Here is a 72089-nt window from a genome sequence, read left to right as displayed (position 1 = left end):
GTGTTCAAGGTGAGACACGATTGCTCTAACCAATGTATAATCTTTTTCTTATAGCTTGTTGGATTGGTCTTGGTGGTCTGCCAAGTTTGCTGGAACCACAAGCAGTTCTGTCTTGGTAAGGTTGAGTTGAAGGTGATGGTCCATCATCCAGCAAGAAATGTCTGTTAGACAAGCTGAGATGGCTATAAACCTCAGTGTCTTTCATAGAAAGACTATAGCGGTGTAACCCTGCTGTGAAATAGTTCCTACAACACATCTAGTTCCCACATTGAATCGCTTTAGTAATTTATTTAGATTTTGCAACATGTGAAAAGTACATTTGATTGGCTTACATAATAAAAACAGGCTACAAGCAGCACAGGTATGAAAGCAAGAGGACACAGTATATACCAAAATAATGCAAAGAGTGCAAACCAAAAATGTGGCTGAAGCGACAAAATCGTCTATTATGACATCTAGTGGAGGCATATTGCTATTTTCTTTTACTACTGACAATTCTGTAATACATATAATAAATGTAACAGTAAATGCAGTACTGTATCAGTGGTCAGAATCATGATTTAAAATGTCACAGATTATGAAGATTTGCATATTATGTTTAATAATTTAAACTATACAATTAATAATCAGGGTAATATATCAAATTCTTCAACATATTCTTTTTCATTTTTTGTATTCCAGTGTTGATGAAATTTGTCCAAGCATTCGTCATATTGATCCAGAAACAGCACCTGAAATTATGCTAATTAATTCACAAGTATAAAACATTTTGTATCTATGTATATATTTTTCTAATTGCATTATATTGTGACATTTTGCATTATTTCACCTTAAAACATCAATTTGGAGTAAATGGTGTCAGAACTCTGCTCTCCTAACAGATGACAAGAGTTGAGCACATATTTATTTAATTATACATGCATTTATCTTAATGTGTTACATTACAACAAACAACTTTGAATCGGTTGTCATACCTTTATTTTTCTTCCTCATTTCCTCCAATGATTTCAGGCCAACATTCATATAGGTCACAGACGGAGGACCAGTTACAGCGTCTGCATTAACAAAATAATGAAAGAGTTAGACATTTACTTCTCTTTTTCTGACTTTAGTCTTTCAGTTGTTTGTAATACTGATGTTTTGTTCAAAACGGTTGATGGCTACTATTTTGTTGTCTATGATAAAATAAACCAGATACACAAAGATCATCTATTCATGCTTGCTTTGTCACACATTGCTATCTTATAACTTTATTTTAAAAAGGTCATGCACTTCATGTAAAGACACTGTGAGTGTTTCTGAGTGGGACTGACTGGAGCACGCTGGTGTTTGTCCATTGTTCCTCTGATGCTCTGATGTCTGACTGATGTTCTGCAGCTGATGGTCTGTAGACGGAGACGGAGATCCTTCACCTACTCAAACACAGAGAAACTTCAGGAAGGATCCACAAATGGCTCCCCTGCCTCGGTTTATGACATATATTTATATAAAATCATCTTTAACCATAAAAAGCTTCTAAAGATCATTATAGATAAGATTGTCTGTATTAATGTTGATGTGAAGAGATGAGATGCACCTTTGTTGTGTCTGCAGCAGAACTGCAGGACCAGTAACAAAATGAGCAGAAATGCACCACTCAATCCTGAAATCACTCCGATCATCAAAACATCTGAAGATGTTGGTACTGGAGATCCTGATGTTTTGAAATAAAAGGTCAGCAGGTCAAATTAATCAAGTCAGTCGAGGGTAGCTAATCAACAGCAATTTGATTATCTATTTATTTCTTAAAATAGGTTTATAGATATTTTTACTCATGTGTGATAAACAGATATAAAGTCTCTCACCTGATAGTGTGAGTGTAACTGTGTCACTGGTGTGTGAGGATCGTGATCCTCCTGTTTCTCTTCCAGTACAGCTGTAACGACCCGTGTGAGATTCATTAACAGAACTGATTCTGTATTCCTGTGACTGACTGACATCAATCTCTGAATCATCTTTACTCCAGATGTAGCTCCAGCTGCTGACGTCTGTCTCCTGTATGTCACATGTGAGAATGACCGTCTGTCCTCTGAACACCTCCATTAGTTTCAGACATCCCAGAACAGAAACCTGCTATAAGTCAAGACACTTCCACTCTAGAGAGGTTGAGGGGAATGTTAGAGAAAGTGTTGCTTCAGGGACAAGGTTATGCTCAAGCCAATAAAAAGCCCTATACTAACAGGAGACTTCCACAGATTGAGGGCTTAAGAGACGTGCCATGTTATGTAATGACAGCTCCCACTCTGCCCTCACACACTGTCAGGAGAACAGACTGTGTTTCCTGTGTCACTTACCTGGCCATTCAAGAAGCAACTGCCCGGAGGCAGTTGCCAGAAAGTTGCTGCATACCAGAAAGTTGCTGCATAATCATTAGTGCAAACACATTTTGATTATGCAGCAACTTTCTGGTATAGTGACTCTACGAAACGAGTGAAAATTAAATTACAGACTGCTCAGAACAAGTTGTGTAGAATTATTCTATTCCTTCATCCACAAATGCATTTAAATACTAATCATTTTAGGGAAATAGGGTTTTTAAAAGTGGACAAGAGGGTAATTTTTCTTAAGTTGATGATGGTGTATAAAATATTACAGAGAAAAGTTCCAAAGTATTTGTGTGATTATTATGTTTTCATAAGAGATATTCATAGTTTTTCTACAAGGTCAAGGATAAACAATATATACTTGTGTCGGTATAAGAGTTTAAATGGGAAGAATTCGTTTTTGTATTCTAGCGATGTTGCTTGGAATGAATTGCCTGATTGCTTAAAACAAATTCAAGACGAAAGTTTTTTTAGAAGAGAAGTTAAAAAATTTCTTTTTAATGATGTTTGAGGTATTATATGATGATGTGTGTTGTTTGATCTCATTCCCATATGAACTGCTCGTACATTTTCGAATTCTGAGGACCACAATGGAATTAAGCCTATGGCTTTTTTGTGTATTTTATCCTCGACAGTTTCTTTTAAAGATGTGTATGAATTGGTCTTTTGGGCTTTATTGTACTTGTTTTAAGTATATTGTCAAATAAATCAAATCAAATCAAATCAAATGTCCTCCTCAACATTTTCAGCAGGGAAAATGAATGATTTGCGCACAGTGCCACCAGAAAAAACACTGATTGTGCAAGGCGTGCAAAGACTCTCAAAAACTGATAGCCTATTCTACACAGAGGTGTCTACTGATAGTGGTCATGCTCTTAGAGCACTGGTGGATAGTGGCTCTATGGCGTGCACTCTAAGTGAAACAGCCAACAAAAAACTTTCACAGTCTATTCCTACATTGGAGAGAAAACTGCTGAGGACTTTGTTATTGTTGGTTGTGGGGGTCACCTGGTCACACCTTCCGCCATGTATGACCTCACTGCATCAGTCTATGGCTATAAAGTGATAATTCCTGTTCTAGTGGTGCCAGGCCAAACCGATGACATGATCCTTGGCAGTAACGCCATCAAGTGGCTCATTTCACAGATGAAAGACACTGTTGGGAGCCGAATTATCACGTCCCCAGTAAGTAATGCCCATGCTAATAACTTTCGCCAATTGATATCTCTGTTGTCCTCCTCAGACAGATGTGGTGCAATGCCGCTTAAAGTTGGATCGGCAAGGCTCAAGAGATGTGTCGCACTACAACCGATGTCTGAACATTTGGTGTGGGCTAAACTCTGTGAATCTGATGTTTCTGCAGTGGGAAGTACAGTCATCATCGAACCCACTCAGTTCAAAGCCAGACCTGCTCAAATTCTAGTGGGGAGAGTTGTCACCTCATTATGGGGAGATGGCTGGGTTCCAGTCAAAATAGTAAATCCTACTGAAAAGCTACTCACCCTTAAAAAGAATGCAAAAGTTTTTTGACTGACATGGGCTTGGAGGATTTGAGCCTCTCTTCTTGTGAAGTCTCCTCGGAGTGGAAGGATAAACTGCTGCAGATCATTGAGCAGTATGAGTCCATATTTTCGAGGCACAAAATGGACTGTGGTGAGGCAACAGATTTTGTACACAGAATCCGCCTAGTGGATGACAAGCCCTTCAGACTTCCATATAGGCGGGTTCTACCATGCCATTATGATAAGCTTCGGATTGCTCTAAATGAAATGGAGGAATTGGGAATAATCCGTAAATCTCAGAGCGAGTATTCATCTCCTCTCTTCCTGGTTGTCAAGCCAAGTGGTGATCTTCGCATCTGTAATGACTTCAGGTGGTTGAATGCAAGAACAGTGAAAGATGCACATCCTTTGCCTCATCAGACAGATGCTCTCGCTGCACTTGGTGGCAATGTGTTCTTTTCAATGATGGACCTCACGTCAGGATTCTATAACATCAGAATGCATGAAGACGACAAAAAATACACCGCATTTTCCTCCCCATTTGGCCTCCATGAATACAATAGAATGCCCCAGGGCCTGACAAACAGCTGCAACCTTTATTCGAATGATGATGTCCATCTTTGGTGATGAGAACTTTACAGGAGATGGAGATGGTGTTAAGACAGACCCGAGTAAAGTGCAAGCTATAAATGATGTGCAGGAAGCCGATCTGATGGAATCTGATATGGAGACACCAAGTGCTAAGAAAATCAGATCTTTCTTGGGAATGGTTCTCTACTACCACCATTTCATCGAGGGATGTTCTGCTAAGGCTAAGCCACTGTTCAGCCTTGTGGCTGAGCATGCTACACCAAAAAAAAGAGGTAGAGCCCATAAACCAAAATTCAAGAAGGGCAATGTTAGACTGTCTCCAGCTGACTGGACTGTTGAGTGCAGGGAAGCATTCAAAACTCTGAAACATGAGCTTGTGCATAGTGTCACCTTGGCCCATCCAGATTTTAATGTACCATTCATCCTCGCTGTTGATGCCTCCTTTGATGGCCTGGGAGCCGTCCTCTCACAGTTGCCTCCCGATAGTGCTGTTGCCAGACCAGTGGCATTCGCCAGCAAGACTCTATCGCACTCCCAGCTGAACTATCCAACACATCGGCTGGAGTTTCTTGCTCTTAAATGGGCGGTCTGCGACAAGTTTAGCCACTGGCTGAAAGGACGACGTTTCACAGTCTGGACAGATAATAATCCGTTAACATACATCTTAACTAAGCCTAGGTTGGATGCATGTGAACAGAGATGGGTCTCAAAACTCGCAGCGTACAGTTTTGATCTGCGCTATGTGCCTGGCCCAAAGAATGTGGTTGCAGACACACTAAGCAGGGAGCCATTTGTACAGTCATGCATAGGCCATCGTCTTGTAAGTGAACCTTATGCCTCATTGCTGAACCAAGTGGGTGGAATGGTGGATGATACAGTACAAGATGCATTTAGATATACCAGTTATTCCTCAGCTTGTCAGTATCGAACAGAATGCCTCCCTATCAAGGAGTGAACTGGTTAATCTTCAAGAACAGGATGACGTCTTGGGCAGGGTTCTCTTTTACATCCAGCATCACAGGAGGCCCACTAGACGTGAACGTGCCAGTGAGTCTCGTGGGGTGATGAAAATGTTGAGACACTGGGCCAAGCTCTCCATCAAAAACGGTATGTTGTACAAAGTAAAGAAAGACAGGCAAATGAACATGGCAATCCACCATTTTGTTGTTCCAGACTCCCTCAAGGCTCAGGTTCTTTCTGGCCTCCACAATTCAGCTGGTCATCAGGGACAAGCTTGCACACTCTCTCTCGCCAGGCAGAGATTTTGGACAGGGATGGAATTAATTTTGTGTAGTGCTTTAAGAGTAGTACATATGGGTAATCCTAAAAAAGCAATGGAGGATTTCCCTTGAGACAGAGCATGCGCTGTTTATCCACATGAGATGACTACTCAACACTGTTTTCCTTTGTCATAAATACAGATGTAGAATAAACCTGCTGTTACCACAAACCTTACGGTGTCCGAGAGAGTATATCAGGCAGAAGACATAACACAGAGAGGTTACATTGGTGCCGTGACCCGGGTGGGAGTGAGGTTTAAGGGGATGAGTGTAACGGCGCTGGCCTCCAGTAGTGCTGTGCAGTTAAACCTCACTCCCCGATCTCAATAGATGCACTGGCGACAGACGCTAGTGGCTGTAGCCATTTAGCCTCCTTGTTAGTGCGTCCGCCTCCCATGCCGGAGCCCCGTTCGTCGCGAGTGCGAGGAGCGTCAGAGAGGACCCAGGAGAGAGGGGTTACATATAGTGAACTCAAAATCAGATTGCACTGTAAAAACAGCACTGTTAACATGACTCTTTGGCTTTGTCTCTTGTCCTACAGCACATGCATATTTTCCTCCATCAGAGACTCTCACATTTCTCAGTATTGCTGTTTGATCACCAGTTTCTATTCTCTTGAAGTCTTTGAACCAGACAATCTTTCGTCCCATTGACTGTCCCCATCAAAGCTCAGAGTAACTGTGTCTCCAGTGAACACTGAACTCTGCGACTTGCAGAGTCGTCAGAACAGTTCTGAAGGTGACATGATTTAGAATTGTACTGAAAATCTGACGTCTAAAAAAATTAACAAAAATGGAGCTAAAACTGTTCCTTGAGGGACTCCAGTGCTGGACCTCACTACTCGAGAGACACAGTCCTGCATCCTCACATACTTTTGTCTATTTGAAAGATAGTCAGTTGTCCAATTTACCATACCATGATTTACTCCAGCATTTCCATCTTACTTTTCAATAGTGAGGGCTGAATAGTATTAAACGCACTAGAGAAGGCAAAGAAAGTAATCCTGACAGTACTGTCCGGGGTCTCTTAATGACATAAAGATTTATGCAAGAGGTTTTATAAGTGCATCGTCAACCCCAACACCAGTTTTATACGCAAACTGAAGTTTATCCACAGCAACACACAATACTGACTTTAAGTAAATTAGTACTAATCTCTCAAACACCTTCATTAACTGTGACTTTAAAGATATCGGTCCATAATGTGAGAACTCCTTGGGATTTATTAGCTTGGGTACTGGTACTATACATGATGTCTTCCATAAAACAGGTGATTTCTTCAAGCGCAGACTCAAATTAAAAATATTATATACCACCCTAGAAAAATGATCAGCACAGACTTTAAGGACTCTCGGATTAATGCCATCTGGACCTTATCTTAATTCTCCTTAACCCATTTCTTACTTGTTCAACTGATATAGAAAAGCCAGGAATACACTCACAAATTGGAGAAATGGGAGAAATTGATGACCTAATAGCTTGGGATAGAAAGATTGGAGAGCTCTGTGGTAAACTACTTTGCAGGAGATGTTCAAGATCATCATTAGACCCAGCATCAAATTTATTAAAAAATTAATTTAATCCATCTACCCATGTCTGACCAACTGGAACAATATACCTTCTTACTTTATTTTCATGTCCAGACATCATATTTAGATCTTTCCAAACCCCTCTCACATTCTTTTGTTGTAGTTTCTGTTCCATTTTTAACTCATAACTATTTTTCCCCTTTCTAACCTTAACTTTCAATAACCTCTGTACTGTTTTTTGCTCATCCTTATCACCCACTAAAAAGGCCCTCTTTTTCTTGTTAAATAATACTTTTAACTCAGAGGTAACCCAAGGCTTATTGTTTGAATAACATTTAATCTTTTTAGTAGGCACTGTGTTTTCAACACAGAAGTTAATATAGTCTGTAATACATTCAGTTAGACTATCAATATCCACCAATATCCTTCTTTTACATTTGCATAAAACAAGTCCAATATTTTATTGTCTCTCGTATCACAGTCTATGTACTGGGTAAACGTGGGGAGAATATTTTGTAGAGATGCTTTGTTAAAATCACCAGAGATAGTAATCAGTGATTGAGGATATTTTAGCTGCATCCTGGCTGTAACAGTATTAATATGTTCACAAGCATTCAAAACCTGCACCTGCTCGTCACGGGCTGAGCGGCCACACCTGCGCCCCATCAATCTCTGGCTACATAAACCCAGCAGACGAACGCAGAGGTGAGAGATGTCTCCAATAGACTTGGCTAACCCCATATTCTGTTGTGTCTACAGAGAGCAGCATGTGACCGTCAGCCCCACTGCACGCGGGAGAGTGAAAGTAAATGGCCGCCCATTCCTCGCCCTTCTTGAGTCCGGCAGTGCAGTCAACCTAGTCAAAATGTCGGTCCTACCTCCGCGAGCTGAAGCCAAAACGAAGCTGCCAATCACCTGTGTGCACGGCGACACCTGAGAAGTACCTGCATGGCGGGTTACCATCGCTGCGCCAACCGGCGCCAGGCCAATAGACGTCGGACTCATCAAGGATCTGCCAGTACCAGTCCTCCTCGATAGAGACAGGCCGGGGACTCGCCGCCATCACTCACCCTGTCAGCCCCGCCAGGAACCGCCCCACCCGGAAGACCATGAAGAAGTCCCAAAGGCGTCCCGTGTTGCTGGCCTCAGACAGCCCCAAGGACGGTGAGTCACCCCCTCCCAGTTCTAATCTCTATTTGATCTCTACCAGCAGGTGACTGGGGTCGTGGGGTTTTCCAAGGAGCAACACGATGACGACCGCTAAAAACACTGTTGGGCCCAAGTGAGGGTCGTGGAAGGGAGAGAGCTCCAGCCAGCGCCCCACGCAACTCCTCACTTTGTGGTGAAAAATGGCCTGCTTTACTGTGTCGCACAATGGAGCGGGGAGGAAAAAACCCTGCTAGTCATCTCATGCAGCAAGACCAAAGCGGTGATGGATATAGCCCACACACACCCTATGGCAGGCCACCTGGGGGCTCAGAACACGATACAGCACCTCTGTGACCGATTCCACTGGCCGAGCCTGGAGGCCGAAGTCACACGTTTCTGTCAGGCCTGCCCAACCTGCCAACGGACATCACCGTGGTCCCCTCCCCCCAGCCCGCTGATACCGCTGCCCATCATTGAGGTGCCCTTTGAGCGGATTGGGATGGATCTGTCCGCCTGGGGGCATGATCACATCCTTGTCATCGTGTATTATGCCACCCGCTACCCTGAGGCCATCCCCATCCGTAAAGCCACCACGAAAGCCATCGCCAGGAGCTGTTCCTTCTGTGTAGCTGGATCGGCATCCCATCCCAGATTCTGACTGCCCAAGGCACCTTGTTCATGTACCGGATGATGGCGGACCTATGCAAGCTCTTAAAGCTCCAACAGCTCCGCACCACGGTGTACCACCCCCAGACCGATGGGCTCATCGAGCGATTTAACCAGACCCTAAAGCAGATTTTGCGCCGAGTCGTGGCCGAAGATACTTCACTCACTTTAAACACTGGGCCACAACTTACCCAATCAATGTAAAAATCAACTCAGTGTAGCTTATATCTATTCTGTCAGATCTGTCAACAATGAAGTGTCAACGATGACGGAGGGTGGAAGAGGAAATAAAGTGTAGAAAACAATCTACAAAAATGTGGATTGCAAAGAATATGTGATGCTGTCATGATGCATTGAGAAGACAAGACACTACAGTAAATCTTATTTTGTATGCCATGAATAAGGGAAGTGGCATCATTGTCATCAGCACATCACAAGCAAAGACTATATATAGATGCACTGTCTGCTAGTAAAGATCTACTAGAGAAAAAAAGCTTCCAGAACTCATGATAAACAATAAACACACTGCGATAAAACGATAATCTCACTCCGCTACATGCATGCAGTACATGTGAGTATATTTCACTTTCACGCACAGATATCATGAACTGCAGGTGGATTTGATACTAAGATCATTAGCAGTATGAATGAAAAAATAAATTAAATGCATAACATATTCAAATACAGAAGAACACTGATTCACTATCATTATACAAAATAAGAAATAAATGCAGGAATGAGAAAATAATACTCACAAAGCATTAGAGGAAGTAGCCTGGGGTCCATACTGCTCTATTAATGACATGATGTCTGACACACAGGCTGTTATAGACTCAACACTTCCTACAAACACATACAGAAGTAAATGACTAACACATCAATTGTGTCATCCTGTCTTCTGCGACTCTGAATTATCATCAACCTGGTCAAATAAGGTATGCTCTTGTAAATGCATAACTAAACACACATGCACACCCACCCATATTTACAGTGCTTACAGTAATTGCTCATTTTTAAATTTTGTTGAGCTTTACAGTACTACAGAAGTCTGAGACGATTGTGAAAATGAGATGTTATTAGTATTGGTCTAAACACTTGGTTGAGGTAGAATTAAATTACTAATTTAGACTGCTTAATTGGTTTGGTGCTCTGCACATCAAACTTGTTTTGCAGAAGAACTGCACTGCTGACATTCACTTTTCTGTTTCTTTCCTGTTTCTGGCCTGCAGGTGCTCAACAGGAAATCTGCTGTCTTATTTTCAGTCGAGCTGAAACTATGAAATTCATTCTGCGGTGGATTTTTTGCTTCAGTTTAGGTACATACCTACTTTATGAAGGATTTCCCAGCTCAAAACACAGTCAAAGATTCCCCTCACAGGTTCTTTGCAAACTGTACTATTTAAGGAATGATTCTCAACATAACACCCTTGAGTTGTTCCAAACCCATGTGTCTTTCTTTCATCTGTAGAACATGAAAGAAGATATTTGTAAAAACTCACAGCCTGATTCTTTTAAACGTTTTTCCAGTGACAGCTTTTATAACTTTTTTTTCCTCAGAGCGTAGACTGTATAGTGTAAAAAACAAGTCCTTACAGCTTGTGCAATACTAAGCCTTTTTAAGTTGAATGAAAGATTTGTATGAGATATAGATCCACGTATAAGAATACTTTTCATTTTTCTGTATGGCTTCACTTCAAGCTATTTTTTTTTAATATTATTTGATTTTAAATTTCTCATAAGATTTATCATTCAAACCTTTGGGATCAGAAAGATAAAAAAGAAAGAAAAGAACACTGTAAAAAATTAATCATGGGTTTTGTAATTTTCATCAAAAAAATTAAGGTGATAATTAAAAATAATGTGTGGATTTCATTAAAGAAATTGTGATTCAGTGTTGTATAGAAAATAATGAGGACTTTTTACTAATAAAACCAAGAGATGCGTTTTTCCTCATTTTGTTTTAGGAGACTTAAGCAGTTTTGGTGATTGAATTGGAGAACGGATTAAACTAAAATAATTAAGGAAAGAAGGCTGCCTATTTAATTTAAGTGAATTAGCTCAATTTTGCAGTTTTATTTTAGAGGTGATTGCTAGTTCCCAGCATGCTTTGCATATGGCTGGATATGGAGAGTACATTTTAAAATTAAATGCTACTTTATTTTAAGTGAAGGGAGGCATCTACTAATGTTTAATTAATGTTCAGTTACATTTGACGTTTCTGTAACATCGAAGTTTCCATTGCACAGTGCAATCGTTACCACTGTGCAGAAGAGTAGAGCTTGTAGTTATGGATAATACTCTTCTAAGGTATTATACCTTGTTTAATGAGCAGTAGCCTTGCTAGTGCTAGTGCAGTACTTTCCAGTATTTCTCAAGTATTTTCCTATTTGAGCTGATTGGCTGTATACAAATGTCTTGTAAATTTATAAAATAACAAAATACAAACAGATCTCATTTAAAATCACAGACTTTTGAGGATAAACTTAAAATAAATGAGCATGTTTCCCTAATTATATTAAATTTATTGTGTCATAGACTAAATAGTTTAGGAATTTTTACTTAATTTATTTGGTAAATTTCACAAAAAAAAACAACAACCTTAAAATCTACTCAAATATAATACGTGTAATATTGTTACCATAATTTAAGCAGATAGCATGTAAGATTTTTTACAGTGAAATCAATATTCAGCACGATGCATTAAGTTGATCAAAAGTGAAAGTAAAGAGTTATATTCTTACAGTGATTACAAACAAAATGCTGTTTTTGTCTTGTTATATATATAGTTTTTACTTTCTATCCATCAAAAAATGTAAAAAAATAAATGAAAAAAATAAATGAAGCAGCACAGCTGTTTTCAGCACTGAGAATAATCAGAAATGTTTTTTTTTCAGCAGCATCTTAAGACCCCAAACGTTTAAACTGAAATGTATATAGGCTATAGACGAATTACTGCAAAGCAACATCAAACTAGAGTTTTTATTTTAGTCAATTTTAGGGAGTTTAAACTCTTCAGTTTCTCTCCATTGTTTCATACGATTGTCGTAAGATACTGGTCTTCAATAAACTGAACTGTTATGTCTGACTATTGTAGGCTATTGTCAATTTTTATTCATGCAGGTTTTGTCACTGATTGTCAAGTGAATCGTTATGGATTGAAGGGAAGCTCAATCCGTCTGAGCATCAGTCCCAGAAATCAGTCACTAACTAATGTTAGATGGCTACGATTCAACAGGAAAGAAGAGCTTACAGACTCAAAAGACGTTTCTCCTCATTTTGAGAAAAGAATAAGACTAAATGATTCAGACTGGTCTTTGACCATACTCAACCTTGAGGAAAATGACAGTGGACTGTATGAGGCCATTCAGAAGTGGGAGGTTAAACCTCTGGCCGCATTCACACTTACAGTGGAGGGTAAGATCCATGCATCTCATCTACACTGCATGATTATAACATGATATATACTTCAGTATCTCAGCTCAGATGCTGCTGCTATCTCATCTGTGGTGTTTTTCCAGGCACTGTCTCTAAGCCTGTAATCAACGTGAATCAATATGACTTTAATTCCTCTGCTGGATTGTGTCGGGCAACAGTGAACTGTTCGGCTGATGCCAGCTGGGCCACGTTTGACTGCCACCAAAATGTTTGTGATAAGACACGATCCTCTCTTTCCTCCATTAACATCACTGTCACTGCACTGGACAGCAGCGGCATCAAATGCTACGTCAACAACAACGTGAGCAGGAATCATTCTCAGACACCCATTATGTGTAAGCATGCTTTCTTTAATACTCGTGGTCAATACGGATGTTATGTTACACACAGTTGTACTTTAACCTGTAATCATTCATCCTTAGTTAGGTTTGGGATTTCAGACTGTATATCTGTAAACCCTGAGTTAATGTTCTTATTTGCATATTTATGTGATTAACCCGTTTAATCCCAATTTTTTTTTCAGGCATGAAAATATTCAGATAATGTGTCATTAGTAACCTGTTGAAATCATCAATAATTGAGTTGGCTTGATAAAGCCATCTTATTGAAATCCTATTTAAACTTTTTCCTCTGAGATCAAATTAAAAAAATGTATCTCCTTCTAGTCTTTTCAAGCTAGAACCACCAAATTTGGGTCAGACCTTCAGACTGGTGTGATTTGGGTTGCTATATATTTTCTAACGGCTTATGGTTTTCATAAACCAGACTATTAAAACCACCTAAATTCTCATAAACTTTCATTGAGGGGTTGAAAACTTTTATACAATTAGACTTATGCCGTATTTAAGCTGTCTATTGCTATAGTAAAGCTAGTAACTTGCTAATCATGCTAAAAAGGGCTAACATCATCTAGTAACATGCTAATCCTGCTAAAATCATGCTAGTAACTTGCTAATCATGATAGAAATTTTAACAAAATACCAGTAACTAGTTAATAATGCTAACAATATGATAGTAACATGCTAATTATTTCAGAAGCATGTTAACAACTTGATAAACATGCTAAAAACATGTTAATCATGATAGCAACATGCTTGTAACTTGATAATCATGCTAACAACATGCTAATAACTTGATAATCATGCTAGGAAAATGTTAACAAAATGCTACTTACTTGCTAATCATGCTAACAACATTCTAGTTACTTGCTAATCATGCAAGAAACATGGTAGTAACATGCTAAAAATGCCGGAACATTGCCGGGTCGCCTTCTGTGTGAAAGCAAACACGTCCCAGGATTGATTCCCGCATTGAACCTGGGTCGGGGACCTAGTAATATTGCCGGGTTCAGTCCCGGAACGAGCACTGTGTGAACAAAAGCCAGATCTAATACCGTGTTGTAGTGATGCTACGTTATGGCGCGACTCTTTTACCGCCTGTTTTGAAGGAAGATCAACGTTTGCGACAAAAAAATATGTGCAGACTGTAATGAAGCAGAAATTAGTTAGTTCCTCACTTTCCACGCTGACGCTGAGATCCTTCGCTAGCTTCAGTGAAAGTATAACGTGCCTAGTGTTTTCGACTTGTACATTACACGTCACCTCCTGATGTCACGTGTCGTTACGGGACCTTTACGGATTGTGTGTGAACGCACACACATATTCTGGGTAATCACTGGCAGTGTGAAAGTGAAAATTGTAGCGACCCGGGAACAATTGCTGGAACACTTTACCCTTGTATTTGCCGGAATTGCAGTCTGAAAAGGGCTTGATAGTAATACTGAGATAAAAACAAAACAAAAAACAACAACCAACAACCAACAACCAAACATATTTCTAAATTGTTACTTTATTGCAACATATTTCATAAACTTATTATATTAGTGCTACCAGTATTGAAACATCAATATTGCAACTTATTTGTAATATTTAACATTTGAACTTTTAATTTATGCACTACTTTTTGATTGCAACATTTTAGTACAGTTGCATTTACAGGTACTGGTCATATAATTAGAATATCATCAAAAAGTTCACTAATTCCATTCAAAAAGTTTATATTATAACTTGTTTATTATATGCATTTCTTACACACAAATATTTATTTAAAATGATATATTTAAAATGTTTTATTTCTTTTAATTTTGACGATTATAATAACTAAGGAAAATTCAGTATCTCAGAAAATTTGAATATAACTTAAGACCAATACAAACAAAGGATATTTAGAAATCTTGGCCAACTAAAAAGTATGAAAGTGAAAAGTATGAGCATGTACAGCACTCAATACTTAGTTGGAAAAAAAACAAAGTTGGGGCTCCTTTTGTCTGAATGACTGCATCAATGCGGCGTGGCATGGAGTCGATCAGTCTGTGGCACTGCTCAGGTGTTATGAGAGCCCAGGTTGCTCTGATAGTGGCCTTCAGCTCTTCTGCATTCTTGGGTCTGGCATATCTCATCTTTCTCTTCACAATACCCCATAGATTTACTATTGGTTTAAGGTCAGGCGAGTTTGCTGGCCAATTAAGAACAGGGACACCATGGTCCTTAAACAAGTAACTGGAAGGTTTGGAACAGTGTGCAGTAGGAAGCATGAAGTGCTCTAAACCTTCCTGGTATACGGCTGTGTTGACCTTGGACCTCAGAAAACACAGTGTACCAACACCAGCAGATGACATGGCACCCCAAACCATCACTGACTGTGGAAACTTTTCACTGGACCTCAAGCAACAGTGATTGTGTGCCTCTCCTCTCTTCCTCCAGACTCTGGGACCCTGATTTCCAAAGGAAATGCTAAATTTACTTTCATCAGAGAACATAACTGTGGAGCACTCAGCAGCAGTCCAGTCCTTTCTGAAGCGAGACGCTTCTGATGTTGTCTGTTGTTCAAGAGTGGCTTGACACAAGGAATGCGAAGCTGAAACCCATGTCTTGCATACGTCTGTGTGTAGTGGTTCATGAAGCACTGGCTCCAGCTGCAGTCCACTCTTTGTGAATCTCCCCCACATTTTTGAATGGGTTTTGTTTCACAATCCTCTCCAGGGTGCAGTTATCCCTATTGATTCACTTCACTTCGTCACTTCACTTGTATACTTTTTTTTCTACCATATCTTTTCCTTCCCTTTGCCTCTCTATTAATGTGCTTGAACACAGAGCTCTGTGAACAGCCAGCCCCTTTTGCAATGACCTTTTGTGTCTGGCATTTAACATACTGAAGATACTGAATTTGGGATTTTCCTTAGTTGTCAGTTATAATCATCAAAATTAAAAGAAATAAACATTTGAAATATGTGTGTAATGAATGAATATAATATACATGTTTCACTTTTTGAATGGATTTAGGGAAATAAATAAAACTTTTTGATGATATTCTAATTATATGACAAGCACCTGTAAATGTATACCTAAATTCACTCATATCCCATCGGTCAAAATTGTGACCATAAACATGTTTACTGATTCTATCACAACACTCAACAGAATTTTATAATTGTGAATTCATACGTTAATACTAGACACCTTAAAGATAACGTGGACCACAAATCTTTGTCATATCTTTATGTTAACATACTTTAAGCCTTTGGTTTTGGAGCTTTGATGCACTTATCATGTTCTCATGGTGCAAAGGGTCATGTGACAATTTGCACTAATCATTATTTGGAGTTTATCATGTGAGTCTTCAAAAAAATCAGCAGATTTCAACAATAATCAAGGGCTAAAGCAACTGAGGTAGCTACTCACCAGTTGCACAAGAGGATAGGGCTGCTGTTTTCTTCTGAGATATTCTGAGATGTGTCTGAAGTCTGTGGTCTTTTGCTTCGGATTTAATAGTGCCCCATCTTCATTATGATCAGTGTCAATGAGGAGCTTAATATGATGGCAAGGCCCATTTTTAATTAGCACAGTACCAGAGCGTGGGCTAATTAACCCCCCTTCCATTAAGAACATTGTTTTTAGTCTATAAGCTGTACAAAAGCACATGAGGCTTTCACGTGTCATTTTATTTTAATTTTCTTGCATGTTTTAAAAATTGGAACAAACAATTAAATAACGACTAAATGAAATTAAAAGTCTAGGTGAAAATAGCTTTTTTGTTGTTGTTTCTTTTTCTAAAATGTGTTTTAATATTTGTATTTATCTTCAGGCCATGAAAAGCTGCAAAGTGATTATCATATCCTCCCATCGCTCATCGTTTGGATCGTTGGCACCGTTTGTGGTGCTTTTTTGATGGGTTTGGTTATGGGTGGGATTGTAGTATTTGTCAAGAGAAGATGTTCAAAAGTAGAAACCATCTACGACAGTCCGTCATGTATGTAATATATTACTGAATCACATCTGAACAGTGAAACTGTACTTTGAATGAATGTTCTTTAATCAGTTTAGATGCATTGAAACTCTGTGTGACCTGTTTATTTGTTGGTTTGTGTCTTGCTCAGACCAAGGCTTGTCAAGTAGACAGCGTGGAGGTGAATAGAGACAATCAGGAGCAACAGCAATCTGGACAAGAAAGAATTATTCAAGTAAAAGCTACAGTTCACCAGGCAGCAGAACCTGATTCAGATCCAATTAACACGGTTTACTGCAAACTGGGAGAGATATGACACAAACACATACTGTACATATCTGAGACGTCACTTCAGTGGAGATTTAAAAATACTTCAATGTAAATTTTGTGCTTTCACTAGTGAATAGATGGGTTTAAGCATCATTTATGGAAACAATACACATTGTATGATGTCTGCTATTTTTGTGAAACAGTATATATATGCAGTACACTCTTAGCATTCTAGCGATGCAACAGAAGGACCATTCTTGCTTCCCAAAAGAACCTTTCAAAAAAAAAAAAAAAAAAAAAAAAAAAAAAAAAAAATAGTGTATTTTAGTAATCTCAGGAACCTTTTTAAGAAACGTGCAGAATGGAAAGATTGTTCATGGAACTATGAATGGAAATAGAGAACCTTTATTTTTAAGAGTGTTTGCAGTGAAATACATTTAGAACAGTCCTATATTGTTGTCCTGTGACCTCATTGTGTAGCATGTAGCATGAGTTGTTATCTCTGAAAAGTGTGTCAGTTTGCATTTTTAATTCCATTTTGTTTATAAATCATAATTTTGAAATGTTAATGTTAAAAATAACAGCACATATCATGTCTAGTTCATTCCTTACACTGGAAATGAAATGTCAAGTTGAGTGTAATTACGTGATTAAAGTATTCTTTATCCCATACATCCCTGTGGTTGCTCTTTTTGAAGAACATAGCATGCAACATACTCGTCTACTGTATTTTGAGTTTTCTCTATCACACTGATGCATTGTTTTTTTTTTTTTTGGGTGTTCAGGTTTAATCTCATTTGCTCATAACAGTATATGCATATGTGTGGACAACTCATAGTTAGAAATGGATGCGAAATTTTGTAATACTAAACAGTTTTATCTTTGTAAAATAAAGGCAATTTAACCGGTTAGACTGTATTTCTGTCATATGTCTACAGACGTTTTTATTGAGAATTACCGGATGTTTAGAATAAGTTTGATTAAATTGTTTTTGATTTTGACTGATGTTTTTGTGTGTTGAAAACATATTTATAATGGCAAGAAAAACAAGAAAATATTTGCTCAGGTGCTGATGATTATGCTTTCAATATGAAGATAATCATAATGTAGTGACCTGATTAACTCAACAAATCAAAAAGTTCTGCTTATATCATGGATGCAGTTTTATGGCAATGATTAATAAAACCCTGTGATACTACAGCTTGAGATGCAGCAGTGGAGTGACTATCAGATACTCTAGACAAAGTGCACAGACATCAAAAATCATATGAATCTCAACAGTGCTGAATGTCAAACGATGACTTCCTGCTGCAGTGCATGATGGGAGAAAGCAAAGAAACACTAATCACTATAGTGGTGATTTCAACTGAAATGCACAAAACATCAGCGTCTAAACCTCTGTTAATTCACAGTAAGATATTCTGTAGATATATGACAGAAAACTCAAGTCACAGATGATAGATGATAATACAAAGGCAGAGTGAGAAAGGAACAACACAATCTCTAGTAGATGATCTAGTAGATCTTACAGAGACTGTAAAGCGAAAATGCACAAAATCATGAAGTATGCAAAGGGGCCGAACCATTTAAAATGTTATATACCTTACACAAATTTGAGAAAAGTCTAAAATTATCAAAGCTCAATTTTTTTTTTATTTCTCCCAAACCCTAGTGGTGATATTGGGAAGGCTTTTTAAAGTCTGCTTATAAAGATATTTTAAAGGTTTAACAATAGTTTCTCCTCCTTGACCCCAACAAAAGATTGTAGCATGCATAAGTCTTAGCTACATCATTGTCTAATTTGTCTGAAATTTATCAAGCCATATTGTATAGTCCTTACCATTTTTTTAATGCATATTTGGATCCAGAATTAAACCAAGAGAGTTAAACTCAGTAACAATTTCTATCTTTTCACTATTTATAAAAATATCTGCATTGGAAGAACACATCTCTTTTGTTTCAACAGTGTTCAAGGTGAGACACGATTGCTCTAACCAATGTATAATCTTTTTCTTATAGCTTGTTGGATTGGTCTTGGTGGTCTGCCAAGTTTGCTGGAACCACAAGCAGTTCTGTCTTGGTAAGGTTGAGTTGAAGGTGATGGTCCATCATCCAGCAAGAAATGTCTGTTAGACAAGCTGAGATGGCTATAAACCTCAGTGTCTTTCTTAGAAAGACTATAGCGGTGTAACCCTGCTGTAAAATAGAGGGTTCCTACAACACATCTAGTTCCCACATTGAAGCGCTTTAGTACTTTATTTAGATTTTGCAACATGTGAAAAGTACATTTGATTGGCTTACATAATAAAAACAGGCTACAAGCAGCACAGGTATCAAAGCAAGAGGACACAGTATATAACAAAATAATGCACAAGTGCTAACCAAAAATGTGGCTGAAGCGACTATTATGACATCTAGTGGAGGCCTATTGCTATTTGCTTTTAATATTCACAATTCTGTTATACATATAATAAATGTAACAGTAAATGCAGTACTGTATCAGTGGTCAGAATCATGATTTAAAATGTCACAGATTATGAAGATTTGCATATTATGTTTAATAATTTAAACTATACAATTAATAATCAGGGTAATATATCAAATTCTTCAACATATTCTTTTTTTTTTTGTATTCCTGTTTTGATGAAGGTTGTCTGAGCATTCGTCATATTGATCCAGAAACAGCACCTGAAATTATGCTAATTAATTCACACGTATAAAACATTTTGTATCTATGTATATATTTTTCTAATTGCATTATATTGTGACATTTTGCATTATTTCACCTTAAAACATCAATTTGGAGTAAATGGTGTCAGAACTCTGCTCTCCTAACAGATGACAAGAGTTTAACATATATTTATTTAATTATACATGCATTTATCTTAATGTGTTACATTACAACAAACAACTGCGAATCTGTTGTCATACCTTTATTTTCTTTATTTTTCTTTCTCATTTCCTCCAATGATTTCAGGCCAACATTCATATAGGTCACAGACGGAGGCCCAGTTACAGCGTCTGCATTAACGAAATAATGAAAGAGTTAGACATTTACTTTTCTTTTTCTGACTTTAGTCTTTCAGTTGTTTGTAATACTGATGTTTTGTTCAAAACGGTTGATGGCTACTATTTTATTGTCTATGATAAAATAAACCAGATACACAAAGATCATCTATTCATGCTTGCTTTATCACACATTGATATCTTATAACTTTATTTTAAAAAAGGTCATTGCACTTCATGTAAAGACACTGTTAGTGTTTCTGAGTGGGACTGACTGGAGCTCGCTGGTGTTTGTCCATTGTTCCTCTGATGCTCTGCTGTCTGCCTGATGTTCTGCAGCTGATGGTCTGTAGACGGAGACGGAGATCCTTCACCTACTCAAACACAGAGAAACTTCAGGAAGGACCCACAAATGGCTCCCCTGCCTCGGTTTATGACACATATTTATATAAAATCATCTTTAACCATAAAAAGCTTTCAAAGATCATTATAGATAAGATTGTCTGTATAAATGTTGATGTGAAGAGATGAGATGCACCTTTGTTGTGTCTGCAGCAGAACTGCAGGACCATTAACAAAATGAGCAGAAATGCACCACTCAATCCTGAAATCACTCCGATCATCAAAACACCTGAAGATGTTGGTACTAGCGATCCTGATGTTTTGAAATAAAAGGTCAGCAGGTCAAATTAATCAAGTCAGTCGAGGGTAGCTAATCAACCGCAATTTGATTATCCATTTATTTCTTAAAATACGTTTATAGATATTTTTATTTATGTGTGATAAACAGATATAAAGACTCTCACCTGATAGTGTGAGTGTAACTGTGTCACTGGTGTGTGAGGATCGTGATCCTCCTGTTTCTCTTCCAGTACAGCTGTAACGACCCGTGTGAGATTCATTAACAGAACTGATCCTGTATTCCTGTGACTGACTGACATCAATCTGTGAATCATCTTTACTCCAGCTGTAGCTCCAGCTGCTGACGTTTGTCTCCTGTATGTCACATGTGAGAATGACCATCTGTCCTCTGATCACACGTACATCAGGCTGAACATGCAACACCGGCTTGGGTCTCTCTGTGTGAAATTAATTTAACAGAGAGAACATGATACTGTTGATGGATGCTGTTCATTTTCATAATTGTATAGTGAACTCAAAATCAGATTGCACTGTAAAAACAGCACTTACCTCTCACTGTTAACATGACTCTTGGGCCTTGTGTGGTCTCTCCTCCTACAGTACATGCATATACTCCTCCATCAGAGACTTTCACATCTCTCAGTGTTATTGTTGTTTGATCAACATTTTCTATTCTCTTGAAGTCTTTGAACCAGATAATCGTTCGTCCCGTTGGCTGTCCCACATCACAGCTCAGAGTAACTGTGTCTCCAGTGAACACTGAACTCTGGGGCTTTACACTTACTTTGGGTTTATCTGTAAATATTTAATGATACAATCTTGAGTTAATAAGTAGTCTTTAGTCATCATCTATAGTTCTCATTCTATATGATTTCTCTTATTTATATAAAAGTTTTCCTCATTTTGCATCAACTTTCAGCTTATTTTATTTGTCATAATGAGTAATTAAAGCTTTTTTATGCTCTTCTAACATAAGATGTCTCAACAACATGACATGGAGATACAAATCCTGTGAGACGTGGCTCCTCAAATTGGGTGCTTAATTCAATAATTCAATTCAAGTTTATATAGGATTTTTCACAGTAATACATACTGTTTCAAAGCCGCTTTACAGAAATTGCTTGCTTCATTGCTATAATTGAGGAAGTATCTTGTTATCAGCCAGAGATATGTATCAAAGTGATGTCCATAAGGCAATGACATCTTTAATATAATACAGATGTGGTTAATTAATCTCATGTATTGAGATTAATCGTTACAGTTAACATTCAGTCTGTCCAACATACAACAATGTTTACTAGTTAATTCCTTGTTTAAGTACCATTCGATTGGAGGCTCAGTAAGAACCGAAAAACAGAAGTTATGGTAAAAAAGCCAAAGAAGCCACAATAATCTACACATCTACACAAGTGGTAGTGTTCATTATGTGTCTTTGTCCAGGAATGTGCAATACAACAAAAACACTTATTTCTCTTTTCCCCTGTATTCGGATGCCCTGCATGATGAGAACAATAAACTCACTTTATTTACAACTCACCTGTATTTATAAAGCGCTTTAAACAAATAACGATTTTGTCAAATCAACTAAACAACATTTATTAGGAAAAGAGTGTGTCAATGATGACAGTTAAAGGCAGTTCATCATTGAATTGATGTCATCATCTCAGTTCAGTTTAAATAGTGTCTTTGCATTCATTTGCAATCAAGTCAACGATATCGCTGTAGATGAAGTGTTTTTTACAACCACCTTTTATTAATATGTGTAAATAAAAGTCATTCTTATAATGTCACCATAATTTTGAGTGTAACTTATTTTATTTTAACCATACAGCCTTTGGTTTCCCAATAATGTCAAATTAAACATTCAAATTAAATTTAAACTTAGACATTAATTTCATACAGAGCTGGTCTATATCATTTAAGACCCAATAAATGACATGATCAACAAACACAACACACACTGTACACGACCACACACACACAAACTGTTCTACTGTGTTATATGTGTGAAGATATTAGGAAATAAAACTCACCTTTAGTTTGTCCAAGGTGGATGTTTGAAATCAGCACTAAAAACCAAAAAGAGACAGTTACATTGATTGATTAATTAATAGATTGTATTGCTTCTAAATTGAATTATATAAATATCTTTTAAAACTTTAAAAAGGAATTCCAGAAGAGAAGCATTTGAATAATTTACACTGGAAGAGAAATGATCCATTTTATAGAAGAATTAAAAATAACAAAGCTGAGACAATGGTATTTTGCAACTGATTCATCTGTAATTGATTTTAGGCCAATTTTATACTGTTACTGAACAGAACTGCTCAGCTAAACTCTTTCTATCATCTATATGCTATAAAATCAACTCAATGCAACTCTATTTTATCAGATCTGTCAACAATGAAGTGAGTCAACGATGACGGAGGGTGGAAGAAAAAAATCTATGTGAATTGCAAATAATATCTTTGTGACGCTGTCATGATGCAGTTTAAAGACACGACACTAGATCTTATTTTGTATGCCATGAATAAGGGAAGTGGCATCATTGTCATCAGCACATCACAAGCAAAGACTATATATAGATGCACTGACTGCTAGTAAAGATCTACTAGAGAAAAAAAGCTTCAAGAAACTCATGATAAACGATAAAAACACTGCGATAAAACGATAATCTCACTACGCTACATGCATGCAGCACATGTGAGTATATTTCACTTTCACACACAGATATCATGAACTGCAGGTGGATTTGATACTGAGATTATTAGCAGCATGAATGAAAGCATAGATTAAATGCATAACATATTCAAATACAGAAGAACACTGATTCAATAGCCTTAGACAAAATAAGAAATAAAAATGCAGGAATGAGAAAATAATACTCACAAAGCATTAGAGGAAGTAGCCTGGGGTCCATACTGCTCTATTAATGACATGATGTCTGATACACAGGCTGTTATACACTCAACACTTCCTATAAACACATACGGAAGTAAATGACTAACACGTCAATTGTGTCATCCTGTCTTCTGCGACTGTGAATTATCATCAACCTGGTCAAATAAGGGAGTTTTCCCACATGTTGACTGTCTCAACACATGAGAAAAGAGAAGTGTGAAGATGCAAAATATTACTAAGAATTTCTGGGTGATTGCACAATAAACTGTTTGAGGGTAATTGAATCACGTCTGGTCCATGGACACTTTTATCAGTTTTCATAAGTGCGACACGATAATGTGAGATGTGCATGTGATATATGAAACATTGATTCAGTTTTAAATCAATACTGGGTCAGTGCCTTGATTTCACTACAGTGGTTCAGACTGTAATGTAATCAGCATGATGAAATAAACTTGAATATATTCCCACCCACTGCTACAAATACCAAAATATGTGGGAGAGCATTGCTATTGTGTGATTATAATGTATCGCAACAGCAATTCCAAATGAAAGATGGGTTTGGGGCTGGAAGGCAAAAGGCTTTGTTGGTATTCAACTCTAAAACAATAAGTGCTTTGATTGTTAAAACCATGAGATTAATCTTATTTGGTCATTTGTTTAGAGTGTGGATTGTTACACCCACAGAGCAGAAGTGGAAAACATGTCAAGTACAACTGACCCACATTCTTCCGCTCTCAGGCCTGTGTCACTGTGGTCACTGATGTGGGCTGACTTGAGAAATTACATTATGATCTCTGTTAATAGAATTAGCATTTCTCCGTAATTTGTTCACATCAGTCAATATCAACATGTTTAAAGTGCTAGTTTTAAAATATAAGGCAGATGCTATACATCATAATATAATAATTTCATGTTAGCTGCCTTCTTGGTGTCTGGTTTGTGATGCTGTTTGAAATTGTGAATTAATGATGTAATATTTGTACGCTTATATGGAAAAAAAATATGAATCATGCGCAAAACCTCAAACAATCTTACATTTGTAAATATGTCGGTGAGGTATTATTTCCTAAAAAGGCAGTAAACTGAAAAATAAAATGTCCTTTTTTTATGCTGTTGTTTCATATAAACATGCCATAACAATAAAGCATTAATAGGGTAAAAAATGAATGTGCATTTCCCAGGCCTTGTTAAAGAAATGATCTGCTTCCATTTATATCAAATGCTTGCCACAGTAGGCCTACCAATAAACGAATTAGCTTTATTCATCAGTTCAACAACAACTAAAATCAATAAAGAATTAAATATGTGTAAAAAGCCCTCTGTTATGACATATACAGGTGTTGGGTTAGAGATTTAACTAGTGGCTATGAATCAATAAAGCAGCGGAAAGTGTGAAGCAGTAGTGACCGGAGATGAAGGACAGACCGGTGTGTTGTGTGCTTCAAGCTGACCGAAACAATGTCTGAATAAAACACTCCTCAAGTGCATCCAGGATGTTTCTTTCATTAAACACATTGTCAAAGTGTTTGCTAAAGACACGGACGACACATTCAAATATTCATCAGTGCTAATACACAATATTACATAAAAAGTACACCCAACCCTGTCCATTACCGTGCACAAGCCGTGGATTTGATCTGACGGTGTTAAAGTAAACGTTCGCTTGCAGCAATCTTTGGTCTCTAGATAAAGTTAAGTACCTCTACACGATGTATACGTTGGTTTTACTTGACTAAGATACTTAACAACTTCAATTTTATTGAAAATACGAAAGGAGAAAACACAAGCAGCGTTCGCTCATGGAGAAGCACAGACACTGAGCAGGCTACATTCAGTCTACACGGTTCTCATGCTGTGTTTAAATCCGCAGCTCCGGCCAGTAGAGGCTCACTGGCGGCACTTCTCTAGGACGTTTTGATTGGCGGCAGGGAGACAGCTGATCTGTGACTGGAGTGTGCATGGTAGGAAGTGGAGTAGAATCCGGTAGCGATCCGGAAATGGAGGATGAAAATTTTGGTCGCGGAAGGTGGAGATAGTAGGTGTTTCTCAATGTCAAGGAAGGATCCTCGGAAGCCAGTATTTCGAGGATGCTACGTCATCGACATCTGTCGAAGGACTGTTCCAATGTCGAGGATCCTCGGAATTTCAACCAAGGACTGAGTCCTTCGTTCGAAGAATATCCCATACACAGGAAAGGATGCATATGTGTATCCTTCGCGCTCTTCGCGCTATCAAATCACCCACAATCCTATGCGCGCAGCTTTGCTATCTAAAGTTAGTTCAAAAATTTAAAAACGTCGAACGTTAACGTAGTCAGAGCGTTAACGGTTTTTATTTACGTTACCAAACATTTGTTATAACTGTAGTAAATATAAGTAAAGTTTGACGTTTAAATGCCAGTAAAAATTACTACCGTATTGATATTGTAAATTATACAAATACAAATGGTTAACTGAACCGGACCTGTCATTTAAAAATTGGTTGCGTCAACGGCATTTCTTTTATAAATAACTAGTTAAGTTGTCCAAAGTAATTTAATGATAACATTCACAGCGTTATTCAAACGGACCTTTTCACTGACGTAATGACGCAATTATGTGCACTTGCTAGCCTGTTCCATTTACCTGTTCTCCGAATGCTAAAGAGGAGTCTCACCTAGCCTCTGAAGGAAGTGACTTGGAAGGATCAGTCCTACCAAGGAAGTATCCTTGACATTGAGAAATGCCTAGTAAATGGAGTACAGTAGGAAATCGGAAAAGGAAGAAAAATAGAAGAAATGAATCAGAAACTGAAATTGAGAATGGATTACACGTGACAAGGGGAAGGAAAGAAGAGTTTAAGGTATTGTTGAAATTAGATGCTGGATCTTTCAGTGTCATTAATCCACTGAAATTATCTAAAGTAATTAAGGAAAAAATAGGACTGGTTGAAAGTGTGAAGAAGTTGAGGGATGGTAGATAGATTATATATTGTAAGGACAGTAGACAACAGAAAAAGGCTCTAGAAATTAAAACGATCATGGGACAGGGTGTGAATTGTTCAGTTCAAGAAGAAAAGAAATGGGTTAAAGGAGTAATTACAGGGATCCCTACTGATTTAAAAGAGGAAAAGATTAAGAAAGGTCTTACGGGAGGCGCAGTAATTGGCGTGAAAAGACTAAAATGTAATAGAAACAATGAAAGGGGAGATAGTCTATCAGTGATGATTCAGTTTGATGAGGATAAGCTGCCAAGTAAAGTCTTTTTAGGATTTATGAGTTTCTCGGTTAGGCTTTACGTACCCCCTCCACTAAGATGTTACAAATGGCAAAAATTTGGACATGTAGCGGCTGTATGCAGAGGTAAACAAAGGTGTGCGAGATGCGGTGGAGAGCATGAATATGGCAAAAACACCTGTTCGACCCACCAGTCTCGAGGCCCACGGAGGAGATGGAAGGATATAAAACTGGAGCGACGACAGTGAAGGACGAGAGAGGACCAGGCCTGGGCTTTATTTTATGTTTGGTTTTTATTTGTGTAATTAAAATGTCTTATGATTGTCCGCCGGTTCCCGCGTCCTTCTTCCCGATGAATATAAAGGTTTTATTATTACATATTCATTAACTATGATATGCTGTTTTATTTTATCTGCTGATAGAGATATTTTAACTATTATATTCATAAACTATGATATGCTATTATATTCAAAAACTATGATAGGATTCTCTCAATCGAGAATGGAACTCCCCAGGGAAGTGTGAGCAGCCCTATTCTTTTCAACTTAATGATTAATGACATATTTAGTAATATTGAGACTGGAATAGGAAGATCATTGTATGCAAACGACGGGGCATTGTGGAAAAGGGGGCGTAATAGGCTATTTGTAGAGTATAAAATGCAAAAAGCAGTGAAGGAGGTGGAGAAATGGTCAAATAGTTGGGGTTTTCGATTTTCTGTGGTAAAAACACAAGTAATTTGTTTTTCAAATAAGAAAAATAATCCTATGTTAAACATTAAAATGTATGGTAATCAGCTGGAACAAGTCAAAGTAGTGAGATTTCTGGGTATGTGGATGGATTATAAATTAAACTTTGGAGTTCATATTCAGAAATTGATAGAAAAGTAAAATAAAAAATAATCAAATAAGCATACCAACTAAGTTAGTAGTTAAACAGTATGTAAATCGAGAATATTATTCAGTATTACAGGTATTTATAGATGGGTCAAAGGAACCAGAGTCTTGTAGAACAGCAGCAGCAGTATTCATTCCTACATTTAATATCAAAATTGCAAAAAAGATTATCGGATCATGTGTCAGTATTTACTACTGAATTACTATAGCTATCATATCAGCACTACAGTGGATTGAATAAGTTCAACCATCAAGAATTGTGATATGTAAGGATTCAATGGCTGCTCTCATTAGTCTTATGAGTGGAAAATCGGAATCTCAACAAGATTTAATATTTGAAGTTTTGCAAGGTTTATTTAGAGCAAGGCAGTTAGGGGTATTGGTATTCTTCCTCTGGGTGCCAGCACATGTGGGAGTGGATGGTAATGAGGAGGTAGACAAGTTGGCAAAGAAAGCATTAAAGCATACACAAATAGAAATTAATGTATCATTAAGTAAATCAGAAATCAAGAGACTAATAGCAATTGAAATTAGTAAAAAATGGCAAAAGATATGGAATAATGACTCTAAAGGAAGACATCTTTATCAAATTCAGGAACGGGTTGGAAATGAGAGGAAAAGATATGGAAATAGGAAAAAAGATGTCATTATCACAAGGTTAAGAATTGGTCACACTGCATTAAATTATAGTCTTTATAAAATAGGCAAGCATGATACAGGAAACTGTGATAATTGTGGGGAGTTAGAAACAGTGCAGCATATTCTTTAAGAATGTGCTGCATATGAAAGGGAGAGACAACAGTTAAGTCAAGAGTTAGGAAGGATGGGAGTTGATACAATTTCAATAAAAGTATTACTAGGAAACGGGACAAGACAATCAAGAATTCATGAATTATTTTTATTTTATTTATTTTCTTCCAAAGCCAAGTACACTCCACACTCCAGATCAGTAGGTGGCGGAAATGCACCATTTATTTTGGTCTGCCAAACCGCCATTAAACACTAGAAGAAGAAAAAGAAGAAGTAGAGGCTCATTAGCCGCATTTCCACTGTCGGGCTAGTGCGAGCCAGGGCTAAAAGCGGGCCGGGCGGGGCTCATAGCCTCGGGCCAGTAGCACCGAGGCCAGAATGGGCTAGGTGCACAAGATGGCGCCGATGAGCTTCAGCGACGCGAGTGTGTGCATACTTACTTCCGGTCCTGCGACGCTCGCATTTACTATAAGGGAAACTTACATACGAAACTTGGCTAGATGGATATAATTAATGTTTTTCAAATTTAACAGCGAATAGTGGTATATCAAAGACACGAGGAAACATCCTCCCTAAATTTTTGCATACCTCTGTGTGGAAATTAATCAAGATACAACACGGAGATTGCTTTATTCTTCTGTTGATTATGCGGAGGAGCGTCAGCTTCAGGTTAATTAGTCCACAGGGTTTTCTTCTTTCAAACACAAACCACTCAAATATGCAATGCTTTACATTTTCGGAGAGCTGATTTTGTTCTGACTGTTATATATAAGATCATAAGATTTCTGACTGTCAAACGAGACAGATATTTCTGATAAAGTATGTATGTTATTAACTTTATTTGATAACAGTTTATAACTGTGTACAATTTAACGTAATGCTATGGTAGGTTTGCATTAATTAAAAGATCGCTGTTTGCATTCATGTGTGTTTTTATCAATGTTTATCTGTTTTGTAAAATATCTGCAGCATAAATAATTTTGTCTAAGCAGCGCATGTATTTTGTTACGACTTCTTCAGATAAAACAAATATTAAAATTAGTCGTGTTAGTTGTATTATTTTACAGCCCGTTTTTTTCATTTCAAAATGTTTGATGCAAAGTTGACTATGTCAAATAATAAAATATGTTGTGAAAATGATGATGAAACAAACTAATGTATGTGCAATTGAGAAACAATTGAGAAATGTGAAGATAAATCACAGCCCATGTCTCACAAGGTGAACATTTCATTAAACAAAAAAATAAAAATCAATGTAATACAAACATTTGCGAGAAACAAGTAATTTTTACATTTACATAATTGGTAAGGTAAAAAATAATTATGTATCTGTGTGTACACACCATAAGTTCAATTTTCATTTCGTGAACAGTAGGGAACATTAGTGTATCTAATTCATTCACCGGACCCAAACATACACAAGTTTCAAATGCACTGGCTCAGTTAACATACAGAATAGTAATAATAGCAGTGTAAATCTTATTTGCATTTGAAGTGATATTATAAATCCTGTAAACATAAATAGAAGGTAATATAATTCATGAATTCAGGTAATTTATGGGGAAGTCGTGGCCTAATGGTTAGAGGGTTGGACTCCCAATCGAAGGGTTGTGGGTTCTAGTCTCTGGCCGGACGGAATTGTGGGTGGGGGGAGTGCATGTACAGTTCTTCAATACCTTCAATACCACGACTTAGGTGCCCTTGAGCAAGGCATCGAACCCCCAACTGCTCCTCGGGCGCCGCAGCATAAATGGCTGCCCACTGCTCCGGGTGTGTGCTCACAGTGTGTGTGTGTGTGTGTGTGTGTGTGTGTGTGTGTGTGTGTGTGTTCACTGCTCTGTGTGTGTGTGCATTTCAGATGGGTTAAATGCAGAGCACAAATTCTGAGTATGGGTCACGATACTTGGCTGAATGTCACTTCACTCACTCACTCACACTCGCAAGACCGGAAATCCAAGATGGCGGAGATATGCAACTAGCCCATAGCGCAGGGTTTCCACATAGACAGTAAAAGAAATGGACACAGCAACCCCATTGGAACTCAACTGAGACAATTGAAGCCCATTTTTAGCGTTTTTTAGCACTTCCGTTTCTGACGCGCAGACTCAAACGTAGCTTGACTCAAACGTAGCTTCTGTAATGCGACAGAGAGTCGAGTGGTTATGACGCAATCGTTAGCCTATTTTTTTACAAAAACTGTTTCTACGGGGCCATAATGTAACATAGAAGGTAATGGAGCCCTTTATACATTGTCGTGTATCTTTAGAAATAAATAATGGACAAATGGAGTCTTTAAACGCCTCATATGTAAAGTTATTCGCTGTCAAAGTGACGCCAAAATGAATGGGAGTCAATGGGAATGCTAACGCAAGTGAAGTTCTGCTACAAGATGGCAGCACGCAGCCGACTTCATATTCCGGTCGACTTCCTTGCCGCCTGGGTTTCCACAGTGGAGCCTGTAGCACCGCTGCACGTCACTAAAACACGCCCTTTACACGCCTCTCAGAACAACGTCATGCAACCTCAAAATTTCACCATAAAAGATAAGTTATCAGAAAACTAAGAAGTCACTGGAACAAGCGCGATCACAAAACAAACATGATAAAAGCGGCAGTTTGTTTGCATGCTTTGTTATATATTCAAATTCAAAAGCATCGATGTTTTAACTATAGAATAAGTGATACATTGAGCATATTGATTTAATTTATCAGGACTGAAAATTAATCACACATAAATACACTTATTTCTATTTTATTTATTTATTTTTAACGCTCATGAAAATAGCCTGTTTATTCAGTCGAGTCTGTTTCTGTTTATTAGCCACAGTAGCCGTCACATTTAAAATGAATGATAATATCTCTATTTTTATAAAAGCTCCCGAACAAAAAACATTATTAGGCTCTATTCTTTTATGATAGGCAACGTGAGATAAACTCTCGAGACGAGGCTTGTGACAGATTACTTAATAAATACACTATTGTGATAGAGAATAAGAAGCTGACGTCTGATTTATCCAAGCGGTCATATTTACCATATTTACTATGGTAATGTTAATGCCTAGCATACACAGACTTTTTCATCGCTTAGCCTATACATATTTCTGCCTTGTATGGTGATTATAATCCACATCGGATCAAGTTATTTCAAAGACTCGCTGCTGACGGAAAGTGAGTTTTGAGCTTGACTTATTTAAAAGTGTTTAATGTTGGTGTTAGAGCTGTTATATCTTTCTGAAATTATCCTCAGCGCAGACTCTCTATTTTTATTAAAGCTCCCGAACAAAAATCATTATTATATTTTGATGATATGCAACGTGGAGCTAAACTCACGAAACGAGACGACAGATAAAATGTTACTTAATAAATACACAATTGTTACAGAGAATAAGAAGCTGACGTCTGATTTATCCAAGCGAAGCAGTCATATTTTCCATGTTTACTATGTAACGTTAATGTTGAGCGTGCATTGTCTTTTACATCGCTTATAAATATTCCTGCCTTGTTTAGTGATTAATCCACATCGGATCAAGTTATTTCAAACACTTGCTGCTAACTAAGAGTGAGTTTTGAGCTCAACTTATTTTTAAATGTCTTTAATGTTGGTGTTAAAGCTGTTATCTTTCTGAAATGATCCGCGCTGACACTCTCCAGAAACGGAGAAACGCCGCCTTTGTTCATAACCCCTCCTCTAGCCCCAGCTGGCCCGCTTTGGCCCAAGGATTTCGTCGGGCCAAAAAACCCTGACCATTGGTCCCGAGGAAGCCCCGGCGAGGCACGATCAAGCCCCGGTAGTGACAGTGGAAACGCGACTGGCCCTGGCACACACTAGCACGCCCGGTCTTAGCTCGATAGTGGAAACACGGCTACTGTTTACAGTTAGAGCTCGAGTCCAGAGATCATGGCAAAAACTGCTCCAGCAGCTGCCGCCACCAAAGCAGCCAAGAAGAAGCCCGAAGCTAAACGCGAGAGAACAGGCCTGAGCCTCAGCGAGCTCGTCGTTAATGCGGTGGCCGCAACGAAGCCGAACAGCGGGGACTCGCTCGCCGCCCTGAAAAAAGCATTCGATGCCTATGGAAAGGCCCGCGCTAAAACTCGCTCCTCCAGAGCTGGACTGCGGTTTCCCGTCGGTCGTGTTCATAGGCTTCTCCGCAAAGGTAATTATGGTGGGCGGGTTGGTGCCGGTGCTCCGGTTTATCTTGCCGCTGTGCTGGAGTATCTCACCGCTGAGATCCTGGAACTGGCTGGAAATGCGGCTCGGGATAACAAGAAGACCCGTATCATTCCCCGTCATCTGCAGCTGGCGGTGCGCAACGACGAGGAGCTCAACAAGCTTCTGGGCGGAGTGATCATTGCTCAGGGCGGCGTGCTGCCCAACATCCAGGCCGTGCTGCTGCCCAAGAAGACCGAGAAACCCGCCAAGACCAAGTAAACCGAGCGACGTTTCTCTTCTTCTTCAATGGATTTTTATGTCAGTTGGCATCCAAAGTGTTGCATTACTGCGACGTTTCTCTTCAAACCAAAGGCTATTTTAAAAGCAACCAAATGCTTCCTTTAGAGAGCGATTTCTTCTACCCAATCTTGGAGTTATTATTCATATATATTCAATAATTCTATATTTTCTAAATAAATAGACCAGTCTATGAAACCGTTTTTCATTCGGTCTTGTTCTAAAGAATACACGTGGTTTCTAAATGGTAATATCACATTACATTGTTAGCAGTACAATCAAAATGTAAACGTTTTGAAAATATTATTTTTGTCATGGCCAAAGAAACCTAAGCGGATAAACTTGTGGGTTGTTTTATATAATACATTTTACACTATAACTCCCAATCCGACTTGGGTTTTCATAAGACACCCAGCACAATTTTTTTTTTCCTTAGGCGGGAATCACAAACTCGTCTCTTTTGTTTGAAAACCATAGACAGTAAAAGAAATGGACACAGCGACCCCATTGGAACTCAATTGAGACAATTGAAACCCATTTTTCAAGAGGGTCTGGCTGCAGACATATGGGCGAGTGGAGCTCCACTCAAGAGCGGAAATACGTCACCTCCACTAGCGCCGCCGCCGCCATGTTGGACCGGGCCAAACTTTCCGTAGAACTACGTCGCCTCCACTAATGACGCGGCCGCCATGTTGGTCCGGGTAACACTTTACGTAGAATTACGTCACCTCCATGGGGGCGAGTGGAGCTCCATTTGAAAATATGTCACCTCCACCAAACTTTCGTTTTGTATTACTTGTTGTATACATGTATAAAGGGTGCTTTGCAAGTTATGTCACCTCTTTTTACGTAATGTTAATATGTTCTGTACTCTTATCTTTGTTAAATTTACCTAGTAGAAATAATAAAAATAATATAATAATCCTTTACGGTTTATGACACCACAGCATTTTTTTTTATTCCCCCCCCAGCAATTTGCACTACAGACATCCATTTGTTCATGCTTGTTTTACCAATGTACAACTGCCAATGTAACATTTCATACATTTTAGAAAGTTAACCTTGTTTTTAATATTTAGCAGTGAAAAATAAATGAAATATTAAATGAATTATTAAAATAATACCTGAACCAGAATTTTGTGTGTTGAATTTTGTATTTTAATCAAAATAACAAAATATACAAAATAACCACAGTAAAATAATGAAGAATAACTTCCACAATTTAGAAGTTTTAATGGTTTTTGAGTAATAATAATAAACACATCTTACACTACACTGAAAACACATGAACTGCAAGTGACCATAATTGTTACAGTAAAAACACAATGTTTGCACATGCACGCACACTTTACTCTTCAAAACCTCCATCGTCTGTGAAGCAATCCCAGCTACAGTAGCCAGGGTGGTCATCTGAGGAGTAAAAACCAAAAAGCACTCCCTGTTGTCCATTTTCCTGGTGACCAGCCCCACAGTCTTTGTGAAGCTGGCTGCACTGTAGGTGACTGGACCTAGAGATGATGTACGGCTTTCTGTACTTTAGATAGTGATAGTGTCTCTTTAAATATCTTCACTGCACCTGTTCAGTATCAAAACAAAAAAAAAAAGTTTCATGTTAAGGAAAGGGAAGAGAGTGAGATTATTTAGCCTAATTGTTATAGCCACAAAAAACAAGAGGGTCAACCACACTAACTGAAGTTACTTTCAAGCCAGCTGAAGTGTGCCTCCTGTTAAATATGCTCCTGACTGACAATGATGTTAAATCTCTGGCATGAACAATTACGTCAGATGGGTCAAGTTTAATTACAATACTGACATTTAATTATCATTAATGTTAAAGCAATTTACTTGTTGCTGAAGGTGCCTGGGGCACCACAGTTGTGCTTTGTTGTTCTGATGCATCTGATTGCTGGGCTGGGGACACAAAGAAGACATGAGCACAGCAAAACTGGAACAATACTATGTCTGTGTGCCGACGTTAGGTAAATTCAACACAGAATAATACTGCATCATTCACCTATGACAGTCCCATAGCAGACAAGGTGATGGCGCTCAGAAGTTCCAGTCTCTATTTGTGGAGGTGTTATGAGGATGGATAACACTTGATATACATTTGATCTGAAACAAAAAAAGTCAAACAACAGAATAACAGAACAACAAAATAGAACAAAATAAATATGTTAATGTCACATGTAAAAAGACTTTGACTTCTAGGGTGGCAACATACGTTTAAAATGTAAAGAGTGCTGCATCTTCCATGCCAATCCTATCCCTGGAAGTGAATGAAAAATTTAATATGAAAACAACCTCCTCATATGACCTTTTTAAAATTATACAACAAATGCTAAAGGAATACACATACAAAACGACCGTGTCCTTTCGTTATTCACTACGTTATTTTACCACAAGCCACCAAAAACTAAGTTACACCTATGCTATCCATCATGTACTAAGGTAAAAATTTAAAGAGCAAACAATTAACAAATAAGTTTATCAGAAATGTATTATCCAAACTGTACTTCCCCAGTCAACTGAAAAGAAAGTATGTTCTTCAAGAATATAGTGAAGAAGAGGCAAAGAAAATAAGGAAGTGTTATTTTACTTATCCAGTTCTTCCTAAAGCCAAAGAAGTAACATTTAAAATACTAAAGGACATTTATCCATCTAATCACTTCCTACAAGAAATATTTAATTGGGAGAACAATTCATGTGGGTTCTGTGAGAAAGATATTGAAACTGTAGATCATATGTTTTTGCAATGTGTATCTGTACAGAGTTTTTGGCTGGGATTTCAAAACTGGCTTCATTCCAAACATATCAATACACCCTTTGACTGTGTTCCCAGTTAAGGTTGGAGTATTGTTGAAGGAAGAGATCCTAGACTTTTTGATAAATAACTTAATGTAACATAGAAGGTAATGGAGCCCTTTATACATTGTCGTGTATCTTTAGAAATAAATAATGGACAAACGGAGTCTTTAAACGCCTCAGATGTAAAGTTATTCGCTGTCAAAGTGACGCCAAAATGAATGGGAGTCAATGGGAATGCTAACGCAAGTGAAGTTCTGCTACAAGATGGCGGCACCCAGCCGACTTCAACTTCCGGTCGACTTCCTTGCCGCCTGTTGAAAACCTGAGGCAGCACATTCTTCTGTGTTTTATTGAGGGTTGGCAAACCAGTTTATGTGCATTACTGCCACCTCCTGGAATGGATCAAGCTTTATACACTTTATATGATGAAGAGAGGGAAAAGGGAAGAGATGCACATTCATTGGTCAATGTCTTTCAGAGACTCCAGACAATAACCAATCAATCAAAAGTGTCTTGGATTTCTCAGATTATATGTTCCACAGTAAGAAATTTATACAGGTTTGGAATGCCATGAGTGTTTAGTTTCATTTTTGGGTGAACTATCCCTTTAAGAACTTTTATTTGTAAATAATATACACCTTTTTTTTTTAAAGACCCTGATGTTAACATTTAATAGGACTCTTACTGAATTAACATTTTGCTTTAAATCAATAATTAAATATCTTCTTGCTTATACTGTTAAACGTAGGTCTTTGTGTGTGTGTGTGTGTATACACAGCCGGCAAAAACTAAGTTACACCTATGCTATCCATCATGTACTAAGGTAAAAATTTAAAGAGCAAACAATTAACAAATAAGTTTATCAGAAATGTATTATCCAAACTGTACTTCCCCAGTCAACTGAAAAGAAAGTATGTTCTTCAAGAATATAGTGAAGAAGAGGCAAAGAAAATAAGGAAGTGTTATTTTACTTATCCAGTTCTTCCTAAAGCCAAAGAAGTAACATTTAAAATACTAAAGGACATTTATCCATCTAATCACTTCCGGCTGTGCACCGACGTTGGTTTGTGTCGCTATTTTATATAGAAGTCTATAAGAAATCTAGTTCATTTTCTCCTAAAAAGGGGCAGGGACTAAATTGACAGTTACGTTCCCGGATGTGTCGGTTGTGCGTATGAAAAGGCAGAACTGGATGAGACGTCATGACGTTTAGCGCCACCCATGATTGTGGTTTCAACTAGGTCTTCTCTAGTTACGCATGAATGTATCGCCTTTTTAAATCACTTCTATTTTCTATTTCATTTATATTCGCTGTAAAACAAACGGACTAAAGAATATGTCTGGAAGAGATAAAGGCAGTAAAGGAGGCGTTAAGCGTCACCGATAGGTTCTTGGGGATAATATCCGGGGAATCACTAAACCCACTATTCGTCAAGCGTGTTTCTGGGCTGATCTACGAGGAGACACGCGGTGTGTTGAAGGTGTTTCTGGAGAACGTTATTCGTAAATGACAGGGACGCGCTCTGCACGGATTCGGAGGTGTAAAGACCCCTGAACAAAACTAAACCCCAACGACTCTTTTAAGAGACACACACCATTACACACCAAGAACAAGTTTTGTAGTGGTTAAACGATACGTTTTCAGCGACATTAGTCTGTTCGAAATGATTTAAAATATATCGTTTTTTTGTTCATGGTCAGTGTTAATTACGTATAAAGTTTTGAAGGTAGTGTAATGCATCTTTTATAGTTAAGATCGAAACGACTTAAATTCTGGCTCTGTATTACAGTATCATTATACAGGCATGGTGTTAAATCTTTCACCATTTCATTCATTATTACGTTGTTCCAAGAAAAAAAAAAAAAAACACAGGCAGGAAAGATTTTAAAGACTGTGATTGGCTTTAATGTGGCCAATGAAATCATTCTGTAGGTTGGTCAGTGGGGAGACACCAATCGCAGACCGCCATTTTCTCTTTCGAAATTAGCATATACATAAAACTTAAAATAATTTAGAAGACCGTGTCATGCAGCGTTTTCTTTTCAACTAAAACTGCACATTCTGAACAATTATAGTTTTACAGAGTGTACTGATGTGATAAGTACCAAAAAAAAAAGTCTGTAAAATAGGACACAATGTAGTGCTAATATGAAGGAACAATCCGTATTAATTTCTCGCAGGTGTTTTACCTGTGTTTTAAATTCCACACTGCATTTTTGTTTAAAGGTTACAGGGTTACAACCTAATGGATAACATCCTGGCATAAAATGTCTATAACTTCTTAGTTTTTCTACTTTTTTTTTTCTTACAGAGTGTACTTAACTGAACAACAATTACAAGCTAATAATAACATGCTGTATCATAAATGTGCAATTTATTTTGCTAGGGTAGTCTGAAAAGTTGCTAAATCTAGCAAATAAATTGCTAAGTTGGCAACACTGTGAAAACTTATAAATGATAAGAGACTATTCTTCTGAATCTGGAGAACTTGGGGCCTTTTTAATCACTTTGTCCAACTATTTTTTTTAAAACATTCAATTGCTTTTTAACATTTAAGACCATGTTAAGAATTGTTTTCAGATAAGATGATGATGATGATGTGTGTGTGTGTGTGTGTGTGTGTGTATATATATATATATATATATATAAATGATTCACATGTGAGACAAACCAAGATATTTATTTACTCATAATTTGCAGGTTTTTTTTTATAATATACAAATTAATTTAAAGAGTTATTCATTCATACAGAATAAAATGTTGGTCTCTTTTCTTAACTAAATTAATTCTTCACTGAAAGAACAGACAAACATCACTAGGTCAATAATAAAGTCACTGAACCTTTTTTTTTCTTTGGACAAAATGGGCATATAAAAGCGAAATGACACTAAAATTCTTTCTTAATGAAAAATAAATGAAGTAAGGTAAATCAAATATGCTGACGCAAATGTTAAAAAACGTGTTAATATATCAAGGTGAAGTTTCTTCTTTCACTTCGTACTGTCTTTGGTCTTCAGCAGATGGAACTGTGAAACACACACAAATATGTATTTTTTAGTTCGTGAAAAGACAAATGAAGAGACAGGGTTCAGACAGAAGTGTTACCTCTCGCTCTGTAACATTTGAACAGCAGCACGACTGTCGCCAGCAGATACGGACAAGCTGCCAGAAGAAAACTGAGGATGCTGAAGACAGAAATCTCACCTTCTGACACTGAAAAACAGATGGACAAGCAAATGTAAGCACATCAATAAATGATATCTCTATATTGAAGGCCATTTCTTTCAGTGTTTGAGTAGTTTTTGTGTTACTCAGATCCTGGGTCATTCGTAAGGAGTTATTTATTGCAGTTGAAATGGAACTGTGCAAGACTGTGGAGCTTCAGGACCAACATTGGCCACCTTTTGTGTAAGCAATTAGGGAGGCAACATCCAGCACATTGTACCATAGCACCATGGACCACCTCCATGTTCTCCACATATAAGTAAATGCAAACCACTTTTTACTAAATCTATTGGACTGGGTCTGAAAAATAAAAAATGAAATGTGGAGATATGGGGTTTCCACCTGACAGCAATGGTATATACTTGTATGTATTAATTTTACATTTGTTGATCTAGCTAACATTAGCTAGCTAAAACAGAATATGTCGGCAACAAGCTAGCTAATAGTATTGGTATTTAGAAGGTTCTATCTACAGAAGTCTATGGAACACAAAAACTTTGAAGCTCAATATCTCAAAACTACTCAGAACGCAGATAGAACCTTATAATTCCAAGGGGACGATGTTTCTCTTTCTCAATAGTAATAGATTTAATGGTCAAGGTAACCTTAGTCTAACATTCAAATAATATATCCAGTTATCTTTCACAATAAAGCAAATATTTTCTGTGTTAATTCATGTGAAAAATATGAAGAAATGCATCATATATACAAAAAAAGCCATGTTTAGTTGTGAAATGTGGGGTTAGGTGTATAGTTTTCTGCAGTAAATATGTTCCCACTTGCAGAAAAAGAGCAAATATCAAAGGTTTCTATATGGGTCATTTTGACCCATGTGTATTAATATAGATATAGAGATATTTAAACACTCATCCATTACTGAAATAACATAGAAAATGAATACGGGTCATTTTAGACCCATGTTGTGTATTAAAATATTGCTTATTACTTATAAAGCCCTGAATGGTTTAGCACCTCAGTATTTGAATGAGCTCCTTTTACATTATACTCCTCTACGTCCCCTACGTTCTCAAAACTCAGGCAATTTGATAATACCTAGAATATCAAAATCAACTGCGGGCGGCAGATCCTTTTCCTATTTGGCGCCTAAACTCTGGAATAACCTACCAAACATTGTTCGGGAGGCAGACACACTCTTGCAGTTTAAATCTAGATTAAAGACCCATCTCTTTAACCTGGCATACACATAACATACTAATATGCTTTTAATATCCAAATCCGTTAAAGGATTTTTAGGCTGCATTAATTAGGTAAACTGGAACCGGAAACACTTCACATAACACCGGATGTACTTTCTACATCATTAGAAGAATGGCATCTACGCTAATATTTGTCTGTTTCTCTCTTGTTCCGAGGTCACCGTGGCCACCAGATCCAGTCTGTATCCAGATCAGAGGGTCACTGCAGTCACCCGGATCCAGGACGTATCCAGACCAGATGGTGGATCAGCACCTAGAAAGGACCTCTACTGCCCTGAAAGACAGCGGAGACCAGGACAACTAGAGCCCCAGATACAGATCCCCTGTAAAGACCTTGTCTCAGAGGACCACCAGGACAAGACCACAGGAAACAGATGATTCTTCTGCATAATCTGACTTTGCTGCAGCCTGGAATTGAACTACTGGTTTCGTCTGGTCAGAGGAGAACTGGTCCCCCAACTGAGCCTGGTTTCTCCCAAGGTTTTTTCTCCATTCTGTCACCGATGGAGTTTCGGTTCCTTGCCGCTGTCGCCTCTGGCTTGCTTAGTTGGGGTCACTTCATCTACAGCGATATCATTGACTTGATTGCAAATAAAAACAGACACTATTTCAACTGAACAGAGATGACATAACTGAATTCAATGCTGAACTGCCTTTAACTATCATTTTGCATTATTGAGACACTGTTTTCCAAATGAATGTTGTTCAGTGCTTTGACGCAATGTATTTTGTTTAAAGCACTATATAAATAAAGGTGATTGATTGATTGATATTAGAAGGCTAGTGATACAAAAACAAATTTTCTTCATAAAGTTTTCATAAAGCCCTTTTCAAGTCCAGCACTGCTTCAGTTGTATGGATTAATAACACATTTTATTGCAACTACATTTCATATTTTTCTCATCAAACAGGCTAATAAATAGCTTGACACAACTCATACCGGGGCAGAGTCTAGACAGGTTTTTTTTCTGTGTAGACCAGCGGTTCTTAATGTTGTTCTTTGAGGTTTATTACTTAATAACACATAAATGGTGACTAGTTTTTTTTTTTTTTGAAGCGGATGCATATCTGTCGTTAAATAATCCTATGCATCTTGTGGCGTATATTCCAAGCATTTTAAGGTATACTGAGGGTTTGAAATTGAATTTTATGAAAATCTTGCATTGCAGTCCTGTGTGTGAGTGTGCTGCAGCGCACACCGCTCACAAGTGCACATCCTTTTGAGATATTAGTTATAATCAATTTTAATCAAACACAAGACTACTTTATAAAACTCTAACAGTGGGCTATTTAATATCTGTTGTTCTCCGGTTGTGAGTCAGAATGACAATTCTTGCGTGAACAGGCCTATATATACCCAAGCCAATGTATGATTCTTTTTTTAGGCTTTCAATCAAGGTTAGGTGCTTCTACACCCTTGTTAATCAGCGATCATTTCCCACTGATTTTAGGAATACTTTATGGGAAAGGTAAGGTTTAGGAGTAGGGGCTGGGTTTAGTCTATATTGGGAAATAATGTTGATCCAGGAACCAGTCTTGCTTGGCAAAATTCTCATATGTGATACTATGGAATAACTGATGAGTTGGATCTTCGGCTGACCGATTAGCAGAAAGGGGAGTTTAATTTAATATTGAATATTCAAGCTGTTTATTTACTTTTCTACCCTTGAATGAAAATATAAGCTGAATTCAGTTTTTTATTTGAGCCACACATATTGATGTTAAATGATGATTAAACAGATGTGAATCTGAACACTCACCTGATACAGTCAGTGTAACAGCAGCACTGACGTATGATCTCTGTGAGTCTGATCTCTCTCCTCTACAGCTGTATTCACCACTGTAATCAGCTCTGAAACCGATCTCTGCTGTTGTTGTTGTTAAGAGATTGAGAGGTTTTCCATCTCTAAACCATCTGTATGTCCACTGAAAGTGTCCTGCTCCCTGTATGTCACATGTGAGAGTGACTGTCTCTCCTCTGAACACATGATCATCTGGAGTCACCTTCGCTACAGCTTTTGGTCTCTCTGTATTAATAGACATATGAGTAGGTGTTGATTGATAGCATCACAATTTCATGATAACTGTTTTCATTAAAAGCTGCAGTTTTGTGTACATCAAGATTATAGTTTAAAATAGTTTTTTTGTTCGTTTTAAAAGTTAAGAAAAAGACAAATTAAAATTGTAATATATTAAAAAAAATTTCGGTCTTTATCATTCAGGGCTGCATTTCCGTATAACAGTTTCTGTACCCAGTCAGGTGTGCCATGAAAAAATTTCCAAACTTCATATCTCTGTTATATTTCATTATTATTATTATTTTTTATAAATAAGAGGGTGTTAAAAAAACTGTTAAGAAAAAACACCCTGCCTTCAATCAGATTGGCCGCGCCACGCACAGCCTGGAGACAGATTTCCCCCTTTTCGCAATGCAAGGGTAAATAAATAAATGATGTTTGAAAAATAGAGCGTTTTCTTTACTTAAACATTGTCTGTAAAGGCTAATGTTTTTTGTGTGTTTGAAGAGCAGAGAAGAACTAGGCTATTTGCCGTTTAGTTGCAGCCAATATACTTTTGTATGTTTTAAATATCCTGTTCATATAGCACTTCATTATTTATATCATGAATTTTTGGCCAAGTGTATTAAACAACAAGAAAAACTAACTGTCCATATAGCTAAAATAAACGTTATATAACCTGTAAAAATTAATGAAAGTGTATAACGCGATGCACTTGCTGCCATAGATACAGCCATTCTATTGACAAACAAAACCCAGATCTCCATCATTTGTTGGTCAAAAACCTTGTTAACTCCATTTGAGCTTGATTTTTATATAATGTTAAGTAGATAATGTTTAGTGAACGTGTCTGATACAATAACACTGATGATGCAGAGTTTAATTGAAAATTTGGTACTTTCTATTTCCTCCCCACCCCCACACTGCATATCCTATGGTTTTGTGAAACCCTGCCACTGATATCATTGTTTTGTCAAGGCTTAGCCATCCTCGGCCATATGTTTTATGGCAAAAATGCCACTAAATTGGACAAAAATTAAATCTATTGCGTCTGCTGCTAACAAAGTGTTGATTGCGGCATTAGATTGAAATCTGCTCATGTCGCACCATATTTCAAGTTAGGCGTTTTTACATTTTTGCATATTATTACCAATGACACACTATTTTACTGAGTTTAGGAATGCACTGGCCAATCAGAGGCGCTCAGATGAGTCGTCACTGAAACTCATGTTGAGTGTGCGCACGTTGGCTTACTGAAATCCAGACTCTTGGGAATTCTCTTATCATAAACAGCAAAACACAGATCTACGTACAATGTAAGTAAGTGATTAATTTTGCAGTGTAGACCGCTTCAGTGATTATAACAATATATATATATATATTCTCTCACGATAGATCAAAGTTAGTGATAATGTCACTTAGGCTACTGTATATAATTTATTTGCTGTCTGAATAACCGTGGAAAGGAAACTACATTTTCAATTATCAATTTATAATGTTTTAATTAAATTGTAATCACGTTAAATGCAAATTCAGTCCCATTAAACATATTTTATTATACAATATAATGTAGTGATTCAGTATCGATAAACACAGTGGCACAGTGGTTAACCAGAAAGATTTAAAATGGCACGTCATGCCGAAAAGGTTGTCAACCCCTGATCTAGGGGCTAATCTATTAGACTGTGGATGTAAAATGCGGCTTTACTGAACTCAACGGCTCTGGCCCGAGCAGTTATAAACAAAATGCTACTGGCCATTTTCTTAATTTCAAAAGGGGACATGGCTGCTCTATACGTCCCATCTTGTCTTCCTGTTTCAGTTGAAATTACATCACCACATAGAATAATGCTGCATGTTTCAAGGCACTTCAGGGGACTTTTAAGAGTGTGATCAGGACAGGCAGGGTCAAACACATGAGGAAACAGTGAAATCCAGCAAAAGAATAATCCACCGAACAGTCAATGGTCAGGGCAGACAAGGGTAAACAACAGATAAACAGTCCAAAATAAAAAAATAAAAATAAAAAACACCAAGGCAAGGCATAGGAAAAAAAAGGAAACATAGGCAGGAACATGGACACTAGGAAACATTACAGGCTATCAGTCATCTGCAAAGTTAGTGAGTGTGTGTGCATCCTCTACTAAGGAATAATAATACCATAATAAGTTTGCAGATACTTAAGAAACATGTTAGGTTAAGATACTTGTTTATCTGAAAAACAATCCTACAGTCAGTTATTCTCTTCTGAAAATGTGTGTTCTAGCCCAGAATGTCATCTTTCTTTTGGTTTGTGAAACTGGCGGTGGGTTGAAAAAAAAAAACGCAACGAGCACTGTGTGAACAAAAGCCAGAACTAATGCGGTGTCATAGTGATGACGCACATTATCGCGTGACTCTTTTATCAGGCGTCTTGAAGGAAGATCAATGTTCGCGATGAAAAATATGTGCAAACTCTAATGAAGCAGAGATCAGTTAGTTCCTCACTTTCTGCGCTGACGCCGAGATCGTTCGCCAGCTTCAGTGAAAGTTAACATACGTTTTCGACTTGTACATTACACGTCACGCCCTGATGTCACGTGTCGTTACGGGATCTTTAACGAGTTGTGTGTGAAAGCACGCAGATCTTCCGGGTAATCACTGGCAGTGTGAAAGTGCAAAATCTAGTGACCCGGGAACAATTGCCGGAACACATTACCCGTGTATTTGCCAGGATCGCAGTGTGAAAGGGGCTTAACTGTGCACCCCGGGTTGCCATTTACCGGAAAACACAGCATATTTAATTTAATTCCTCGTCTAGTAAAAAAAAAAACATATTCTGTTTTATATAATAGCCTACTTTAAGATACAGAATATATTGAGCTGCATTCAGGAATAAGAGTGTTCCAGTTTCTTGACTGGATTTGTATTCATACAGTACATGCAGTAGAAACTTTGGAAGCATAATGATATTTAACTCACCCATCACATAGAGATAAACATATGTATTCGGTGGTCTTGATGGTTCTCCATCTCTCTGTCCTCTACACCAGTAATAATCCTGATCAGACTCATTCACTCCTCTGATAGTGAGAGTGTCTCTGTTTACAGTGTAACGATCAGATGTGTTTAACTTTACACTGTATATGTCTTTATACCACTCATATCTCAAGTTATTTGTCCACTCTGTCCAGTTACTGTGATTAGACTTTATCCCACACGTCAGATTGACTGTCTCTCCAGTGAACACAGGATTGTCTGGCATCATGGTTAGCACAGTTCTGTGTAAATCTGTTAATTAAGACAAACTGACATGACTTTCAGCAAATCATGAATACAATTTAATCTAATGCAGTGAGGAGAGTGACGGTCTCTACAGATTTAATGTCATTCAAAATTAGATCATAATAATGTCAGTAGTTTAACAACTTATAAGATCAGTTCATATTTAGCTACACAATTTGAACTTATCTTTACTTAAATACATTGTTAATTTAACCGAACTGAAATTTGTGTAATTATTCAAATGAGGGAGAGATAAAAAAAAACGGTTGCACTTTATTTTACAGTACGTGTACTTACATGTACTTATAGTGCACTTACAGTGTATTTATCTAAGAAAGTTCTGGTAATACAAGGTAACTACATGGGGTAGGGTTAGGTTTAGGGGTAGGTTCAGGGTTAGTACCTAGTTATTACATAGTTATTGTGATTTCTATAATAAGTACATAGTATGTACATGGGGAACAGGACTGTAAAATAAAGTGCTACCAAAAAAAAAAACATATTGCAAATGCAAACTTTTAAAAGCATCCATTTTTCCTCAAAATGGCACAAAAACTATTTTCTCTGCCACACACTCAGTCATAAGACACAATCGGTCTACTAAAAAAGTGCATTGAGAGTACAGTACATAAACATCTTCTCCTGAAAATTGTTTAGGAGGACAATGCTATTCATCTTACCTATCACTGAGAGATTAACAGCAGAGCTGAAATGTGATGATGTTGGTCTCTCATCTCTCCGTCCTCTACACCAGTAATAATCCTGATCAGACTCATTCGCTCCTCTGATAGTGAGAGTGTCTCTGTTTACAGTGTAACGATCAGATGTGTTTAGCATTACACTGTATTTGCTGCCTTTATACCACTCATATCTCCACTCATATCTCCAGTTATCTCTCCAGTTATATCTCCAGTCATATGTCAGTCCACTTCTCCATCTCCAGTCACTGTAAGTCTCAATCACACAGGTCAGATTGACTGTCTCTCCAGTGAATACAAGACTGTCTGGAGTCACAGACACTGAAGATAAGGGTGAATCTAAAGAACAATGTAGACATTCAGAGTAGAATTGTTAATTAAAATATAATGGTGTTTTGTTTATATTACTTACCAATAAACAAGTCAGTTTGAGCAGTGTAATACTGTATTCTACATGCAAACTGCATCCAGTATCGCATCCTCTCTAAGTAGGTATTTCTTTTGAATAATTACTTTGTGACTGTGAGAATGAATTTAATCTGGATGTACTACACTGGCCATGCTGTCATTGCCATGTGATCTACAGAGTCAGCTGCATCGCTTCACTTTCATTCACAATCCTCTCCCTGTGGCATTATGGGAGTGGGAAGTGTCCATTGGATGCACACTTCAGAATATTACCAGAATTAGTAGGTCACCTGGGAACTTTTCACCTACAGTTTTATGAATATTGTGAATTCAGGATACTCTTTCCACTTACCGTTTTTCACCCACTACTGTATAACCTAATAAGCTGAAACTTATCAGCCACAAAACATGCCTTGAAAGCAGAGTACATCACATCATCATTATTTTTATACTTTGTTTGTCACTGCATGTAAAACAGAACACAAGACTGGACAGACAACTGGCAAAGTAGATTATTCTCCATTTGTTTTTCTCCACTATTTGATCTTGCGGGTCTCCTGAGATCACGTGTCACTGCGCAGTTCCTACAGTCGCCGTGTGTGGTCTCGCTGTCAGGTCAAATCATCTAGTGTGTGTGTTCAGAGGATTTTAATGCTAAAAACCTAACCTAAGGTCTAGGTTGGGGAACGTTAATCCTGGAGGGCCAGTGTCCCTCAACATTTAGCCCCAACCTTAATCAACCACACCTGAACAAGCTAATCAAGGTCTTCAGGATACGGGTAGAATTACATTTACATTTAGTAATTCAGCCGACGCTTTTATCCAAAGCGACTTACAAATGAGAACAATGGATGCAATTAAAATCAACAAGAGAGCAATGATATATTAAGTGCTATAATAAGTCTCAGGTTAACACAGAACACGTAGCAAGGGCTTTTAAATAATATAATAATTAAAAAGAAAACAGATAGAACAGAAAAAGAATAGAGCAAACTAGTGTTTGAGGTCTTTTTTTTTTTTTGCTTTTGTTAATTGCGTAATAAATGAAAAGAAAACAGATAGAATACAAAAAGATTAGAAAGCTAGTGTATCTTCAGGGTTGGAGCTAAACTCCAAGATCAACATTCCCCATCCCTGGTGTATGTATTTGGGAAGTATGTGGTTTTAGAGGCAGCCAGTGACACGGTTTAGCATCAATTATTTAGTGACATCCCTAAAATACACAACATAATTTAGCAACATATCAAACTTCCTGTAGCAACTTCCTCTTAATATCAGTTGGAAGCACTGTACAGAAGGATAATGATATTCATCTTACCTGTCAGAGAGAGATAAACATAGCTTGATTGAGATGAGTTTGGTCTCTGGTCTCTCTGTCCTCTACACCAGTACTGACCCTGATCAGACTCATTCGCTCCTCTGATAGTGAGAGTGTCTCTGTCTACAGTGTAACCATCAGACGTGTTTAACATTACACTGTCTGTGTCTTTATACCACTCATATCTCCACTCAGATGTCTGGTAATTGGTCCAGTCATATCTCCAGTCATATATCAGGCCATTTCTCCGTGTCCAGTTACTGTGAGACTCAATCACACAGGTCAGATTGACTGTCTCTCCAGTGAATACAGGACTGTCTGGAGTCACAGTCAGAGAAGATCTGGGGGAACCTGTGAAGAAAGAAGATAGAGCTCTTTCAGTGAACTAGTCAGAAGTTCACTACAAATTAAATGTGATTCAACATCAGATCATCTGAAACAATCATGAGACTTGCTGTGAACATGTAGCCTATTATTTTCTTTTCTCTTTAACTTAACTCGATTTTCGATTTATAGAGTGATTGCATGAAGAAATATAAATTTTTAATAATACAAATTAATACAAATACTAAATATAATTTTTTCGTTTACATCTTAACTCTACATTCATGCTGTGTTTTCGTGGATATTTGGTTCTTTTTTTAACCTATTCACTGCACAACTACTCAACTTACGCCATCAACTTTTTTTAAAATTAAAAAAACACTTTAATGATGATCTAAATTTAAATTAAAATTGTTTTTGGACATGGCTTTGTGTGTTAGGGATATAATACAGCCATCTAGATGAATTACAGATAAAGAAAGAAAGTGCAATGACCACACATATACAGTAGAGGTCCATAAGGACTCATTTAATTTAAAATTTTTCTTGATGTTTCAACTTCTCACTACTTTATGATATATATTTTGTGAATATATATATATATATATATATATATATATATATATATATATATATATATATATATACATTCTAAAATAAAATAAAAATATTTTTGGGGTGGTGTTGTGTGGGATTTGTCATGTGTGGTGTGTGTGTGTGTGTGGTGTATGTTATGTCATGTCTACCCTCTCACATTGTTGTGCATTTATGTCTGATTTACCAAAATCAAAAAAATGCCCCAGACACCTGTGTGTGTGTCTGTTTATCTGTGTGTGTGTGTGTGTGTGTGTGTGAGAATTCTTGTTCCATGTTGAATTTGTGTTCTAGTACCACTCCTTTATTTATATATGAACATTTTAAGATTTATTACAAATTTGTTAATTTTATATGCCAATTTCTATAAAAATGTTCTGTGTTGTAGTGTGTGTGTGTGTGTGTATGAGATAGAGAGTTTGTTTTACTTTGAATTTATGCTGTAGCACCAGGCCTTTATTTAAATGTACTTTTTTTAGATTTAAACTGGATTTACTACTTTATTTGACAAAGTGCAAAATAATAATAATAATAATAATAATAATAATAATAATAATAATAATAATAATAATAAGGAGTATCAAGGATGCAAAATTGTCACACCTTTAGAACAAACCGAATCAAGCAAGGATATTGTGTGTGTGTTTAGACAGAATATTTAGGAAAAGTCACAGGATCTCATTTCACTGAGATGAAAGGAACACTTAAAAACTAAGGAAATTTCTAATGGAGTCAGCTGGACCCCAAGGAGACTTCGAGGGTTAAAGCAACTCAATGTGACTTAAAATATGCCCCAGAGAAGCCAATGATAATTTTCTCTGTGAACTTCAGGAGATTGTACTTTCAGTGGGATTGTCTCATCTTCATAAATTATGCTTTTCGTCATGGTAACTTTCAAACGATGAATACAAAAACTCACCCTTCACAGTGAGATAAACAGCAGAGCTTGACTGTGATGATGTTGGTCTCTGGTCTCTCTGTCCTCTACACCAGTACTGACCCTGATCAGATGTAATTACTCCTCTGATAGTGAGAGTATCTCTGTTTACAGTGTAACGATCAGACATGTAAAACATTAAACTGTCTGTGTCTTTATACCACTCATATCTCCACTCATATGTCTGGTAATATGTCCAGTCATATCTCCAGTCATATATCAGGCCATTTCTCCATCTCCAGTTACTGTGAGACTCAATCACACAGGTCAGAGTGACTGTCTCTCCAGTGAATACAGGACTGTCTGGAGTCACAGTCAGAGAAGATCTGGGGGAACCTGTGAAGAAAACAAGAATAAAAGAATATCATTACTGTCTAAACACATAAATGAAAACCTCTCCGCAGAGAGTTCTTTCAAACTAGATATAGCTGACAGTCATTTCATTATTTAAAATAACAATTCTTTTACAGGTTTCAGGTGACAGAGTGTTTATAAAGGGCCTTTAAACTGAATTGCATCAGTCCTCTTAGAAGAACAAATTTGGCTGATACAGAAGACTGTAATAAGTGTTTTGAGGCAAAAAATATTATTTTGATGAACAGGTGTGAATCTGAACACTCACCTGATACAGTCAGTGTAACAGCAGCACTGATGTGTGATCTCTTTGCTTCACAGCTGTACTGACCACTATCAGACACATTAAATGTGATGTTGTAGACTCTCTCAGTGCTGTTCGGGATGATTGAACCATCTTTAAACCAGCTGTATGTCCACTGCGTGTCATTTCCTGCTCCCTGTATGTCACATGTGAGAGTGACTGTCTCTCCGCTGAACACACGCTCATCTGGAGTCACCTTCACTTCAGCTTTTGCTTCCACTGAGTCAATACAAATACAAACAAATATTGATAGAAGATTAAAAGTCAAGCAAAAAAAGACAAGACAAAACAGAATGGTCTTGAAATGCAAGAACATCTGCTGCATGAAGTCTACATCAAAAAGACTGATGAATTCTATTGTTGGGTAATGGATAGCTAATATTTAATTATACAGAGTACAACAAACATTTTCTCATCAAAAATGATCTGTTATTGGACAAATAAATAAATTATTGTCTGCCCTAATCATATGCAGTGTGTGGTAAAGAGTACAGGTATTATGACGTCAATAACTGTCAAGGTTGCTAGAGACAGCAAGATTGTGGTTTGTATGACTATTCATATGCTTCCTTCTTATGCTTAAAACTGATTGATATTTGTTGAAGTATGATAATTTAAAAAAATAAATAAAAATAAAAATAAAAATACAGTATTATTTACCTTGACTGCCTCCACAGGGGGTGAATAATGGCATCAGTACTAAACATTGAAAGAAAAACATATAAATAAATAAAAATAACAAAATACAATAAAACTGCACAGTTGTCTTTTAAATGTGTTTAATGGTTATACTAAATTGAAAACACCCACATATTCTCTACCATTCATTTAAAAAGGATAGGTCCCCCAGTAGATACATGAATCCTATTCTCGCAGACCCCTTATTGAGGACAGTTTTCAGCTTCAGAACAGCTGAATTGTGTTCAGTCCACTCTGAGTAGGTTGGCGAGTTTAGCAATGGAGCTCTGAAATTATGATTCACCAGCTCCCACCAAAAAGACATCCCATAACTGTTGCTTTTCTATTTGTAGGAAATAAAGATTACCAAATGAATTGTAAATAATCTGTGTTCACATCGCACAAGATTTGTGTCAACACAGAAGACATTTAATCACTGGATAGGTTTTGTTCCTTTAAAGTATGGTTTATGTCAGCTGAAGGTGCGGAAAGCTTTTCAGAGAAGGTAAGGCAACATTATTTCAACATTATTAAGTCACACCCAGAGGTAATTCAGGGGAAAAAAAAATCTCTAAATGCTTCTAAATTTTGATGGTAATATCACATTTTTTAAAAATTGATATTGATTACGTCTATCGCAATACATATCGTTATCATTTTATCGTGCAGTCTTAGACGAGGGGAAGATCGAGGCAGTCACTTCCTGGCCATTACCTTCCACCATAAAGGAAGTCCAGCGCTTGATGGGTTTCCAATTTCTACCGCCGGTTCATTAAAAACTACAGTACCATCACCAACCTCCTACGTAACAAACCCAAGTCTCTGTCCTGCACCCCAGCTGCCACTGAAGCCTTCGCCCTCAAGCAAGCCTTCACAAGCACTCCCCTCTTAGTTCACCCAGACCCGGAGCTCCCTTTCTTGGTTGAAGTGGATGCCTCAACCACTGGAGTGGGAGCTGTCCTATCTCAGCGGCAGGGGTCCCCCCTTCGACTATCCATGTGCCGCCTTCTCTCGGAAGCTCAGCCTGGCGGAGAAAAATTACGACACTGGAAACTGCTGCCGATTGAACTGGCCCCGCAAGAATGGTCACACTGGCTAGAGGGAGCGGCTTATTCATTCACTGTTCTGACTGATCACAAAAACCTACAATACCTCAGAGAGGCAAAATGCCTATAGAGCCGATCCCCAAAACTTCAAGGCTGACGCACTATCCCGAATCTTTGCATCCGAGGAAAACATGGATGAGCCAGAAACCATCATACACACTCAACTCATTTCCAGTCCGATCCAGTAGACCTCCCCGCCAGTCGCCACTGAAGCCCCTCCTGCTGCTCCACCGGGCTGCCCCCTGGGATGTCAGTATATCCCCCGGACACAACACACTCGTCTCATTCATACCACCCATACATCATTAGGCACTGGCCACCCCGGGGCTGATGCAACTCTCTCATTGCTTAAAGACCACTTCTGGTGGCCCAACATGGCAAGAGACATCAGGAAGTTCATCAAAGGTTGCCCCGAAAGTGCCATTTCGAAGAGTCCCCATCATCTTCCAGATGGCAAGGTACTTCCATTACCCATTCTTAACTGTTCCCTGGTCACACCTAGGAGTAGACTTTATAATGGACCTCCCTCCCTCTGATGGTAACACCTGTATCCTGGTAATAGTCAATAGATTCTCTAAATTCTGCCGCCTCATTCCCCTCAAGGCTTTACCCACCACCCTAGAAATGTCAGAGCTGCTATTCAATTGGGTTTTTCATCAATTTGGCAAAAAGGACACCCAGAATTCCCTCCACCAGCCATCCACGGGCCTTACCCTGTTCTGTACTCGGTTACCAGCCCCCTCTCTTCCCCAGGTCAGGAGACCCTTCTGACATTCCTTCAGTCGATTACTGGCTCCAGGAGAGCGAGAGAGTTTGGGACAAAGCTCACCGTCACCTCCAACGGGCAGTGCGCAGGCAGAAGATGACAGACCACCTCCGCCAAGCACCTACTCCCACCTACCAACCTGGGCAATAGGTCTGGCTGTCTGCCTGATACATCAGGCTGTGCCTGCCCTTTAGGAAACTTTGTCCCAGATTTGTTGGCCACTTCACCATCCAAAAACAGATCAATCCCGTCACCTACAAACTCCCAACTCCCTTCACAGTACAGAATAGTATAGATTAGGAGTGTAATGGTACGCGTATTCGGACCGTTTCGGTACAGGGCTCTCGGTATGGTTCACGTGTGTACCGAATGACCGAATGCAATATTTTGTGTGCGGAACATAGGTACATTTTCGTGTTTCCAAATGAACATATTAAGTGGCGGAAGTCTCCGCGTTCAGTGCAAATCCCGCCCTGCAGCTGATTCTAAGGCCGGTGACACACTGGCTGCGTGGCGTGAGCGTGGCGTTTCTGCTGCATGTCAGTTGCTTGGTGGCTGCTTCACATTTTCTGTGTCTTTACACACCAGAATTGTGCCTGACGTGACGCTGACGTGCTAATGCTACCGTAAGTGACATAGAGGGAGACCACCGACAGACCAGGATCTTGTCTTCACGACAACATAAAGCCTAATGATAAAGGACACCGTCAACAGTATTGACAGCAAAATAGACTATGTTTGACATGAGCAATATTCCAGTGTGTCACCGGCCTAAGGTTGTCAAAAGGCATCACGCGAGTGTGAACATCACTACAACTAGGAAAATAATTATTGTAATTCAAACGCAGCTCCCGTCGGCATTTAACCAGAACTTTGCTCTTAATTCCCATCGGTCCAACGCAATAACGAAATCTGAGCAGGTCTAAAAACTGAAACTGATGATGCTGCATTTTACACTTTGGAAAAGTTATATATATATATATATATATATATTTAAATATGAGCAGGCCTACAAGCTAGGATTGGTAATGCTGCACTGTAATCATAGTTATTTATTTATATTTTTCATTATATTTTATTATATGATATTGGTTTGAGACAGAGTATTTTATTTAGTGGAGAACTTTGCAGCAGTATTTTATTTCTTATTCTTTTTTTATTTTATATATATATTTTATTAAAAAGTATTTAAAAAAAAGTGTAAACAAATTGTTAAAAAAAAAGTTTATAGTAATAAACAACCTGCAGTTTAATGTTTGCATTTATTTCCCTTACTGTACCGAAAATTTTAAAGGGGGGGGGGATGTTATTTCATGCATACGGAGTTGTTTACACTGTTAAAGAGTTGGATTCCCATGCTAAACATGGCCAAAGTTTCAAAAATTAAGTTGTTCGTTTGAAGGAGTATTTCTGTTCCAAAAATACTCCTTCCGGTTTGTCACAAGTTTCGGAAAGTTTTTTTCGAGTATGGCTCTGTGTGACGTTAGATGGAGTGGAATTTCCTTATATGGGTCCTGAGGCACTTCTGCCGGAAGAGCGCGCGCTCCCGTATAGCAGAGCACTGAGAGCACAACAGACTTCACTGATCAGAGCGAGAGCGAATTGTCACAAAAGAAGTGTGTTTTTGGTTGCCAGGGCAAGACAACCCTGCACAGATTACCAAAAAAAAAAAAAAAAAAAAACAGCATTAAGGGACCAGTGGATGGAGTTTATTTTTACAGAGCATCAACGGAGTTGTGCAAATGTTTGTGTTTGTTCCCTGCATTTCGAAGATGCTTGTTTTACAAACAAGGCCCAGTTTGACGACGGATTTGCACATCATTTATTTCTTAAGGATAATGCAGTCCCAAAGAAAAAGGGTCACGATCGTGTGTTGGAACCGCATGCGGTGAGTAAAACTGCTTCAAATATCTCTGTGTTGTTAACTTAGCTATCGGCGCGTGAGCACATCAAGTAAACAACATGCGATGTTGTCATCAAACTGCACTTTCCACATGTACAGCTTAAAAAAACAACAACAAAAAAAAAGACGACATAAAGCAGAACTTAGTCATTTTCCAAAACCGCTAAGCAAATATATACGGTTTCAATACATAGAGACGTCGTTGCTGATGCTGCTCTTGTTAAATTTCAGCCTCTGCATCTGTGTCACAGCTTCCAGACGCGCTCAACGCAAAAGCCTACTGGCGCTCGTGATTCTTTAGCTCCGCCCACATGTCACGCCTCCAGGCGCCCGTGTTTTTCCAGGAAAAACCATTACAGACTATCTTTCTCTTATAAATATAATAAAACTAAATACTTTTTGGAGTTAAGAAGGATGCAGTACTACTCTATAGGTACTCAAGATTAACAGGATATTGAGTGAAAACGAGCATTTCACCCCCCCTTTAAGTATATTTCTGAGGAGTACATAAAGCCCATTTCTGAGAAGAACACAAAGAGAAAACTATTATTTGCTATATTAGCATACTTAGTTCAATATAAGTATACTAATATCACATTTGAATAAACTTCTTTTTCGTAAGGGTAGACCTGTAAAGGGCCAGTGCAGGCTTGTGTGCAGGGACATCACTTCAAATTATAGTAAATAAAAAACAACAACTTCAAATTATAGTAAATATAGCAGAAAAATATACGTTCATGATGTTAGAACTTGATTCATTTGTCTTACCATAAAGCAATGGAAACAATTAGTGGAAGTAAAGACTAGTCACACACAATCAGGAAGCCTGTCTGTCGAAGTCTGTCAGGGGGCGGTAGAGACAACCGAAGAAAGAACAGGGTCTGGGCCCAAATGCACGTTAGAGAACTCCTTTTAATAAACAAAAAGGCAACAACGAAAAAACAAAACAGAAATAGATCCAACAAGGATGAGACCGGAACACAATCAGGCAACAAAAGGTGCTGGCATCCACCCTACAAACATGAAATCACTGTAGCAATGAAAGAAACAAATGAAATGCAAAAAATTGTCCGTGTCATTGGGCAACAGGTGTGTGTCTGTGAGTGGGTGGGTTAACAGGTGTGAAGAGTTTGTGACCAGGTGTGTGGAATAGAGGTAAATGAGTTCGGGACAATGGGAAATGGCGCCCTCTGGTGGTGAGAGGGAGGAACACCGGGTCCGGACTCATGACAGTGTCGTGCATGCATTTCAAGTGGCTGAAAAAGTAATCTGAATGAAATACTCCTTAAGTTCCCCATTAGTGATATTACTTTTATTGAATTCACTGTATAAATGCTTGTTTAGTAAAGGGCATAGGATGCCAGTGACTGCTAAATTGTCTTTAGCAATTATTATTTGTGCACACAATCAAAATTGTGTAAGAAAATACTAAGATTAAAAACAAAAAGCAAGCAAGCAAACAAACAAACAAAGTATAAATTATACTAGATGGGGGTTTGTAAGCTGTTATGTCCCTACCACTATCTAAATCAATTATACTCCTTTGAGTTTAGCACGTCAAAGTCCAGCATTCAAGATTTAAAGAGGATCTGACCTTTTTGCCTATTTATTTTTTTGAGGCAGGGTTAGGGGTAAGGTAACCAGACGTCCCTTTTTTTTCCGGGAGTCAGAATTTGTTGTCGATTAACTTAAAGTTAGTAAGGGCGGGGTGGGTGGAAGAATAGAAGTAGAATTTTTCTTTCTCGCACGCACGCACGCTCCACTTCCTCAGTTCTCTCTCTCTCTCTTTCTCTCACACACATACACACACAGTCCAAATGTCTATCGTGCAGAGTATCTCATGTAGATAGAGTAAGTTATGGATTAAGTGAATGTGAACAGGTGGGTGAAAACTGAACGTGTGTCAGTAGCCTATTTAATGCATGCCTTCCGTCTTAAAATGACAGCATTCCAAAATAAATACTTATCTGTCATAAAATGTAACCAACAAAAGATGTTAAATAAATGTATACATCTTAAGTAAAACCTCCATAACTTATATATGTATATAATATTTTTGTAAGTTGCTCCTTTTTTACTACTGTTAAAGAGATAGTTCACCCAAAAATTTAAATTGTCATAATTTATTCAAGATTTTCCAAATTCAGTCCTTGGCTCAAATTTCTCATTTGGTCTAAATAAAGAATAATTAATTGTTATTTTAATTTGAAAACACATATAAAATACCTACCCAAATAAAAGCAGTGACTAAAAGTTGACAAAAATGCAATGACTTTTCGGCGACTATAACTATGAAAGGCTCAAATGACTAAAATCTGACTAAAAATAAGCATTTTCGTCTCAAGACTAAAACGAAATAAAAAATGCCTGGCAAAATTAACACTGCATTCATCATTCATTGCTGGTGAAATGATCCTCCTTATCCTATACCTGGACAGATAAATACTTGTAAGTGCTGAAGAAACTGAACTGCCCTTTTCCTTGAGCACAGCATACAATTAATCACTTTGTTGTCTTTCCTGAATTTTTAAGTCACTTGAGATGAAAGTGTCTACTAAATTAATAAAGGTAACTTAGAATCAAATACTCACAGAGGATGAGGAACAGTACACTGGACCCCATACTGTCACAATGCTGTATTCACAACTAGAGACTTCCTTTTTTAAGCTGTAATTTTATACTCAAAGAAGTGGGAGGGTCTGTAGAGAGAGACTAAAAAAATAGATACTTTTTGAAAGATTCAACTTTTTTGGCTTAAAAGCATCAAGCTTCATATTCATGGAGCTCTCTAAGCACTCAGTAAACACTGCTCAATTAATATCTTATTTACATTGTGTCTACACTTGCTACAATGGGAGAATTCATGAACAAGCAGAAAATATATATATATATATTCATTTATTTATTTTTTTTCAGAAAGATGGGCATCTCAGGAACCACACTCCTGTGGTTCAAGTTCTACCTTTCAGGTAGGTCCATCAGGGTGTCATAAGTCATAACGTCTTGCTACTGGGGTTCCTCAAGGCTCAGTGCTTGGACCACTTCTCTTCTCCATCTACACGTTGTTATAATTGCTATGCTGGTGACAATCAGCTCTGCTTCTCATTCCAACTAGACAATCCGACGGGTGCTGCTCACATTGCAGCCTATCTTAGAGACATTTCTAGCTGGATAAAGGACCACCATCAACTCAATCCTACTAAGACTGAACTGCTTGTGCTTCCAGCAAACCCGTCGTTTCATCAACCACAACTCCTTCCAGGATGGCCATAAATCTAGGAATTGTGAATGATGATCAGTTAAGCTTCACAGACCACATTGCTATAATAGCCTGGTCCTGCAGATTTCCCTTATACAATATTAGGAAGATTAGATCGGTCCTGTCAGAGCAGACTGCACAACTTCTTGTCTAAGCTCTTGTTCTCTCCAGACTGGACTATTGTAATAGTCTCTTTAGCAGGCCATGCGCATGGACTATCAAGCCTCTGCAAATGATCCAGAATGCAGCAGCGAGAGTGGTCTTCAATTAGCCAAAAGAAAGCTCACGTTACTCCTCACTTCATCAGGTTACACTGCCTACCAGAAGCCGCTCGCATCAAATTCAAGGTACTGATGCTAGCCTATAAGACAACCACTGGCACTGCAGCAATATACCTGAACTCACTAGTTCAAACTTAGGCGCCCTCCAGAAGCATGCGTTCTGCAGTTGATTGGTTCCTTGTGTTGCCATCTCAAAGAGGCGCAAAATCAATCTCTTTCACTGACCTGTTTCTGGATTTTTGCCCAGCTGGTAGAATGTCCTCCCCAAACTCAATTTGAACAGTCATTTCCAAAAACATTTAAAGACACATCTTTTTCACCTGTACCTGACCAACTAATATTGGCACTTACCTTTTCTATTCTGTTCCATTCTATTATATATATATATATATATATATATATATATATATATATATATATATATATATATATAAAACTATGTTTACTGTGGTAGACTAAATTAGACTTTTCATGGAACTTGAATACTGTTGTTCTCTCATTGCTTCTATTGTTCTCATTTGTAAGTCGCTTTGAATAAAAGTGTCGGTCAGGGTTTTGCACTGACACTGTGTCTGTCTCGTGTTTTGTTTCTTGTGTCAATATGTGTCTTCGACTTAAAGCACGGCTACATACGACGGTCAACGAGAATAGCCTATTGCAGTCGGGGGTGGAGTTAAAAATGCTTTCTGCTCCCATTAGTGACACTCACGCGGCGTTTGGATGCTTTATCACAGGTTAAGTTAATTAAATGCAATATTTGTAAAATACACAGACGTTTTAGAAACATTTTCATGAGCAACAGAAACTGTTTTTCATATTGCTTAATACAGTGCCATATTTTCAAGAATAAAGTTCAACATAATCATATATACTATTTAAATACTAATACAGTGGGGTATATATGCTTTTATCAGTGTTGTATGATAAACATGACTCAGTACAACAGTGCGACTATAGTAAAAAGCTTTTACCATTCTAAAAACACAGATTTGTGGCCATTATTGGAACTGAAAAGGTTTGAGTAAACCCTAAACACATGGGATTGTCGTCACATGGTGAATCTGGCCAATCGTGAACAGCTGTGTCGTCATCAGCACTCCTGCAGTCGACTTAAGTTATATAAAGTAAGTATTCAGATGTTATGGTCTCCGTGGTTGCGCCTCCAAGCAGGAAAGCGGTGGAAAGTTAATCCATTCTAACCCCCCCCCCCCCATGGCGATTATGTGTTGCGCTATTACACCCCACAATACAGCAATGGTTTACCATGGTTGGAATAGATTTTTAATTATTCAAATTAAGACAAACGCCTGAGAGGGAGTACGTCTAAACACTGCGCAGTAGTCCGAGTAGCTTTAAAGGAGGCCATCAACATGGCCGCCACGCTTAATAATGACGTCACGACGCCCAAGCCCTATTGGTCTTGTGCCCTTGTCTTATCTAGTCCTTTGTAGTTTTGTGTTTTTGACTTGCTCCTTGTTTAAGCTACCGGTTTACTTTTACTTTTTATTAGTTGTGTTTTATTTATTCCCTTGTCTTGGGAGTAATGTGTGTTCCTGTGGAGCTTTGTTTTCTCTCTTGCTGTCTCTGTCCTGACCTGTTCCTGTCCACTGGTTCCCTTGCCTGACATCTGGGGTGCTGCAGAGTTAATGGTCAACAAGTATCTGACCTTTGCTCTTTGGTGCCTCAGCCTAGTCCTGCCACCCCCCCTGCTGCTACAGTATTCTGCCAGTTGATGTTTGAGGCTGTTCCAGTGGCCTTCTCTAGCTGTCTTTATTTAATGTGTTCCTGTTGTGATATCACTTGTCACCGCACAACTCTTTTGTATCGGTCTGTTTTGTCAATAAACCCTTGTTACTCACACTGCAGTTGTGTCCTCCTTCTAGATCCATGACAACTGCCTGCTAAATGATTCAATGTTAATGTAAAATATGTTTCTGCTCTTCATCTCCGGTCACTGCTGGTTCTCATGCATTTCACTGCTTTAAGGCAGCAAGACGAATTTCACACGTTTATTTCTTTCTTCGAGATGTTTGACATCTTTGACAGTCTCCGCTATTTTCAGAAGATTTCTAAGTACTGTGACGCTGTTGCTGCCTCATGACGTGGTTCTACACTTTCGAGGTGTTAACACAGTTCTGCTTTTTTTATTTTAAGGGATGACTTTAAAGAAAGCTGTAACTTACAGGATCAGGGTTTTGCACATTTTTATTTAAGTAAATTTAGTGCAGCAAGATCACATTTATTTGAATTTATTTTATTAATTATTTTAATTAGCCTAATTATCAAGTGTCACAGCTGAAATGTGCATGCCTGACTTGACTCAAATATCACACTTCGTTTGCACTTGTGGTCTTGATGTGGGCATGGCTGTCATTTGCGTAGCTGTGATGTGCAGCAGACTTTTACCCGGCAGTCAAAGTGGCATTACGTCATGAAATCGTACACTGGAGAAAGATCAGCAATTTGGGACTGGGCCATGGGGCTATCAAGTCAAGTCAAGTCACCTTTCTTTATATAGCACTTTAAACAAAATACATTGCGTCAAAGCAACTGAACAACATTCATTAGGAAAACAGTGTGTCAATAATGCAAAAATGATAGTTAAAGGCAGTTCATCATTGAATTCAGTGATGTCATCTCTGTTCAGTTTAAATAGTGTCTGTGCATTTATTTGCAATCAAGTCAACGATATCGCTGTAGGTCAAGTGACCCCAACTAAGCAAGCCAGAGGCGACAGCGGCGAGGAACTGAAACTCCATCGGTGACAGCTATGGCTATAGCAAACCCAAGGGCCCACAAAAACCTATCTTTTACCACAAGTAAACGAGTACCTTTTGCAGAGAAATAGTGCAGACACTGGACAAGGAACCCAGTTAGCAATTTGATCTCACAGTGCTTTCACCATGAGGTCTGATAACACTAGAAGTATAACCTCACATTGTAGCAAAGCCTACCCACTGTGTGCTCATACTATAGCCAATATGTGAGACCACATCACTGTTAATCTCATTCTGTTGGTTTTTTGTGAGTTCACTGTGATCTAATATTGGTCAGCTATATCTCAAACATCATGTAGAATTTAATATTTTATTTTCTTCAACATACATAAAAATAAAATAAAAAATAAAACAGTTGCCTTGTTCTTTTCATTTGAAACTAATATTTCTATTTGATGGAGTTGTTTTGGTGAGCTAACACTGAATTGGTTTATTGGTTAAGTACCTCAATTTTATTTATTTATCTAAATCTATTTCCCCCAGTGTTCAATGTCAAAGTGACTTCTGCAGGCACTTCTCTTAGATGATGTGGTTTGCAAACAGATGTAGGTTGAAGTGGAAGTCACATCATTTTGTGGGTTGTTTTAAAAAGTAGCCATAGTGGGCTTTATGAAAGCTCATCGCTAAAAGTAAATACATCACATATATTCATGTTGCACAGGCTTCTTCCGGCTCAACATTGAAGACATGTTGTTTGTGAATTTAAATCTACAAAAGTTGCTTGTAGGGAGATAAGTAAAATGTCTTTAGTTTAGGAGGTCTGAATAAAGAGTTGAGCTGATGGTTGTGGTTGGACTTTCTGCTCTGTGGTTTTAACCAGAGTGGGGAGAAGATATTTGTGCTTTTTCTGCATCTTTAGTTTCATAAACCTTATCAAAAGAGTATAAGTTTCACAGCAGCATGTGCATTTAATTTTCTTTGTTTTCCCCTTATTATATTTCCATCTGTCTGTGTTCAGGAAGGACTTAATGAAGCACCACTTCTCCCTTCTAAAAGTAACTGCTGTCATGAAACTGCACTTCTTTTAAAGAAGAAAAAATAAACATGTTCATTTTTTTTATTCTGAATTAAAACAACTTTATAAACCGTATGTCTTACCTTTGTTTTTGTATATATGGGTACAATTCAGTCATGTGTTCTATATACAGTTGAAATTGTTGATGAGAGAATAACTCAAAAAGAGCTTGCTTCAAATGAACAGTCCTACATTCAATGTAACATTGTGTTTATTTATTACTCATCATATTAGTCATCATATTTTCAGATCTTTTGCCTGTTTCTGGTGAAAGTATCTGTGTAACACATTTACATAATCCCCACCTGCCCACAAAGTACTAACAGAGTCTGACCTGCCTACAAACACTTCCGCTATTAGTAGTTTACATCATGTTGAGATATGCTGTGTTCAAGTCAAGTCAAGTCACCTTTATTTATATAGCGCTTTAAACAAAATACATTGCATCAAAGCAACTGAACAACATTCATTAGGAAAACAGTGTGTCAATAATGAAAAATGATAGTTAAAGGCAGTTCATCATTGAATTCAGTGATGTCATCTCTGTTCAGTTTAAATAGTGTCTGTGCATTTATTCGCATTCAAGTCAATGATATTGCTGTAGATGAAGTGACCCCAACTAAGCAAGCCAGAGGCGACAGCGGCAAGGAACCGAAACTCCATTGGTGACAGAATGGAGAAAAAAACCTTGGGAGAAACAAGGCTCAGTTGGGGGGCCAGTTCTCCTCTGACCAGACGAAACCAGTAGTTCAATTCCAGGCTGCAGCAAAGTCAGATTGTGCAGAAGAATCATCTGTTTCCTGTGGTCTTGTCCTGGTGCTCCTCTGAGACAAGGTCTTTACAGGGGATCTGTATCTGGGGCTCTAGTTGTCCTGGTCTCCTCCGTCTTTCAGGGCAGTAGAGGTCCTTTCTAGTTGCTGATCCACCATCTGGTCTGAATATGTACTGGATCCGGGTGACTGAAGTGACCCTCTGATCTGGATACAGACTGGATCTGGTGGCCACTGTGACCTCGGAACAAGAGAGAAACAGACAAATATTAGCGTAGATGCCATTCTTCTAATGATGTGGCAAGTACATAGAGTGTTATGTGAAGTGTTCCCGGTTCCGGTTTACCTAATTAATGCAGCCTAAAAATCCTTTAACGGATTTGGATATTAAAAACATTGATAGGGAGCCAGTGCAGCGATGACAGGACCGGGCTAATATGGTCATACTTCCTGGTTCTAGTAAGAACTCTTGCTGCTGCATTTTGGACTAGCTGTAGTTTGTTTACCAAGCGTGCAGAACAACCACCCAATAAAGCATTACAATAATCTAACCTTGAAGTCATAAATGCATGGATTAACATTTCTGCATTTGACATTGAGAGCATAGGCCATAATTTAGATATATTTTTGAGATGGAAAAATGCAGTTTTACAAATGCTAGAAACGTGGCTTTCTAAGGAAAGATTGCGATCAAATAGCACGCCTAGGTTCCTAACTGATGACGAAGAATTGACAGAGCAACCATCAAGTCTTAGACAGTGTTCTAGGTTATTACATGCAGAGTTTTTAGGTCCTATAATTAACACCTCTCTTTTTAAGGATAACACATAAATACAATTCATACTCTTTGTTGTGTTTGTGTATGTTGAATGTAATTTTATCAAGGACTGTTTCTCTAATTTGGCTGATATTTTTGTTAGCTTCGATGATCGATTCATGCTAACCTTCCATGCTTCCCTTATGTGGGGTCGGGGTTGTGATCAATTGCAGCCCAATAGACTTTAAGGGTGAAGGGAGACAGCCATCACTCCAACCCATGCTGCAGAAAGGACAGCGCTACTCTAATCAGACATTTCCAGGGATCTTCTCAGTGAGAAGAGCACCATTTTATGAACAGGTTCATCAAAGTCATAAGAATGTTTCATATATGGTGCTTTTACCGAAGTTTCCAGAGGTCTGGATGTGGGTGCAACAGAGTACCCTGTCTCGGAGTCAGTAGAGGTATCTGCCACTGAGGGGCTGTCACAAGAAGCATCAGTTATGGGAACCAAGTCTGAGTGGGTCTATATTGGTTGCCTGTTTGTTTTAGAGTGGATTTAAAAATTTTGCTCCTCGTTTTTAAATCTCTGAATGGTTTGCCCCACCCTTATCTCAATGAGTTACTGACCGAGTATCAACCCACTAGATCCCTTCGGTCTTCCAACCAGGATCTATTGTTTACCCCTAAGTCGAGCTTTAAGTGCATTGGAGATCGTGCTTTCTATATTGCTGCCCCCAGGCTTTAGAACGCCTTGCCACTGTCCATTAGACAAGTTTCTTCTCTTAATTTTTTAAAGTCCAGACTAAGACATTTATATTTTCCAAAGCGTATGGCTGATGGGATATTTGTATCATTTTTATAATTTTTCTGTTTGTTTGTTGTGTGTTTTTCTGTTTTTAATGACATAATGGAAGGCACACTGGTTGACAGAAATTGTAATTAATTGTGCCATATAAATAAATTGTCATGGTTATCTTTAAGGCACCATGAGCAGGACCTGCTCCCCGTCCTCTGCTTATTTTGGGAAATGCATACTTGCAAAGGCCCCACGGCCAGCTGTGTGCCAGTGTGCCGAGTGTTCCCTCGGTCAGGGAGTACAACTGGCAGTGAGAGGTTTCTGGAGAGGCAAACAGGGCTACCTGAGTGGCTCTGAAACGACTCCAAATCAGCTGGACCATCTGGGGATGGAGTCAGCTCATGTCAGCTTGTCTGCTGCTGAGCTTGTGGAGACCAGGGATGCGAATGGCATGAAGTGACCTCAGACGCTTCTGACTCCAGAGGAGGAGGTGGGGGGCGAGTTGCAACATGTGACGGGAGTGTAGATCACCTTGTTGGTTGATGAACACAACGGTCACAGTGTTGTCCATGTGGACCGGCACGTCCTTGACTCATAAGCGCATCTTGAGCAACACAAGGCCAGGCACACTGCCAACAACTTGACAACTGATGTACCAGTTCAGTTCCAGTTCCAAACCCCTGACACTGCAAGCCCATTGAATATGGCCCCCTTAGCTGGTGGTGGAGGTGTAAGGGAAACAGGTCATTTTAGCTCAAAGGGTGATCACGGCTGATCACTGAGACGCCCTGCGATTCACTGAACGAGCCGTTTAACATCAAATCTGCACTGGATATTAATATCCAAACTATGGTGGAAACACTATTAATTAGCACAATAACAAGATCGGCAGTTTAAGACATTAACTTGTAAGCACAAAACACAAGATACTTCTCTTTTCAACATGAATAAGTCTTTATTAGATAAATCTAAGACATATAAACTAATCTAACACATAAGTGCACACACTCACACAAGTTGCAGGAAGATAGAAAGTTAGGAATGGATGAGTTTAAGAGAATGAAAATGTGGAATCCCAAGTTTACAGCAATACGTGAAATTACATAGACATGAACAACCATCAATCACTTAATTAACCCTCGCATTGAGTTCCTCAATGAGGTTACAATTATAATAGATACACCAGTACAGATCAGAGTTTGGAGGCAAAGTTACTTACATCATCTGTGTAAAGCGGGTTCTCTTTGTTGTCGTTGAAAGGGGGTTTCCCGATGTTGCTGATTGGCTGGAAGTTCAGTAGTCGTTGAAGTGACGTCTTGGGAAGCCCGTGGTTCGGCGTTGAGTTAAAACTTAACTTACAACATGAAACTCTCAACGGAAAAGAAAAGAAACTAAAGTAAAAGAATAGAAGTAAAGTTTGACAGGGTGGTGTTTCTTCTCATCGTAGCCAAGTAGCAGCAGGCGTGCAGGCCGAAGCAAGCTGGAACCGTGCTCAAAGAACAGTGATGACTAACAGCATGGCTAAAAAGCAAACGCTAAAAGCTAAAAGCTAAAATTTGTGTCCTGAGCATTTAAACTGGCCTTTTGACCACACCTCAAATGTTGTCTTGACCAATTAGATATTGTCTTTGCTCAGGGTATCATAAATCATATGTTATCATATCAAGCACGTGGTCCGAATTTTCCCGCTCTTGCAGGGTATCATTTTGGACATGATTCCTATAACTAGAATGTTATACATTTGACAAATAACTGATGGTCAGAAACATTCCAAGCAAGCAGATTGAAACACATACTTAAAGTGGTCTCATATAAACCAGCCCCGGCAGTGTGACTGCCGCTGCATCTGCCATATACCCCAGGAGCCTCTGAAACTATTTCAGTCGGTCCGCCGTTCTGCACTTGAACATATTCAGGCATTTAAAAACAGACTGAACATGTTCTTGAATGAGACATGCTCGACTGAATCCAACTCCATACTGAGAAAACAGATCCTGTGTGGCAAGGACAGTTTACTAATTTCCCGAAGGCCCAACCAGCTGAGGTGCTTTTTCAGTCCCTGTGTGAACACAACTGATCCTGAGACTGAGCTAGTACGAGTCAGTCAGTTGAGAATGTGAATGCCCTGTTCTCTCAGGGGAACAAGAGCTGCCTCTGCAACTTACATGAAGACACGGGGTGATAGGGACAGCTCGGAGGAAACTGCAGTGGTCTGTGGGGCAGAATGATCGACACATGAAAGTACACGTCCTTCATGTCGATCACTGCAAACCTATCTCGGATTGATGCACCCAAAGATGCCTTCCAAGATCGGTCGTAAGCCAACACCTTTATTTGGAACAACAAAGAAGGGGCTGTAAAACCCCCTCTTCAATATCAATTGGAGATTGATATATTGAAATCCAAAAATCAATATTATTTTCTAATACTTTTTAATATAACTCTCAAAGGATTTTCAGGCTGCATTAATTGGGACATCTGGAACTGGGAAAACTTCCAATAACACACAATATACTTGCTATATCTTTAGAAGAATGTTATTCCAAGGTCACAATAGCCACCAAATCCAATCTGTATACAGATCAGATGGTCACTGCAGTCACCCGGATCCATGAATGTCAGTGGAGACCAGGACAACTAGATGAGACACAGAGACATATCCACAGAAAAATCCTTGTCTCCTAGATGGCAACTGGCCACTTGAGACTGGCTGCAAAAGGGAGTCAGTAGATTGGTCTCTCTAAGCGACGGTGCCATTAGGGTGCCACCCTAACAATTATGCTACTATTTAATTTTCTTTGTTTAATCGTACTAAAAAAAGAGTTTATTAATGAACAGATGAGTGGGGTTGGGTATCGATTGGGTTTTTTACAATACCAGTGCCATTTTGATACTTTAAAAATGGTACCGTGCCTAAACGTTGCCTGAACCAATACTTAAAAAAAAAAAAAAAACATTACAGAACAGAACATAATAAAATATTTAAAATAAATCCATAGTTTTCACACACTTGTTGCATGCATCTATAAAAAAAATTCAAAGCCAAATGATTCCTTTCTGAAGTGATAGCAGGTTGAATCGTTTATGTTGACTTCAGGCTGTGGGGCAACCTTTCTGTGTACATTTAGATCTTTCAAATGAAATTAATACATCATTAGTATCATAGTAAGAAAAATCATGACTCTGTTAACACTGGACAGAAGCAACAGCTCAGCAAAGTAAACTAAAATATTATCTGTCTCTAAACAGAGAATATAAATTGTCAGACCCTAAACTAAGAAAAGTCCTTATCATGTCCAGACCCATGACCATAACCTCACTATAGAGACAGACAAACACAGACAGACCTGGACACAGAAGACAGATTGTGTCCACACTGCACACAACATCAAGTGGAAACACAACTGCACTTTTTAACAACATGCCCTAATTATACACAGATTAGAGAAACATTCTTCCCCCAATTCACGAACCAGCACAAAGACTTCAAACAGATACAACAAAAGGACAAACTGCTGTACATTCTGGAGAAACCTCAACAAGCTCGAATCTGCTGCAAGGTACATCAAGTCCTGGCATGATAAAAGAACAAGCAGCAGAACAGAAGCACAAGGAAACACTGTACAGCACACACAAACTGACATGAAAGGATCCAGTCCTTCTGTCTCTATTAGCATTATTAGTAGTACTTTAGTTTTACTGTTAACAGATATATAGACTGTATATGCTGTATACGTCTATTCTATTGTATATTTGTATTAAATGTTCATTAAATTTTTTCTATGCTTTAGAGAAGAAAACATACTTCCTTTTGAACGTCAATAAAACTGCTTGAATCTTGGCTTCCTCACACGGTTTTTATTCACTGCTCTATGATAATTTCTAACGAGAAAACGGCGGTCTGTGATTGGTGTCTCCATTGACCAACCCACAGAATGATTTCATTGGTCACATTAAAGCCAATCAGAGGCTTTAAAATGTTAATCCCTCCCACCATCTCATGCGTACATCAATCATCCCCCATCCGGTTGCGTTCGTATTTGACTACTCAATCTAAAAATTTTTTTTTTTAATTCCGAACGAGATAATGAGTGAAATATTGTGACACATTTTTGGTAACCTAAATATAATACAAAAAGTATAAGGTTATGATTCGATTTTATTTCCGCGTTTAATTTACATAAGAAAAATAATTAGTTTGACTGATCTATATAAATATATCAAATATTCATTGCTTATTTCTCAAAACGTTGGATAACTACATTACGTTTGAACAATTATGACCACCAACGCTAAACACTACATTTATTACAATCCTCCTTTTCCTCTTCCAGACACGTCCACACTCTCTTCTCAACTCACACACACACAAAATCAAAGGAAAGGGGGTGTGGTTATCTTCGCTAAAGGACCTAGGTGAAACCACTAGCATGGGGTGGGGCTACTCCGAGTACTGACGTCACACAGCACACGAAACAGCAAATGGCGGCCCCTACGAATAAAATTGCATACGAATGCAATGTTTATGCAAGTGGTACACATTGAAAAAAAAACGATTGTAGGACAATGTAACGTTGCAATACAATTAATAATCAAGCTACAATTCATTGCGCTCAGGAAGTTTGGTGTGACTTGCCTGGAACGGTACAAAAAGTCGTTAGTCGTGGTTTGAAATCGTGACTTACGAGCTCAAAAACCTGCCTGGAACGCAGCTTTAATAACATTGTGTATTATTATTATTATTATTATTATAACATTTATTATTTAATATTTAATGGATTAACAATAAAAAAGCGACGCGGCTTCGACCTCCGGCAGCGAGCGCTTTCTTCAGTGCAGCGAGACACACGATGAGCTCGATGACGTCTGTGCTCCTGCATGAGCAGCTCGTGCTATTGTTTTCTCCTCTTATATTTGGAGTAAAATAAAACAACATTATCTAATGTCAGAGGTCATGACCACTATTATAATTATATTTTGGCCGTTACAAATATGTTGACAGTCAAAGTGAGTTCTGCAGATGTTTCTGTCAGTGGTGTGGTTTGTAGATGTTCCTTGTAATGGAAGTCACAACATTTTGTTGGTTGTTTCTATATAGGTGGAACTTATTTTAGGAAGGTAGGCTAGTAAAAAAAAAACCTGAAGACACATTGTTATTTGTGCTTTGCTAACTTTAGAAACTGTGTGTAGAGAGAAAATGACAGAAGTGTTAAGAGGCCTAATAAAGGTTGAGCTGATGATTGTGCTTAGACGTCTGCTCTATTTCTGCTTTATAGTTTTAACCAGAGCAGGGAAGATAGTTATTCATTCTGCATCTTTAGATTCATAAACCTTCAAAATACTATCACAAGAGCAAAATATCCCCAGCAACATGTGCATGTCACTCTCATTTTCTTAGAAACCCTGTCTAATATCAGATTTAAGAGTCTCTGTTTTCTTATATTTAGTTTGACAGTAAAACAGCAATAATAGCAGCTGGTGAAGGAACATTTCTAGTGAGAGGCTTCTGTCAGTTCTTGTTCTGCATATCAACAGTCTAACCTGAGACGATCATCTTTTGTCTGTGAGGACTTTTGGTGGTCCTGCTCCAGTCAACAAAGTTGTGGCAAGCGTCCAATTGCTGCTTTAGATGCTTTAAAGTTAAAAAGCTTTTGTCTTGACCTGTAATAACTGCTCTCTAAACTGTATATTAAACTCCAGTGTTTCACTGCTTTAGACTGAATGACGGCAGCGTCTAACATCATGTTCTCAATAAAGAATCCTGCTGAAGATACACAAGAGTCTTCTGAACTAAGTAACTGCTGTCTTGTAAATCCTTTTAGCGAAGAAATAAACATTTTGAATATTATTTTGGCAGCTCGTCACTCCATCCAGTATGAATCAATATCATTCTATAGGCTTGATACGTCACTTGGTGTGACAGTATATTCAATTTAAGTCATTTATACATGTGTTGATGTTTATATTATGTCTCTGATAGTGTGACCATACCAAAAGAGATGTGAAATATCTTACAATCAATCTCATTTTCTTCCTGTTTTGTGTTTCTGTGTAGAGTTGGATCTCCTCCCTCATCTCTTCTTGAACTATGTAATGCAGGAAGTGTCTGATTTAGAGACTCATCACAGTTAAAACAGTCTGTTAATGTGTCAGTATGGGCTCCAGTGCACTGCCTCTCATGATCTGTGAGTATTTCACTATATTCTACACTATCTTCAGTTTTTCTGTTATTAACGGTGTTCAGCTGAAGATAAATTTATGATTGTGTGTAGGAGGCTCTATGAATTCTTTATCGTTCAGATTAATGTGATCATATGTTACGTGTGGATCAGATACAGAGTTTCAGAGAACATGTATTTATCTGAGCTGCTTGTGAAAGATGGAGGCTCTGTGGACATGTGCTCTTGTTGTTTATGAAGTTCACACTTATTATTTTCAGCAGTTCAGTTGAATCAGATGTATTTGTGTTAATATGAGTTTGGTGTTGTATGGTATTTTATCTTAAAATAGTTTCTCTGTTAGAGATTCAGAGAGTTTGAGAAGAGCAGTGAAACAATTAATTTTCCATATAGTGGTACAAAAATCACACTTAACAATGATTGAATTTCATTGCATTAAACACAATATATCAAACAAGTGACAGCTGCCAAAAAAAAATGTGTGAAGTCAGTTCTCACATTCTCAGCATACAGACCACATCTGTATTACATCATTAGGGCCTTTCGCACCACTTTAGTTCCAGATGTGATGAGTCAGCTGCCTCCTCCCTGATTGTCATCGGCACCCCATCTTAAATCGCCGCCCTTCATCAGGCTCCCGACTGGAGTGGGTGTGTGAGAGGAGGGGCGCTGGACGAGTCAGGGCTGGCGGCGTGTGATGGGGCACACCTGAAGGAAATGGAGCCTCATCACTGCTGCTGTTGAAAAATGCCCAACGCGCCTCTCCTAGGGAGACCGGTCTCTTCCCCGTGCATGCACACTGGTGTCCTCGCGGGTCCAGGAAGTGTGTGTTGAGGGACTCCCGCGCCACTAGAGAAGTGAGCTGTCGGACCCGCGATCCAGATGGGAACCGCACCCGTTTACACGGCCGACGGGCCAGGATGCCGGGCCATCCATCGCCTGGCAGTGCCCGCGGCCAACGAGAGTGATGTGGCCGCTAGAGGAAGCCGCCGCCCCTAGTGCCATACTTGTACCAAAGAGGGGAGCGCTTGCGGCCGCCGGACTCCGCCCCTTACCTGGACCTTCCCCCATGAACACTGCCCGATCCACACGAACCCCGCATTACAGTGATTCCCTATTATTTTGGACACTCTCCCCCTTTGGCCACTCTTATTCCCTGTTTTATTTTGGTTTTCTGTTAATAAAAGTCTCTCCAAGGCCTGACGCCACGCCACCTGTGTCTGTCTTGTGTTCCTCCCGTCACACAGAACTAAATGTACAGCACTAAAGTACTCTGACAATTTTGCACAACCTATTTCCAGTACCATTTAAAGGGTTGCATTCACACAGGCTGTGTTCTAGTAAGTGACACAAGCCAGTCGACAGCTATGTCATTTATGCGTGTTGTTAACAAAGAACAACAT

General features: G+C 38.3%; 3 protein-coding genes and 1 long non-coding RNA gene across 4 annotated transcripts; 1 reads left to right on the top strand and 3 right to left on the bottom strand.

Moving 5' to 3' along the window:
• Positions 1 to 19311: 19311 nt before the first annotated feature.
• On the bottom strand, positions 19312 to 19901 carry LOC113105849 (uncharacterized). The gene is made up of 2 exons (XR_003292409.1): positions 19855 to 19901; positions 19312 to 19756 (listed from the first exon to the last, which is right to left on the bottom strand). It is a non-coding gene; the product is annotated as an uncharacterized LOC113105849 (long non-coding RNA).
• A 60-nt stretch (positions 19902 to 19961) lies between these two features.
• On the bottom strand, positions 19962 to 21807 carry LOC113105377 (low affinity immunoglobulin gamma Fc region receptor II-like). Its single transcript, XM_026266413.1, has 6 exons — positions 21798 to 21807; positions 21266 to 21511; positions 20881 to 21153; positions 20613 to 20729; positions 20350 to 20448; positions 19962 to 20089 (listed from the first exon to the last, which is right to left on the bottom strand). The coding sequence occupies exons 1-6, from the start codon at positions 21805 to 21807 to the stop codon at positions 19962 to 19964; spliced, it is 873 nt and encodes a 290-aa protein (XP_026122198.1).
• Positions 21808 to 32203: 10396 nt separating this feature from the next.
• Positions 32204 to 34061, top strand: LOC113105848 (histone H2A, sperm-like). Its single transcript, XM_026267196.1, has one exon. It carries the CDS (start codon positions 32378 to 32380, stop codon positions 32906 to 32908), a length of 531 nt encoding a protein of 176 aa, XP_026122981.1. The 5' UTR covers positions 32204 to 32377; the 3' UTR covers positions 32909 to 34061.
• Positions 34062 to 41837: 7776 nt separating this feature from the next.
• Positions 41838 to 57481, bottom strand: LOC113105375 (titin-like). The gene is made up of 9 exons (XM_026266411.1): positions 57441 to 57481; positions 51057 to 51095; positions 50361 to 50615; positions 49792 to 50074; positions 47884 to 47951; positions 46140 to 46496; positions 45157 to 45465; positions 41938 to 42204; positions 41838 to 41842 (listed from the first exon to the last, which is right to left on the bottom strand). The coding sequence occupies exons 1-9, from the start codon at positions 57469 to 57471 to the stop codon at positions 41838 to 41840; spliced, it is 1614 nt and encodes a 537-aa protein (XP_026122196.1). The 5' UTR covers positions 57472 to 57481.
• Between the last annotated feature and the right edge of the window lie 14608 nt (positions 57482 to 72089).

The sequence above is a fragment of the Carassius auratus genome, chromosome 7 (assembly GCF_003368295.1).
Source record: "Carassius auratus strain Wakin chromosome 7, ASM336829v1, whole genome shotgun sequence".
Classification (NCBI taxonomy): Eukaryota; Metazoa; Chordata; class Actinopteri; order Cypriniformes; family Cyprinidae; genus Carassius; species Carassius auratus.
This window is presented reverse-complemented; position numbering and strand designations above follow the sequence as displayed.

Bases quoted from the DNA above. Each gene is read 5' to 3' on its own strand.
- LOC113105377 (XM_026266413.1), bottom strand. The intron at 20,730-20,880 runs GTGAGAGTCTTT...TCAAAACATCAG, and splicing joins AGTTACACTCACACTATCAG to GATCGCTAGTACCAACATCT. The intron at 20,449-20,612 runs GTGCATCTCATC...GTGTTTGAGTAG, and splicing joins CTGCTGCAGACACAACAAAG to GTGAAGGATCTCCGTCTCCG.
- LOC113105848 (XM_026267196.1), top strand. From the start codon at position 32,378: ATGGCAAAAACTGCTCCAGCAGCTGCCGCCACCAAAGCAGCCAAGAAG.
- LOC113105375 (XM_026266411.1), bottom strand. From the start codon at position 57,471: ATGGGGTCCAGTGTACTGTTCCTCATCCTCT. The intron at 50,075-50,360 runs GTGAGTGTTCAG...TTTTCTTCACAG, and splicing joins TGTTACACTGACTGTATCAG to GTTCCCCCAGATCTTCTCTG. The intron at 45,466-46,139 runs GTAAGATGAATA...CTTAATTAACAG, and splicing joins TGTTAATCTCTCAGTGATAG to ATTTACACAGAACTGTGCTA.